Source organism: Amborella trichopoda, chromosome 2, assembly GCF_054954075.1.
Source record: "Amborella trichopoda isolate Santa Cruz 75 chromosome 2, AtrichopodaSantaCruz75HAP2 v2.0, whole genome shotgun sequence".
In the NCBI taxonomy this organism is placed as follows: Eukaryota; Viridiplantae; Streptophyta; class Magnoliopsida; order Amborellales; family Amborellaceae; genus Amborella; species Amborella trichopoda.
Window position 1 is genome coordinate 9,441,156 of NC_142337.1, and position 59,394 is coordinate 9,500,549.

General features: G+C 37.4%; 1 protein-coding gene across 31 annotated transcripts; it reads right to left on the bottom strand.

Moving 5' to 3' along the window:
• Nucleotides 1-2,995: 2,995 nt before the first annotated feature.
• Nucleotides 2,996-54,169, bottom strand: LOC18443303 (protein HESO1). 31 transcript variants are annotated; one of them, XM_088857890.1, is made up of 11 exons: nt 53,815-53,905; nt 52,067-52,123; nt 51,764-51,955; nt 40,067-40,151; nt 37,814-37,996; nt 34,636-34,820; nt 14,977-15,072; nt 13,826-13,871; nt 4,675-4,781; nt 4,397-4,498; nt 2,996-4,088 (listed from the first exon to the last, which is right to left on the bottom strand). In XM_088857890.1, exons 4-11 carry the CDS (start codon nt 40,092-40,094, stop codon nt 3,144-3,146), a joined length of 1,692 nt encoding a protein of 563 aa, XP_088714016.1. In that variant the 5' UTR covers nt 40,095-40,151; nt 51,764-51,955; nt 52,067-52,123; nt 53,815-53,905; the 3' UTR covers nt 2,996-3,143. The 31 variants fall into 31 exon arrangements, 27 of the variants coding, with proteins under 27 accessions (XP_088714016.1, XP_088714017.1, XP_088714018.1 ...); XM_088857891.1 differs by having other exon boundaries at nt 51,892-51,955; nt 53,742-53,821; XM_088857892.1 differs by lacking the exon at nt 53,815-53,905 and adding an exon at nt 53,555-53,691 and having other exon boundaries at nt 51,892-51,955.
• Between the last annotated feature and the right edge of the window lie 5,225 nt (nt 54,170-59,394).

Below are 59,394 nucleotides of genomic sequence, written 5' to 3' on the forward strand. Positions count from 1 at the left end.
CCACTACTTACCACTTTTTTACAGTAATTACAAATAATTTTATCTTGTTTGTTGGAATCAAGTCTGACCCATGTTGCCATGCAGGGTCTTCCCTAGATCTTGCCATGATTCCACTGTTTTGAGATGTAAATGGTTAAAATGAACCTGATAATTCAACATGAAAAATAATCGTCATGTATAGTGATAATGTGTAAGGGTAGTTCACGAAGTTATCTTTGTTGTTCATGCAAAATATTTCTATTGGCAAAAATATTTTATTTATGCAACATTACAGATAAAAATAGTATGTATTAGCCAAACCTAGAATCAAGAAATAAATAATTAAATTTACAATGATATAGTATCAATAAAAATTATATTTACAATTGTATATAGTCATTCACAATGCCACTACATATAGACTCGTCACGAATCTTCATTTTGACGAGCATGAATTAATTCCTACTAGCAAAAAAAATTCATTGATGTAACATTATAGATAAAAAGAGTATGTAGAAGTCAAACTTAGAATCAAGAAAAAAAATATATTTACAATGACATAGTATCAATAAAATTTTTTTTACAATGATATAGTAATTCAGAATGGCACTACATGTAGACTCGCCACAAATCTTCATTTTGACGAGCATGAATTAGATCCTAATGGCAATATTATAGGTGAAAATAGTATATATAAGCCAAACTTAGAATCAAGAAATTTTTTTTACAATGATATAGTATCAATAAAAAATATATTTACAATAGTATAATCATTCATAATGCCCCTACATGTAGACTCATTACAAATCTTCATTTTGACAAGCATGAATTAGTTCCTACTAGTAATTTTTTTTTATTTATGCAACATTATAGATAGAAAGAGTCTGTATAAGTTACACTTAGAATCAAGAAAAAAAAATATTTACAATGATATAGTATCAATAAAAAAAATTTACAATGATATAGTCATTCACAATGCCACTACATGTAGACTCGTTACAAGTTTTCATTTTGACAAGCATGAATTAGATCCTACTGGCAAAAAAATATATTTATACAACATTATAAGAATATATTTATGCAACATTATAGGTGAAAAGAGTATGTATAAGCCAAACTTAGAATCAAGAAAAAAACAAAAAAATTACAATAATATAGTATCAATAAAATAAATAAAATTACAATAATATAGTTATCCACAATGGCACTAGACTTGTCACAAATAATATTTACAATGATATAGTCATTCACAATGCCACAAATATATTTACAATGATATAGTCATTCAAGATAATATAATTATAAAATATGTATCAAGAATATACAAATATTTTATGTATCAACATACATTTTTTACATTAAAAATTTAACGATAAAATTAAAAAATACAAGTTAATTTCTCATGATAATCAAAACTTGTCGCGATTTTTCAGAAAATCACGTTTTTTCAAAAAAAATGGAAAACACCAACAATCACGATTTTTCAAATTTAGTTAATCACACAAATAACACCAATAATCGTCTGAATAACATTGTTATCCTCAAAACCCCTCTGAAATCATTCAAAATGATGCCCTAATTTGGCTGAAAATTTTGGTTTCGCGGATTTTGAACTCTTTCTAAAACGTAGCCACAACTCCATTTCTTCAAAAATCGAGCAATAAAAATTGATTAATCCCATAAATTACATCTAAAATCATATAAAGAACAATATTAAGTTCAAACACCCTCTGAAATAATTCATAATGGTGCTTTAATTCGTCTAAAATTTATAGTTTGATGGGGAAAAAAAAAACCCATAACTTTTATTGAGAAAACGTTGACTCAAAAAAAAAGATCGACCTCAAATCGAACAAAAAAGATAAAATGGGATACAATTTATGATCAATAGCATTAAAAAAAACCAAAACCCTATGATATGAAAAAAAAATTTGCTAAAAATCGATTGGAATCAATTAAATGACAAAAAAAAAGAAGCTCATACCTGTTTTTCTGAAACCATGACTTCAAACCCAAATTTGACTTGTAATATACCAAAATAAGCGAAAATGGTGTATAATTTCTACTCAATAACACTATTAGGAGTAAGAACCCTCTAACTTGATAAAAAATAGTGCCCTATTTCGTTTACATTCCAACAAATGGCGGATAACTTAAAAAAAGTCATCTTCTTCTGATAATGTGATCTAAATTCGAGCTTTCAATTTGAATACAATGATCATTAAGGCTAAAAAGTAATAGATAAAACTTGAAAGATTCAACCCAAAGCCTGCAAGATCCAATAATTGATAAAAAAAAATCCAAATTTTGATGATTTTTCATGCTTTATACTGATCATCGAGTCTTGAACATTGACTCGAGTGGTTCACTATAGCGAATCGTCGGTTCTTTTCTAGAACCAGAAAACTCTATGTATTTTACTGGAATCGACACAAGCTGATCGATTCCTATGTCAACTTGGGTGAGTCCATTATGACTCGCCGTTTTTTGAAACACTAGGTCTATCCTAGCTTGCAACAAGCCTACGTGTGGAAAGAGAGAGAGAGAGAGAGAGAGAGAGAGAGAGAGAGAGAGAGAGATTTTGATACTGTGTTTTTTAATGAGTAATTGAGTAGGGAATACAAGCCCTACTCATTTTTAAAATGGTTAATAGTTTTTTAAGATGTCAATAGGAATGGAAGCCCCGATTTAAATCGATTAGCCAACCCCAATTAATCAATAAAAAGCTAAAATGATGATGATGATGAGTGGGAATGAAAGCTACAATGTACAACTGAAGTATGGGGGGTGTTACCACTACGACCCTAGCCCCTTTCCCAAGATTTTAATACTAATGTCTCTTCCTTTATAGAGGTAGTTTGGGTCTTTGGGATAACCACCTAATAATAACAGCTAAGCATGAATTCAACTCAAAAGTCAAAACCAATATGAACATTATAGTACTATGCCACTGCAAATTTGCAAAACCAGAGCAGCCTGGAAAACTGGTACAAAGTTGCCAAAAACAACTTCGTTGTTTGACGCAATAAATCTTATGGCCATTACTTTTTCTCTCTTTGGACCAGTATTATGAGCTCATAAAATTGCAATTAATGCAAAAAATAAAAGGTTAGCAATAAAATTGATACCAAAGAAATTTCAGTAAAAGTACTTATCATCAATCCCTATCTATGGTCAAATGGAAATGGGGGACCTTGGAGTAGATGCTGTAAAGCTAGAATTAAGCTTACTGCAAAAGTTTGAGGCATAGAAAACATCGGAGGAGCCGGGCTTGGTGCCATGCCATGGTGCAACGGCATTGGTGGAACTGTGTTAGGTGCCATGCCATGGTGCAAAGGCATAGGAGGCATCGGTGGAACTGTGTTAGGTGCCATGCCATGGTGCAAAGGCATAGGAGGCATTGGTGGAACTGTGTTAGGTGCCACGCCATGGTGCAAAGGCATAGATGGCATCGGTGAAACTGTGTTAGGTGCCATGCCATGGTTCAGAGGCATATGAGGCATTGGTGGAACTGTGTTAGGTGCCATGCCATGGTGCAAAGGCATAGGAGGCCTTGGTGGAACTGTGTTAGGTGCCATGCCATGCAAAGGCATAGGAGGCCTTGGTGGAACTGTGTTAGGTGCCATGCCATGGTGCAAAGGCATAGGAGGCCTTGGTGGAACTGTGTTAGGTGCCATGCCATGGTGCAAAGGCATAGGAAGCATTGATGGAACTGCGCTCGGTAAAATTCCATGGCTCAAATTTGGAGGAATGATGGGGTTTTGCATATTGGGAACCCATGGATTATGATGATTAGGCCTTAAAAATGGAAAACCACCAACTTCTACCATGTCTGTAGAGTGCCGTGCCTTCTTCAATGGGGCATCACCATTATCGAATTCCCAGCCTCTCTTGGCTCTCACCAAAGAATCTTTGTTAAATTCTTTCTCCAAAGTGGGAAACATATCAGTTCCAAATAAGAGGGACTTCAATTTGTTAGCTTGTATTTTTCCCTTCATGAAAGCCGCCAGGTGATTGAGAGAGCGCCTGATGCATTCGTAGATCTTCCCCATCTCAGGCTTACCAACTGATCTTGCCAAATTTTGGGATCGGTCCAGAAAATCCTCCACCTGGGATTTCATGAAAAATGTATGCTGCTCCAAAGTTCGGTAAAAAATACAAATAATAAAATAACAAGAGAACCCTTAAATTTAAGACATGGTGGTATGCGTATTGCCAATCTAAGGGTCTACGAGAACAGGAAATGACCCCAATGATGGATCCCATTATGTCTCCATCACTGTCAATCATTTCTTTTTATCGGGTGTCTCCAAAGAGACATTTCATTCATAACCTCAATGGATGATGGTTTAGATAATCCAGTTGGGTTACATCATATTTCACCTCCAAAAAGAAAAGGTCAAATTTGAAAAATTACACTCATATTGTATGACTCAGAATCCCATGTTTTAGAAATCCAGGTTCCCTCGTAAGTGCTTGCACAAAGTCCCTTCTCCCAAAGAGTTTCAACTGACAATAGCTGCAAGAAGAAAACCACAAAAGGAAACGTTAAAATCCTATCCATGTAAAATGTCGTCTTTTTTTGAGAAAAAAAAATCACTTCAGTTACAATGTAACTAGGAAACTATTAAAACACAGAGATATGGTGCACCTGTCTAATGGACCTCAAACAGAACTATTGAACTCTATACAAACCTGGATTAGTAGGGATACAAAGAGCTGTGAGACAGATTCTTCATTCTGAGCCCCAAAATGCCGGAAACCCTGAGCTACATTTGCAGACCTAAAATAATCAATGCCATCTGGAAGACAATTGCAGCACCTTGTCAGTACGTTCCAGATTGTACATTTCAGTCCCGTGGTAATTAAAAGAGAAAAAATTCAATTAGTCAACATTGACCTAACAACATTTAATTACACTGAACAAAAATTTTCTTTATCAAGTGAGTTCATATATATGCTGTAATAGCCATTGCATCAATTCACGTAAATATTTGTCAACGTATTTCACCTTATTATTCTGTATACTTGCAAGGCACTTCGTTTCTCTCTACAAATCACAACATTGGCTAGATGAAAATACCATTTTTATATGATTGTACAAAAGAAAGCATTGTCATTTACTTCGTTCTTTTTCTATGAACATGGTATCAGTCCACGAAAGGCAAAATTTAAACAAGAGCAGAAACATGAATTCCTATTAAACATTATTTTCTTTCAAACAACAAATTATAATGTTTATATCTGATCAATTGTAATATTTCTATCTGATCAATGTTATTTTCTATTCCTTATCCATGCCTCAACTTCCTTTATAGTGTTCAACACTACAGCAAGACAAATTTTTTTTTTAATTTCTTTTATAAAAGAAAATGCATTAGAGTGATGCCCATGGTGCTCACCCACAACAAACACCCTTCAATGCCAAACCCAGTGAGAAATGAAAGCCACCATCTGCAGGAGCCAAGCTACATTGAACCAGCAGAGATCATCCCACCTTCAAGTCCGGCAACAGAAGCCACCATTACCCATAGCAAAACCCCTTACACCCAAAGCTCACCCATTATGCCCAATGTTTCCAAACTCAGACATGATCATTTCTGCCTGGACATCTCATCCTTCTCCGACTTCGATTCCTCAAAAAAGTCCGATACTGAATCTTTCGACTCTGCTGATTCTGAGCAGATCGAGCGCATCGACCAAGCCCAGGGAGATATCACCAAGTCTTGAAGGTGATGGGCTTCCACTGTGATGGGCTGCAAGCGGATATCAGTGATTTCGTTGAAGCTAATGCAACCACAAGGGCTAAGGGAGAAAGGAAAAGAGGAGGGAATCGATAATCTCTCTTTCTACATCTCATATGAGAAGGAAAACCCTCGGCGTTCCCCCAGCCCTATTCCGGGCTCGGCCACCTTGGACAGCCAGCAATCCAGACGCTCCTTAAGGTGCCTGGCCTTGTCCCCCAACCTATCCTCATGAAGATGTTATCTTGGAACATTTCAGGGGCTCAGTGATACTAGGAAGCGCAAAGCCATTTAAGCCTTCTACCATAGATTCAACCCTGATTTGCTAGCTGTCATAGAATCCAAACAACCTTCTCCAACCCTTCTTTGGTGCGAAGAATTTGGGGACCCTGCCAATGAGAAGCCCTGCAATCTCAAGCCGCTACTGGAGGGATTTGGGTCATTTGGGATCCAACACACCATCCCAACACAAAACGAATATAGTCTCCTCTGTTTCACTATGGTTCATGAGAAACTCATATGGGCACACTTAGAAATTTTATGTTGTTTATAAGCCTCAGCCCAGATCTCAGGAGCCAATTTTGGGAGAATTGGAAAAAGTTGCATTTTGTCGCCCACCCCATGGTGTGTGGGAGGTGACTTTACTGTCACTAGGTGGTCCCTTGAGAGAAACAGGATTGAGAGGATTTCTAATAGTATGTTTCAATTCTCTGAGTTCATCTCCAGAAATCGCCTTATCGATACCCCCTCAATGATCTCTATTCACCTAGTCAAACCAAACTCCTCTCAAGTTTCTCATTAGTATCGATTGGGATGACATCTTGCCTGAAACCCATAATTTTGCTCTCCTAAAACCCATTTCCCACCATAGGCCCTTCCTGTTAGACATGACAGATGTCGCCTTAGCCAGCAAACCCTTCATATGCGAACTATCCTGGATGGTGGGACTCTTTTTCAGTTCAGAGATGGATGGTTTACCATCTACGCAGAAAATTACATTGCTCGAACTCTAACTCAAAGAAGGGAGCAGGAACCTCCAAGGGAATTTCAGAACCTCCAAAGAGACCCCTCTAAGAATCATTACTGACCTGGACTCCACCGGAGAAAATCAAAACGTCACCCAAGAGGAGAGAGACAAACTTGAATATCATTCGGTCCTTGAAAAGAGGAATCTTTTGGTACCAACGCTACATAGTGATAAGGGTGAAAACTAGAGACCAAAACACTGGCTTGTACCACATAATAGCAAACTATCACCAACGTTACAATGCCAAAACCTAGATCACAGTAGGAACCCACCTCTGCGACCAATCCCAAGAAGCCGAAACAGCAATTGTAGGTTTCTACCAAAACCTCTTCTCAGCCTATAGATGTCCTCGATCGAAAATGGCTGAGCTTTCCTTTCACTTCCTTCCTAAAGAAAGGACCTTATGGCTGGAGGGACCATTTTCCAAAGAAGAAACTTTAAAAGCCATCAAGAGCCTCCTACAGGAAAAAGCCCATGGTCCAGTTGGTTTCCTTGTGGCCCTTTTTAGCCAATTACAGGACTCCTTGTGCACAGGTATGTGAGCCTCCTTTTTCATGGAATCCTCCACCACAGGGGAACTATTCGCAAGGCCATGAATGTCACCTTCCCAGACATGGTATCAAAAATAGAAGGAGCCAGCAATCTTAAAGAGTTTAGACCAATGTTATTAACCTACTTAATAGTTCCTACAAAATCCTCTCCAAGGTCCCTACCTCTCACCTAAGAGTGGTCCTCAACTGTGACATCTCTCCAAACCAAGGGACTTTTGTCAAGGATAGACAAATTCTAGACGACGCCTTCGTAGCCCAAAAGTGTTGGGGTTTGTGGCCTTTAAAGGCCATGAGAGCATGTAAAAAGACATTTATAGTGGATTATACATTTCAGTATGAGTGTTTATTGTTTGACCGACCAAGAGTTAGGCAATCTATGGCCTTGGTCATGTCTAAAACCTTTATCCTGGGCATGTGGCACTACCAAAAAGGGTTTTACAGTGGGTCATTCCTTGTTGATGTTAGAGAGATACCCAGGGATGGTTTGTGGGTGGGGATAACTACATCTCCTATGTGCGGATGTAGGCCTATGAAAACGAAGATTAAATCCTCATCAAACTTCCATATGGTATATATATATGACAGCCGCATTACAGGGAAGAAACTCTAAAAAAAGATACATGTACATGTAGAGTCCCCCTTTTTGCACTATAGTGGCATGCACTTAGCTTGGTTCCACTGTTTATTTGCCAGCATTGACGAGCCAATCATGAGCCGTTGTATGAGACCGTGGGTCATAGGTTACGTTGGTTTCATTTTAGACGACAAATGTTGATCACGGTCACTAGGTCCGGTGGAGTGTCCCTATAGTCACTTATTTTCACCATTAGTCACTTCTAGATATTTTATCTTTGGTATTAGAAATGTTTCTTTAATTTTAAAAAAAATTTCAGAAATTTTAAAATCTGTTTTTGCCGTAAAATTCCTCAAAAGGGTATTTACAAATTTTGAGAAACAGGAAGGGTACATGGATTCAGCCCCACATGCCACATTCCATTGGGGGGGGGTGTACATAGGGTCACATCAACCAAACCATAGAGGGTGGCACGTCCCACTCCTTGATTTAAAAAGTATGTTTTTGAATACATAATCTTTTTAAAAGAATGGGATTTAAAAGAAAAGATTCTGTCTTTATTTTGTGGGAGTTAGTTTGACCAAATAATGTTGTCTTTGATTTCTTACAATTTTGGAAAGAGATATTTGGAAGTTCTAGAAGGTTTTTTAAATTGGTCTAATTCTTTTTGGACTAGAAGTGGATATGGGTCAAATATTAAGGGAATATTAGCCCCAAATCATGTTAGCTGATTTATGGTGTGGATAGCTCAGATTTGTTTCTCTCTTACCTCGCAGATTTCCAACATTCCTATCCATCAAGGTGAGTCATTGGATAGGTATACCTATGGGGGGGGGGGGAGGAGGGGGGGTTTGAGGCCTATAAAAGAAGATGAACCCCCCCCCCCCCCCCCCCCCCCCCCCCTCTTCATTCACTACACTTTGAGGTTTCTCTCTCTCCTCCATGCCTTAAAACTCTCTCTTATTCCTCTATAGTTATTGTCTCTCTCTTCTCTCTAAGTAGTATGCTACCCTAAAAGAATATTAAGAGGGTGACACACCAAAGAAACCCTAAAGGGCTGGAAGAGTGAGAGAGGCGTGCCTAGCCCTATAAGGGAGGTGCCTTCTTAAGACATGCCCTAGATGTTCTAGAAAGGGGGTTCTACCAACCTTAATTTTTTCTTGTGCTCTCTAAACCCTAAATTAAGGGGTATTGCCGAGACAAGCTTCCTAGCTCTAAAATTTCAGCAAGACCAATAGGATCAAAAGTGCGCCATCGGTCAGGAAATTAGGGTGTGGAGTATACTAAGTCCTAGGCACAATCGAGTAAGTCTTCCCAGCCATTTAATTTTATTGTTCAGTCATATTCCTGGATTGTATTTATTTATTTTGGTAGTAAAGGAAAGGTCCTATGTTGTATTTAGAGTTTTAGTTTCGTTTACAGCAGTATCTTGTATCACTTGTAAGTAGAATTCAGATTCACTAATTAAGAACGGAAGAACTTTTTTTGATTTTATAGACTTGAATTCCACTTAGCCACACCTTTCAATGTGTGCATCCACTCTAGACACTACTAAAAAATCCCAGGGTTGTCATAAAGCTTGACTGGGGATTGGGCTCTTTTAGAGCAGATCCTACTAGAGATGGGGTCCGGGGAAAAGTACCATCAATGGATGCAAGGCTGTGCCTTAGTCCCCCTATTTTTCAATCCCCTTGCTTTTTCAATCCTTTTATCTTTAGAGGGCACATCACCTGAGATTAACCAAGGCCACTCTCTGTAATGTCCCTCTTCCAAATACCAGCCCCCATCTTGACTTGCCTTGAGAGCGTTATGAGGAACTTTCTCTCAGCAGGTGTGGGATGGCCAAAAGCTTAACCTAATAGCTTGGGACAAGGTTTGCCTCGCCAAAAAACAAGGGGACCTTGGCATCTGAAGCCCCAAACAGTGCACAATACGGCTCTCCTAGGAAACCGATGGTGGCATTTCGCCACTAAGAGAACCACCTATCGCAAGAAATGGTTCGACAGGAAAACCATCGTGAAGCCCACTCTTGGTTGCGAAGGGGCACTTAAATGGACATTTTTCAGGGTGTCACGTCTTTGGTATCCATCTTTGACCAATACTGGTCGAATATCCATTTCAAGGCGAGAACCGGTAGAAAAGTATAGTTTTGGACCAAATTATGGATTGATAACTCAATTATCCAAGACTGTTTCTATAACATTTCCTTTGGCCATAGACATGGCGGCCACATTGGCTGACCTATTCAAAACTCCAGAAGCTTCAAGGATATGCAGCCCAAACTTCAGAAAGCCACTTCAAGATCACGAAATAGCTGCGGTTGAGACACTAACTTGCACTTCGACAATCAGTCTACCTACCCTCAGCAGGTGAGGATGACATTGTCCGGGTACCTTCTCCTTCAGGGAGACTCACGGTCTCACCATTCCATAGCAAACTCCTTCAACCACCATCCTTCCCACTCTCACCCCTTCTTTGGCCAACAAGGCTTGGGTTTCATCCATCATCGTCATCATCATAGCCTTTCTTCCAATTAATTGGGGTCGGCTACACGAATCCTGGTCTGTCATTCTGCTCTATTAAAGGCCATATCATCAGTGAGGTCATAAGTCCTAATATCTTTTCAGACTACTTTCAACCACGTCCTTTTGGGCCTACAAAGCTTGATTTTCATCCATTCCCCCCAAAAGTTAAGTGTTCTGCTTGAGGAGAGCACATATCCAAGAGACTTCTCACTACCGACCAGCTGCAAAAATGGGGTAATTCCTATTCCTGATAGATGTGTCGTGCAAATCAGCAGAAGAGACCAGTGAGCACCTATTTATACAATTCATGTTGGCTTCTTGAACATGGGCCAAGCTCTTCAAATGGTAATGGACAATGCCGCATCCATCCCACACCTCTTCCAAGGATTCATGTCCTCCCCATGACCAGCTGCTGGCATATTTCTTTGGCAGCGGCAGTTTCAGCCACTTTATGGGGGATTTGGATCAAAAGAAACTCGAGAATGTTTGAAGAAAAGGAAAACACAGTCAATAGCCTTAAGCACCGGATCAAAGTGTTGGTTATCATTCTTTTTGTTTCAAAATCATTGACAATGTATAATTAACAAAAAATTTACAATGTTCTCACGAGAGGTGAGTATCAAGCAGTCCACACTCTAGGTGCTCTATACAAGATTTATGAGGTAAAATCTCAAAAAATGGCAAGTAGGAATCCTACATGTCAGATGATCAACTACCTATGCCAATGAAAAAAAAAAACAAAAGTGGAGAGGGAAGAAAGAGAGAGGGGAAAAGTGTGGCGCAGGTCAGGAGGATAGAGAGATGTACAGTAAGGGGATGAATTAAAGGGAAAGAGGAAGGAAGAGGAGAGAAGTAAAAAGATGGATGTTGATTGTTGAGTTAAGAGAGAGGCAGAGGGGGAGACGGGAGAGATGTAGAAAAAACCCAAAAGATGCAAGAACCATCAAGTAAATACCAAAAACGAACTAGACTAAGAGCATTTGTTAAACCTCTACAAGAAAGGTATCAAAGAGAGAGTCCGCAAAGTGCAAACCAACTCCTCCACTGCCCGGCCATCTCTCCACTATGGTCTGAGCTCCTAAGCCTTTTCGGTCTACCCTGGGTCTATCCACCATTCAACAACTCTTTTGAGGCTTTTTTACCCCCCACCCTTCTGAAAACAGGCTGCAACATTTGGAAGATATCGGTTTTAGCTTTCATTTGGGTCATTTGGAATGAGAGGAACGGATGCATTTTCCGAGTTGTAAGCAACCCCATGCATTCTCTTCTTGACCGCATCAAAGCAGTCATCATCTTCTGGTCTAAGAGATTGACGTTGTGTGGCACTCTTGGTTCCTCTATTTAACTCTCCAACTGGAACAATATTTTGTTTCTTACCACTAGATCCTCAATGCCTCGGGCCTGTTGGACTCTGCCACCTCCTGGTACCTTGAAGCTTAATGTAGATGGTTGCTCCCTTGAAAATCCTAGCATCTCGGGATATTGAAGCAGCCTCAAAGATCACAACATCGAGATTGTTTTCTTCTCAGGGTATATAGGTGAAACGGACACAACCGCAGCTGAAATAACAGCTGTTTAAGAAGGCCTTTAACAAGCCATAGGGATCATTGATTGCATACAAAGCCCAATAGTGGAGGGAGACTCAAGAAACATCATCTATTGGGCCACAAAGATGGCTCAACCCCCCTTGGAAATTGGCACATCACTTCGACCACATATTCTCACTTTGCGTAGTAAGGGTCACATTCAACCATATCCTGAGGGAACCAAATGCCATAGCTGACAGTTTCGCTAAGGAGGGAGCAACCGCATCTCTGCCACCCCAGCATGCACCAACTTGAAGACACCCTGCTCCTCTCGCCACGTCTACCCCTTATCTCTCTTTAGTCACTCTTTCTCTCTCCCTCTCTCTTTCCCTTCTCTCTCTCTCTCTCTCTCTCTCTCTCTCTCTCTCTCTCTCGCTCTCTCTCTCTCTATCTTTCTTGTTCCTTATAATTCTGTAGTAGTTGTTACAGATTACTATTTGTAGGCTGAAGTTTTTTTGTACTGTAACTTTTATTTTTGCTTCCCTTACTTTTTCTGTACTTGACCACCCATCATTATGGTTTGCCTATAGGGGATTTTGTACAGAATATATTACACTACTAGTATATAGCCAACCTTCTCTCCAACAAAAAAAAAAAACTTCACATTAATTAAGAGTTGATAATTGCCTCTTTCAAGGCCTTTGATGAATAAACCTACTTTGTCTCCAAGATGGATAAGAATATAAATGAATACTTCTTTTGCCACGATCAAATTGGTGGATTTAAACTCCTATTAGTCACCAGAACAATCAGATTTTCTCTTTCATTTCTTGATGCAAGACGAAGAATTTTGAGTATCTATGATATTCCAAGTTGTGCTTGTAGCTCTATGTATGCATGTATGTATGTATGCACAGGCCTGTTTGGATGGACGACAAAATGGTCATATTAGAATTTTCTCCCTCCACTTGTTCAGAAAAAATTATTGCAACTCATTCGCACCCATCACTTTTTGATCCTCACTTGTGTAGATATGCAGCCAAATAGTGACTATTTAATAATAGATGGAGAAAAAAGGAACCAGTTTTAACCTAACTCCACAATAGTGTTAGGAAGAATAGCCATAGGGAAAAGGTTGAAACTTGTCTAATGTATGCGTGTAGATATGGATTTATCCAAATATGTATGTTTGTTAACTTTACACTACGATACATATTGTCTTCAAATGGTAAATTATTGTTTTCAAATGGTAAATTACATGTTTCCAACCCTCCATCCCAACAATGGTCGGTCAACAAGAACTGCATTTTGCTCTAGTAGAGAAGTGGTTCATCTCATACATGCAGCATATGCTGCAAGTATCATGGTATAAATTCCCAAAATGTATGTATGTATGTACATAAGCATATACACAAGTAGAGAGAGATAAGTATAGTAAAGGCCTTTTTTTTTAGGGGCATCCTAGCCACTTTGCCTCGAGACAGTCTCCATATGAGACTACACCTAACTCATTTTTACACCCAATTCTAAGCCATGGAAAAATCATGATCGCCCCATTTAGATCCCCAGTTCTTTGAATTTAGGAATATATCGCGAACCTATTTAATACCCAAAATAAAAGGATGCATCCACTCCAATAGCAGTTTAGTTCATCTATCCAATACATTATCAATGAAGCATAAAGAATATAATTCTTCAAGTTTAAACAATTCATAAAGCCATCATGGATTTATTGAAACAAATAGCATCAAAGTAGAAAAGCCTACTAATATTTGGCAAATATTCATAGAGGATTAATGTCAAATAACATCTCTTCCAAATGGTTAATATGGACATAGCATATCATGTAACCTAATCAATAACACTCGACTACTTATTCTAATGCATGAAGAGAACTACCTCTGAAAAGGACAGAAAAGGGAGGAAAAATTGGAGGCACTCGTGTCTGTGTCACCAAGAAAAAGAAATCATTAGTCATCTACCCAAATGAGAAAATGACAGGGACCCATCTGTCAATATTATCTTAAGGATAAGTTTTTTTATTTCAAAGAATTCTTAAAATGATGCATGGCCAAAAAGAAGAATTGCAGCCCATTTTATGCGGATGGGGACGAATGGTCTTGGATACTGATCGCCATATAGTTACAATGGTGGAGGGCGGTGGCGAGGTCCCCAAGTGGATGAGGGCCTTTTCTTGCCCACATCCCCCTTTCTACAAATAAGAATCATTCTCATAAAAAGGGGGAAATTAGGGAGCTTGCCCAACTTAAAAATTATTATAGGGATGGAGATAGAATTCCACTCATGTCAGAGGCACGATGGGGGAAATGGAACTATCAGCTCCCATCCCCACAATAAAATATTAAGAAAGAGAAAATAAAATGAGTTAAGAAAACCATAAGCAAGTAAATTAAAATATTAGTACTGCTACTACTATTTTTTTATTATTGATATTATGATCATTTGGACACAGAACTCTTATTCATTTCATAATTTGCTACTTGAATGAGGTGCACCCCTTTGCCTTTCGTTGCTATCATCACAATCTCTTTGTATATAGGGGTAAAGCCTTCCAGTCCACACAATGTCCAACATTTATTACATCTCGCTGAGCATAATATGCATAGCTTATTCCATTGCAGTCGTATGAAAAGCAAGACAAAATTGGACTCCCATACTTTACATGAAATGAGCTACACAAAGCTTATTCTAAAGTAATTGATAGATGTAATAAAATGTAACTCGAGATTTAAATGAAGAACAGTAATCCCACGGATAACGCATTACTATTCTCAGTTTTTGTCCCAGCATTCCTATAAAGTAGGAAATTTGACAGTTCAATTTCCAACTAAAAGTGCTACTCATCAAATAGTAGAAAACCAAAATAAAACTGAATATCTATTGAGTAGCAACAATTGACAAATTAATTCCCCTTCTTCTTCTTTATTTGAAGACCGACAAGAAAGTCTCCTGAACAAAAGAAATTTCCTTTCCTACTCAAACAAGTTAAACAGCTTTCTCAACATGATGCTGTAGGAAGTATGTTATACCTGTAAATGGAAAGCAGTTAATACAATTAGTGACAAAGAGTTCAGAGTTTGATTCCTGGAACTGTTTATTTCATGTGCCCTTGCCCATGCTTTCATCTGCAGGACAGAAACTGGGAACTAAGCAAACATTTTGTCACCAAAAGGCCTTAATGCTAGCAAGACAAAAGTCAACCACAAGGTTTCGCAAGAAAACATGCCATATTACACAACTAGCAAACCGACTAGTAGTACAAGGCACTTTTAAGTCATGTATATAAATTTAGTATATGAGATACTTAAAGCAGAAAAGCTGACAGGGAACATAAGCCTAAAGGAAATTGATTAAAGAAAAATTACCCATGATGGGAAACATATACAAATGAACTAGAGTTGGTTTCAGCCAGCAAAAAGAATATAAAGCTCATAAGGAAAACAAAGTAATGATGGCATTGTGGCCTCTCTTGGAGTAGTTTAATTGTTTAATTTATATTAGCTCTTTTGAGGAAAAAAAAATGAGGCTTAATTAAGGATACAGATTTTTTTTTTTTTTTTTTTTTTTTTTTTATAAATCAGTGGAAGGGTATTTATGTCATTTCTAGTTGCAGAGAATTTTGGTTAGTTTAGTCCCTTCATTATTTTATTCTAATTATGTGTATTAAGGTCATTTTGTTTAGGTTAAGTTTTATAAAGGGGAGAGGCAGATGTCCAGCCCCTTGGTGCTTATCTTTGAGAACTTCGAGAAAGAAAGAAGGCAAGGGAGTGGGGAGAGGCAGATGTCCAGCCCCTTGGTGCTTATCTTTGAGAACTTTGAGAAAGAAAGAAGGCAGGGGAATGGGGAGCAGAACGGCCTTCCTGTATAATTTCATTAAAGGCCATCAAGGAGGAATAGCGCACCTCCCAAGGTCCCTCCCTTCCAAGATATATTTCATTTTATCCCTCTGTTCTTTCTCCCAACTCTCTTCTTGTCCTTTCTCCCCTTTTCTTACACTAAATTCTTTTAGCCCTCCCAATTTTTTTTCCTTCCATTTCTTTCCCTAAATTCTTTTGTCATTTTCCTCAATTGTTTTTTTTTCTCCCTTATTTTCCCTATTCCCTTCTTCCTTCATAATTTTGCTTTTACTCCAAACAACACATCCCATTATAAAAAAACTCATTAAAACCCTAAAAGTAACCCATTGGTATTTCCTAAATAATCCAAAATACCTTAACCTTAATTACAATTCTAAAGTGAAATCCCCAATTTTCATACCATTGACTTCAAAACCCTAAGGACTACTGTGAAGACCCTCCATAATTAATTTAAGGTTAATTATTCCATCCAGACTGTAGACTAGCTTTAAATTTGACCAGAATAAATTTTATTTAGCTAATTTTGTTTAAGGACAGATTTCAATCAATTACATATATCATATCTCGAGCGTTAGAGCAAATTTCCTAAATTGCATGTTGATTTAACAAGTTTGTTTTAGTTTTGTGGATGATTATTTACTAAAATATTTTATACATTTAACCTTGTTTGAATGTGAAACTGAACGGGAAGTTCTATAGGACAGTTGTAACAACAACCATGCTTTATTGGATAGAATTTTGAGCTGTCAAGAAACAATATATCTATAAAATAAATGTAACTGAGATGAGGATGTTGGAGATAAATGAATGGCAAGACAAAGAATGATAGAACTCGAAATAAATATATTTGAGGAACTTAAGGGTAGCTCCAAGAGGTGATAAAAATAAGGGAAAGTAGACTTGGGTGGTCAGGTCATCTGCAGTATGGACCTAAAACAGCACCAATTAAGAGGGATGATATGGTTCAAGCTGAATGCACTAAAAGGGCAAGGAAAAGGCCCCAAAAGATATTAATGGAAATAGTGAGAAAAGATTATGGTGACTTATGGTCTGACTAAGGGTATGGCCCTTAATAGAGTGGAATGTGAACAAGATTCGTGTAGCTAGTTGGGATAAGGCTCAAATGATGATGATGATGAACCTTGTTTGAACAAGAAGTGCTCTCCAAAGTTTTTACGGTCCTGTAATCAAAGATTATTGAGTGACTAATCTTACATTACATTAGGTTCGTAATGGGGCATGTTTTTTCATAAGGTTAGAGATCCATTTTTTAGTTGTTTAGGGTCAGCCCTAGAGTTTTTAAGGTATCCATTAGGTCTATAAGGTGTTTTCCATTCGTTGTTATGTTCCTTAGGTGTTGTCCTACTTAACAATATAGTGTTCCTTAAGGTTTCAAGTGTCCCTAAGATCTTTTGATTGCTGCCCTAGAGTTCCCATGTTCGGAATGTTGTACTACTGGTCATCAAAAGCTTAGGAAGTGTCCTCCCTCAAGTCTTAAAAACAAAAAACAAATTCCCATATTTTTTTTTGAACATGGCAAAAACAAATTCCCATATTAGGGTTAGTTGAGTCCACATTCCATGCCATATCAAGGCAATGTGAATTAAGGTCAGGGTTAGGACCCCAGGTTTTGGCCAAGCCCATGGACATGGTCATTAAAGATTTGACCAACACTCCCTTTACGAATTAGGAAGCAGCAGGAAAAAATTGCGAAGGTTATAGGTGTTAGGGTGGTGCTTCATCTTAACACTCAGCAGAAGCCTCACGGAGATGATAGTGTGCATGGTTCCAGGAGGAACCAAAAAGTAGATGAGCAAAAAGATGAGCAGCATGAGGACTCTTATATGGAACTTGGGCAATACCATAGAGGACAGCACATAGAGAACTAATTGGCTAGGGTATTAAGAAGGAACCCTTGAGTATGGGATAAAGGTCAACGTGAAGCACTATCATAGACACTTGGATCTCGATGAGTTCTTCGAGTGATTAGAGTATCCATTACTTCATTGAATGGAAGGATCTTCACAAGGATAGGACGTTGACATTTGCTACCATGAAGCTGAAAGCCTATGCAATTATCTGGTGGACGCAACTTCAAGAGAGTACAGTTGGGCAGGGAAAGGAGAATAGCACTTTGGCACAAATAGAATAGAAGCTTAGACAAAAGGTAATTATTGTCTGATTATAAGAAGACCCTTTACCAAAAGCTACTCGCTTTGAAGCATGCCACTAGATCTGTGAGAGAATACACAGAAGAACTTCACTTGCTGCCCTCATGTAATGGCCTCCAAAGGGATGATGAGCAAGTCATGACTCAATAATAAGCCAGGCTGCATTATCGTATCCATGATCGGGAATTCCTTCGTACCTCATCAAGTCTTGAAAGCGCCTATCGACTTGCATTGAAAGTTGAGAAGCATTTCCAACGTCCTATTAATAGAAAGGGGAATCTAATTGAAGGTCTTCGAATTTCTCTAGAAAGGCTCAAGCATCTGGATATGCTAAAGCTACCACACCGAAAATAGCACCTTCATGTAGCACACCACCAGCAGGTGCTGAAATAAGATGAGACATTCTTAGCCCTAGGCCACAAAATTACACCTTTAGTGTGGAAAAGCAGGCCATCAATCAACTGAATTGCCTTGTAGATCGTAAAACTCTCAAAATATCTTGATGGAAAAAGTAAAAGATGAAGAAAATGAATAGGGTAAAGCTGATTTTGAGGATAGAGTCAGTTAGGGTGAGGATGTAGGAGACCAGAAACACGAAGATGCTCTGGATTCAATCATTGCCAGAGATCCCAAGAAAGACACTTTTCATCATATAAGGTCACAATGTCTCCAAAGTCCCTGAAGTTGATGTGCAATTGCTGCAAAATATTTTCCACACCACTTGTACAGTGGGGGGGAAATTGTTCATGATTTTCATTGATAGTCTAAGTACAATGAACAACAAACTTTGCTTGAAGAGCCAAAAGTTAGAAACACTACCATATCACATGTTTGAAGGGGGGAACCTCATCCCTATTCAATCATAGTGTCTTGTGAGTTCTTGATAGGGATAACTTATAAAGATGATGTGTGGTGCAATTTGGCCTCCCTGGAGGTGTGTCCCAATTTGTTTGATCATCCATGGCAGGGTGGTAACAAAGCACACCATGAATATAGTAAATGGAGGATAAGGTTCTAACACCAAGTGTTTCAAAAAGCGCTAGGCGACACCTAAGTGGTTGGGGAGGTTCAGCCGCCCAGCCCTTAAGCAGGCACCTAGGTGAGCGCCCAGAACCTGGGCGGCCCAGTAGAATTTTTTTCTTTTGGGTTTTTCTCTCTCTAAAATAAGCTCTAATGGGTTTTAGGTTTCAAATAAACCTAAAATCCACAATTTTAAACCTTTAGTATTAAAAAAAAAGACTCAAAAATACCCTCAACGAGGGGCATTTCCGCCCTTGGGCGGGGCAGGCCCTGGGCGGACAGGCGCCAAAGGATAACCGCTTTTTTGGGCGCCTAGGCCTAGGCGATGAGCCCAGGCCCCCAGAATCGCCTCGGCGGCCACCCAAGCTTTGGGGGGTCCGCTTTTTGAAACACTGGTAGTACCTTCTTTTGAATCTTGATGGTGGATCAACGGAATGGATGGCTCACCTTGGATCAACGGCCAAGATTTGATCTTATTAATTATAGCAAATCCTAGGGCATATAAAATATATAAATAGATGCTCACCCACCTCATAAATTCTACACCAATTCTCTCTCTCACCAAATCTCTCAAAGGAGGCACGCCCCAACCTAGGTTTCAGCTCTCTCCCTAAAGTTTGTAAGGGGGCAACGCCCCAACCTAAGCTTGGGATCTCTTTCTCCAAGATAGCCCAAGGGGCAACGCCCCAACCTAAGCTTGGGATCTCTTTCTCCAAGATAGCCCAAGGGGCCACGCACCAATCTAGCCTCCAAGATCTCTTCAAGGTGGCACGCCTAGGCTAGGATAGGCTTGTGTTTTCTAAAGGGCACGCCTAGCTAAGGTTGGTTCTTGATTTATGGGTAACAAAAGGGAGCATCCCCTAGCTAGTAGATCTCTCCCTCTCTATTTGATTTCTATCTCTCATCTCTCTAAAGATCAAGCCGAGGGGACTTGAGCAAGACTAAGCCATTGAGGCACTAGGTAGTTGGTTCTAGATCGAGATCTATATGCCTTTGAGAGAGTTTTGCCACAAGTAGGAGAATCAAGAGATCAATCATTGATCCCAAACACCATTAGAAGGAGACTCGGCATGGGGTGTACTAAGCCCAGTTGAGGTAATCTCGGGCAATTTTACTTCTTTTTTTATTTAAGGAATTGTATTCAATAGTGGTAGCAAATGAAAATCGTGTTTCTTTAATTTATATATACCGTGCTTGATCACATAGTCCAGCTTTTCATTGGTATCAAAGCTATATCTACTTGATGCCCTATTTCCTTTATTTCACTTTTTTTGGTGAGTTGGGAATGAGATATAAGAAAACCAAAGACTTTTATGGTCAAGTGATACACCTCCGAAAGAATTATTGGCATGTTCAAACACCGAAAAGGCACTCTGCAGAATGGGATATTTTGTGCGATTTTGAAGCAGTGATATGAAGAAGATAATGAGGCGTTTATCTATTGAATACTTCAGTGTTATTATCTATTTTTTCGAGTAGGATCTACTTGCAAAATTTCAGTGGGATATCCTAGGGGAATTGAGAGTTATCGACTCATCAATGAAGGGTCAATTCAGACCCTGCAAAATCAGGGAACTGCCCATTGAGTTCCATAAATTTTTCCACCAATCATATGATTTTAATTTGAGTTTAAATTTGATTGTAAGTCATCAAATGGAGCCTCTTTCCAAAAAAAATAGTTTTATGAAAAAAGTCCTTGTGGTTTGAAAGATATTGTCATTTTATTGAAGGGTGCGCAAGTGTTGTTTTCTACAACAAAAACTGTTTTAATGACTTGGAAGTCATGATTTTATTTCTATTAATGCTTTAAGGCCCACACAAAGTTTTTAGACTGCCAATTTGAGTCTAGTTTCAAATAAAAATTATTTGAGACAGATATATCCATGGGAAATAAGGAATCAAAATTTTGGATTTGAGAGAAGTCATCTTGAATTTTCTATAGTTTTGTGTGTTCTCATTGAGATGTGAATATTTATATTTATCAAGCCTACTTAACAGAGTGATATGAGGCCTGTACAGACATATTTGTTGTCACTCTATGTCTGCTTTTAAACAAAATAGGTTTGAAAGGGAAACTCCATGAGGGTGGAGAGGAAATGCAACTTTACTAGAAGGTTTTCATCTTGGAATTCTGCAATATGATATATTTTGTGACGTGAATATCATTCATTTATTTCTCTGAAGAAAAATATTACTTGAGATTCACACCATGATGTTATGCTTTGGTTTTGAGTCTAGTTTTCAACAGAAAAGGTTTCAGGATGAAATCCTTTATGGATTGAGAGAAACAATTATTTATTGAGATGTGTGCAACCTAATTTGCTGCTAGGAAAACTGTATTGTGATCTGAATGTCATTAAATAGAAGATCCACTAAATGTTATGATTTAGGGATGGAACTTAGCATTATTTTGTATTTTTTAGTCTATTTCAATACTCAAAAAGTTTCAGAGATAAACTCTTCATAAGTTGAGAGATATCGTATTTGTATCATGGGATGCTAATCTTCTATTCTACAGTAAATTAAAAGATGTGGCATGTTGACGCACATCTTTGTACTCCTCATAATGGAAGCTCTTTTAGAGCTCATTCAAAAGTTTTATAATATGTCATGAGTATGATTTATAACAGTAAAACTTCAAAGAGAGGTAATACAAGGTTGACGAGATATGAATTGCATAAAGAAGAAGAAACACAATATCTGTAAAAGTAGTTTGGTTTCTTCGCAATGAAGGGATATGTAGAAAGGCTTGGTGGTAGCATAGAAACTCTAACGATCAGTAGCAGAATTAAATTTGTGATCTTTGGAATGATGGGATGAAGAAGAGTATTAATTTATATATGTATAGGATAATCCAAAGGCCGAAGAGGTGGATTCTTCATCGACATGTAAAAGATGAAGACCAGGTGTTTCTGCATCAGTAGTGTGCTCTTCCAAGATCACAAAAGTTCGTCAGCAAGTAAAACTAAAGAATCAAGAAAGCCAAAGTACCACATTACATGGTTTTGAAGTATGAAATATATCCCACAGTACATGGTAAGGTCGTATAGGGAAAGAGGATTTTTATTTTATAATTATATTTTGGCTATTTGTTTATCAAAATGTATGGAGTATAAGGACATTAGGTGATAGGTGCTAACAAATTTAAAAGAGCCGGTTTTTTAATAATTCAGGTTTTTTTGTGGCTTCTTGTGCTTGAGAATGAACTACTTAAGGAAGTGATACACATGGAGATGTGGTTCGATCAAGAGGACTATGAGCCTAAATATGAAACACGAGAGATGGGTATGGCTCATTCAAATATGTAAGCATAAAGGGAGTGTTCTGATAAAACTTAGTCTTAGTGACCAACCTCCTAATAATGTTCAGTAATATGATGTGTTGCATGTGATGACATCTCATTATAAGGTCTCCATATTTGCCAGAGAGAAGTGTTTTGTCAAGATTCTTTTTATAACCATTCTTTAATCAAGCTTTATTTTGAATAAAATTATAAGATGGACTTTTGGATTTGTTTTTGTTGCCATTTACATGACTTGGTAGGTAATTAAAGGTGAATGCGACAAAATGATTTATGAAGACTTAGCATGTATTTTAAATTGGATCATTTGAGAAAAAAACTTAAGTTTATGAATATGGTTTTGAAAAAACCCCATAGTCTTCCGAGGTCCACTAAGTCTGTATGAAAAATCATTCTAAACCGCCATACTATTTTATAACTATTGCTTGTGAAAATATATACCAAGTCAATAGCTTTTTAATAAAAGGGAAAAACATTGAGTCTTGAAGGTATTTATAAAGTCAGGAGAAAACTGTCATTTATTTATACACTGGTTTTAAATACCCATATGCCTTGACCTATGTTTTTCAATTATTTAGAATCGTCGATTACTTAAGACCATGAACCATAGGAAATGTCATAGGAAGGCCATCCTAGTAGGCCTCCTTGACACATGCTGTGTGGATTAGACAACTTGGTTAGTGTGGGTTTACAACCAAGAGACTAATGCAATTGAACCTTTATGGTCCGAAAAATGGTTTTAGCTTTTTGCGAAACCAAACGGACATTGAGTTACTATTTGGTATGAGACTTGCTACACTTCCCCATTACACAGGTATGAAAATGCTAAGATAACATTTTTTATGTGTTATGTTTGAATGGGAGCAGTTAACAATCCCATGATTATTTCTAGCATCTTGGATATTCAGATATACAGGTACCCTATTATGAAAGATCCAGATGAACTCAATATTCCAGTGGGAGCACCCACTTGTGTCTGACAGGCCAGCTGGAACAACATACTGTTGTTCACCCATATAACCCGGATGCGTGGCATTAGTTGTATGGCTACAAAAGAAAGCAGCTTGATTGAAGAACTGCTTTTAAGCCTATGAAGATACGACCCCATGCGATGAGGGTACGTGATGATCTTCTACGATAACAGGTCCATGATTCACGATGCGACTTGAGAGATGGACTACGACCACATTCGGGATGAGATCTGAGCAGCAAAGAGAAAGAGGAGCTGCCTCCATAAATCCTGTGACAAAGATCGATGATGAAAGCCATGATTAATGTAATAAGAGAGAATAAGTGAAAAATGCTTGAGAGAGAGATTGTGATTGGGGGGATGAGAAAGTGAGGAAGAGAGATTGAAAGGCCTTCAAAGGCTAAGTGGGAGATGTTGGGTTTATGTGCCCATTAAAGGCCTTATGAGATCTTGTATAAGCATTTTATATAGTGAAACATAAACTCAGTGAGATTGCAGTCCTCGTGTGGACCATACTAGGCAAATGTTATTTGTTGATACTCAGACTCGGCTCGACGTGCTAGGCCAGCCGAGTTTGGAAAAACCCAATATACCTAGGCATAGGGATGTAACTGAGAAAGGTTTAGTGAGTTAGCCCTTGATCAGGTCGGAGTATGCCCGGATGAGAGATGAGGAACTGTGTGACCCTTTTGAGTGATGAATAGCCTTTAGAGATAGGGCTAAAACCTCATCATTGTATCATCACACAGCATGTGCATATAAAACCGTATTGAGAGAGTGATCCATCATTGAGGGTGAAGCGTGTACATATGTGAGAGATTACCCTTATGCACTAATAAAGTCGTGGTTGCATCATGGTCTAGGGGATCATGGTTTTATCTCTAGGGAAGAACTTGAAATCCAGAGACTGGGATTGCATCCCCTAGTTTATTGGCTGACTTTGGTGGTCTAATTATAAGGCCCTGCAGTGGACTGTGGGTTATGAGAACTGCTGAGTCAGTTTGAGAAAGCTAGGTAAATCGTGGTCCGCAGTTGAAGGTAGAGTGCTCCTGTGCATTGATAAATTCTTAGATCTAGATGGATCTGATTCCCATCTAAATTAATTAATTTTATGTTATATGATTTTTAAAATGTTTATTTGAATTTTTGTGAATCTTCCGACATTTTATTTTGTCATTTGAATTTATAAATTAAGATAAAATCATTTTCCAATGTTTTAAATAAATTATGAGATTTAAAATTCTAAATTCAAAACAAAATATTTTTTAAAATTATATGAGACCCTATATAAAATATGGAAAGCCCATTTAACACATGTGGTATTTGGGTGGGGCCCACAAGAGGCCACCAAAGGGTGGCACGCCCCACCCATAGGGGATTATTCAAACTTGCCTAATGTGGTGATGATTATCTCATGCAAGTTGGCTTTCTAATTTTGGATGAGGGCAACTTGCACAATAAAATCAAATATTTGAAATATTTAGTAAGTCTTATGAATCAAGATTGCTTGATTCAAAAAATAAGTAATGGATATACTAAATTAGAAAGTAAAAGATATTCTTTCCTTATTTAAAGATTTGATGGGAATAGATTTAGGTAGGGAGGATAAGATTCAAGCACCTTCCTTTGAATCTTGATGGTGGATCAAAGGAATGGATGGCTCACATCTCTCACCCCACAAGTCTCCTTAGATTGATGGTCAAGATTTGATCCTACTAATTATGACACACCCTAAGGCATAGAAAATCTATAAATAAAAGTTTTCCCACCTCATAAGTCTCTACACCAATTCTCTCTCTCTCCAAGATCTCTCTAAGGGGGCGTACCCCAACCTAAGTTTCATCTCTCCTTAAAGTTTCTAAAGGGACCACACCCCAACCTAAGCTTGGGTTCTCTCTCTCCAAGAGAGCTCAAGGGGTCACACACCAACCTAGCCTCCAAGATCTCTTCAAGGTGGCACGCGTAAGCTAGGGTATCTCACATCTCTCTCTTTCAATCTTGTGTTTTCTAAGAGGCATGCCTAGCTAAAGTTGATTCTTGATTTATGGGTAGCAAAGCGGAGCATCCCCTAGCTAGTAGATCTCTCCCACTCTCTTTGATTTCTATCTCTCATCTCTCTAAAAATCAAGCCAAGGAGGCTTGAGCAAGACTAAGGTATTGAGGCCATAGGTAGTTGGTTCTAGATCGAGATCCATATGCCTTTCAGAGGGTTCTGCCACAAGTAGGAGAATCAAGAGATCGATCATTGATCCCGAGTACTATTGGAAGGAGGAGACTTGGTGGGGTGTACTAATCCCGGTTGAGGTAATCTCTGACAATTTTACTTCTTTAAATTTTATTTTTGTGTTGAGCTCTTTTATTCCTATAAAGCAATGAGTTAAGATTTTGATTTAAGGAATTGTATCCATTAGTGGGAGCAAGTGAGAACCGTGTTTCTTTTCTTTTATTTATTTGTTTCAAGAGTTATTTGTTTGAGACATTGTGAGTGGTCTTGCCAGTATAAGAATAAAAAAAAAACAACGGTTCTCACTTGCTACCATTATTGAATACAATTCTTTAAATCAATTCCTTAACTCATTGCTTTATGGGAATAAAAGACTTCAACACAAAAATAAAATTTAACGAAGTAAAATTGTCAGAGCTTACCTCAATCGGGCTTAGTACACCGACGTCGAGTCTCCTCCTTCCAATGGTGTTCGAGATCAATTATCGGTCTCTTGATTCTCCTACTTGTGGAGAAACCCTCTCAAAGGCAATATAGGTCTCGATCTAGAACCAACTAACTAAGGCCTCAATGCCTTAGTCTTGTTCAAGCCCCCATGGCTTGATCTTTAAAGAGATCAAAGATAGAAATCAAAGAGAGAGAAAAATCTACTAGCTAGGGACGTTCCCCTTTGCTACTCATAAATCAAGAACCAACCTAGCTAGGCATGCCTTTTAGAAAACACAAGCGAGGGAGAGAGAGAGATGTGAGATACCCTATCCTAGGCATGCCACCTTGAATAGATCTTAGAGGCTAGGTTGGTACGTGGCCCCTTGAGCTATTTTGGAGAGAGAGATCCCAAGCTTAGGTTGGGGCATGGCCCCCTTAGAAACTTTAGGGAGAGAGATGAAACCTATGTTGGGGCGTGCCCCTTTAGAGAGATCTTGGAGAGAGAGAATTGGTATAGAGATTTATGAGGTGGGAGAGCCTTTATTATAGATTTTATATGCCTCAGGGTTTACCATAATGAGTAAGATCAAATCTTGACCGTCGATCTAAGGATACTTGTGGGGTGAGAGATGTGAGTCATCCATTCCTTTGATCACCATCAAGATTCAAAGGAAGGTGTTATAACCTTATCCTCCCTTTCGTAAATATATTTCCATTAAATCTTTAAATAAAGAAAATATATCTTTTACTTTCTAATTTAGTATATTCATTCTTTATTTCTGAATCAAGCAATCTTGATACACAAGACCTACTAAATATTTCAAATATTTGATTTCATTGTGCAAGTTGGCCTCATCCAAAATTAGAAAACCAACTTGCATAGGATAATCATACCAAATTAAGCAAGTTTGAATAATCCCCTATGGGTGGGACATGCCACCCTTTGGTGACCTCTTGTAGGCCCCACCCAAACACCACGTGTTAAATGGACCTCCATATTTTATGGAGAGTCCCATATAATTTTAGAAAATATTTTATTTTCAATTTAGAATTTTAAATCTCGTAATTTATTTAAAACATTGAAAAATGACTTTCTCTTAATTTATAAATTCAAATGACAAAAATAAAATATCAGAAAATTCACAAAAATTCTAATAAACATTCTAAAAATCATATAACATAAAATTAATTAATTTTGATGGGAATCGGATCCATCTAAATCTAGGAATTTATCAATGCACAGAAGCACTCTACCTTCAATTATGGACTAAAATCCACCTAGCTTTCTCAAACTGACCCAGCAGTTCCCATGACCACAATCCACTACAGGGCCTCATGATTGGACCACCAAAGTCAGCCACTAGACTAGGGGATGTAATCCCAGTCTGTGGATATCAGGTTCTCCCCAAGAGATAAAACCATGGTCCCCTAGACTATGATGCAACCACAACTCTATAGTGGATAGGGGTAATCTCTCGCATATGCTTCACGCTCAATGGCGGATCACTATCTCAATGCGGCTATCTATGTATATGTCGTGTGATGATACAACGATAAAATTTTAGCCCTGTCTCTAAAGGCTATTCATCATACATAAGGTTCACACAGTCCCTTAGCTCTCATCCAAGTATACTCCGACCTCATCAAGGGCTAAACCACTAAACCCTTCTCGGTTACATCCCTATGCCCAGGTACCTTGGGTAATTTCAAACTCGGCTGGCCTAGCATGTCGAGTCTAGTCCGAGTATCAGCAAATAATATTTGCCTAGTTAGCCCACTTTATGTTTTACTACATAAAATGATACTTATACAAGCTCTCATAAGGCCTTTAATGGCCACATAAACCTAACAATGAAAGCAACAAGAACACCTAGTCCTTCCAAAGATAATAAGAAGATAACACTCTTATAAAAGGGATGTGTACAACCTAAGAAAGGTGTGGTGAAACCCCTAGTTCCTTGGAAGGAGGTGAGAAAGGTACTAGTATTTTTTAATAGAAAGCATTTTGAGGTGGCTAGTTTCATATAGTATGCACTCTTGTGGCTTTTGAAGAAGTAAAATGTCTACTACTTGCACAAGAGGGATCATCCAGAATGGGTAATTATGCACAATTGTTATTGAGAATGGTAGTAATGAGAATGATAAGCTTTGCTTTAAGATCAATAAATTAGAAAGGCTATACAACATTGCATGGTTTAAAGAAGGGAACAAGATCCCTATTAAATCGCAGTAGCTTGTGAGTTTCTTGGCAGGGATAACTTATAAAGATGTTGTGGATGTTGTGTGGTGTGCCCCTCTCGAGGTGTCACATTTTGCTTGGCTGTCAAGCAATTTGGTATAAAAACACACCATGATGGTGAGAAGAACACCTAGTCTATCACTAAGGACAATAAGAAAAATACGCTCCAAAAAAAAAAGGATGTGTTACCACCCAAAAACAGGCACTAGTACTTTTGAATAGTGAAATCTGGGGTGGAGTAAGGAGACATATAATCTACGCTCTTATGGATTAGGAAGAAGTTGAGAGTCTACCGATTCCATGAGAGGGTTCACACCTCTTGGAGGAATTTAATGAGCTCAACCCCAGAAGAGTTTCTTGATGGCCCTCCTCCTAAGAGATAGGTTTTAGGGTTTAGGGTTCAGGGTTTAGGTCTCATTCTCAGAGGTAGAATCTTACACTTGGCCCATTACAGGAGCATAAAGAGTTTCATGGGCTGCCACAAAACCGCTAAGAAAAAGACTTTAATGAGAAAGCCTGAATCCACACGTGGTCCTTGCACTTTAACTCCGAAACAAGATGGTATGTGCAAAATGCATTTGATAGTCATGCAATCAATAAGAATGCCAAAAGTATAGGTTTCCCATAGCTAGACTTGATGATATATGCTGGATATGTTGAGTTGAACTAAAATTTCTCAAAGATTGACCTCAAGAGTGGCTACCATCAAATTTGCGTTTAACTTGAAAATGAGAGGAAGATAGACTCCAAGACTCATGAGGGACTTCATGAGTGGCCGGTCATGCCCTTTAGTTTGTCCAAACGATGAACCAAATTTTATGACCATTCATTGGAAAATTTGTGGCATATACTTATTATAATATTTTGATATATAGTAGGAGCTGAGATGATCATTTAGTACACTTGCAACGAGTAATAGAGATTCTGAGCAAGAACAAGCTATATGTCAACCTTAAGAAATGTACCTTATTGAAAAGTTTTATTACTTTGGGCTACATTGTGTCAATGGAAGGGATCAAGATTGATCCAGCTTAGTTGGAAACTATCAAAACCCGGTCGATGCCAAGTTCCGTTGTTGATGTCCCTAATTTTCACGATCTCACTTCATTATATTGGAGAGTTCCCCAAAATTTTAGCATCATGAATGCACCAATTATTAATTCCATGAAGAAAGGGGCATGTAGTTGAACCCCAGAGGTAGTAGAGAGTCTCCAACTCATAAATTCCAAAAACAACAGGTGCATTGATGTTAGAGCTTTCTGAGAGTGAGATCTTTGAGATGGATCGTGATGCCTCCCATGTTAGGATAGGTGCTATATTGAGTAAGGAGGAATGCTCTGTGGTGTTCTTCAGTGAGAAATTGGACCCATACCCATTACTCGAGATACAATATCAAATTTTGTGATTAAGTTTATTGAAATCGAAAGCACCATTTGATTGGAAGGAAGATCATGTTGTATCCAAAACATGTGGTATTGAGATATCTTAATTCTCACCATACAAAAAATAGCCGGTATGTTAAATTGATCACACTCTTACAAGAATACACGTTTACCATATTGCATAAATCCAAAGTTCACAACAAAGTGGTTGGTTCCTTGACTCGTCAATTGCTACTCAAAATATTGTCTCCCACACTAGTAGATTTGAATCTCTTGAGGACCAGAACACTACTAATCCATACATTGATCATAGATGTACGTCTTGGCAGTCCATAGTTGCTGGGATCTCCCAATCTTGGGGGCGATCCCGCTCCGGAACTTGATTTGGCACTCCATAAGAGGTATCTCCAAGGGTTCTCGATTTTTAAATTTCATTTAGGGATCTCAATCCCTACTATTAGGGATCTCAATCCCCACTATTAGGAATCTCAATTCCCACCTTAAAGACCGAGATAACAACCAAATTGTTTGTAAATAAAGTCAACCATGTATATATAGTCCCATACTATACATGCTTTTTAAGGTTTGGAGCAAGATCCCCATGATCAGATCAAGATCCCAAAACGTTAGGATCTCGATCCCTAACAAATGCATTGTACAGACTGCACTCACACCGATAGGGATCTTCTAGCCTCTCACGATCCCTCACTCCTAATCCCAAAGCCCCTCCCAGTCCCATTCACGAACCCAACAACTATGTGTCAGTCTAATGGTATAGATCCTACTCATAGAATTATTCTTCAAGATGGATTTTTCTATCATGAAATTCTATTGTGTATACTAGAGAGTTCTCTTCACTAGAACATCATTTGAGTTGCATAGTGGGGGTCCTGTCGGATATTTTGGTAAAGAGACTATTACATTAGTGAAGGACAAGGATTTCTGGCTTAGTTGAGGCGTGACGTGAAGCAATATGCGGAAGAAATCGAAAATATAAAAAATTCATCGATCTTTCGATAAATCACAAAAGAGTAGTTTTTTGAGAGGTTTTTCTCACCCTAAAGGCCACGGATTTTCTATTGGGTTAGAATACCCCCTTAAACCCTTTTCCCCGCTTTTTATGGGGAAAAAATTACATATTTTGCAAGGGTTTTTTTCTGCCGCCCACAAGTTGTCACGGGCAGCGCCTAGGCGGGCACCAAGACAATAGCGCCTAGGCGGGCGCCCAGAAGCAAAAACGCATAATGCCCCCACCCAAACTGCGCCTAGGCATTTTAAAAAGTTTTCGCCTAGGTGGTCGGGCGGCTGAATTTTCGAACAATGCCTAGAACCACTACCAGATATACTGCCATGTTTGTAGCAGTGGACTATTTTTTTAAGATGCTCTATTTCATTCCTTGTCAAATGACCTCTATACTAGATTGATCGTATCTAATCGAAATAATAGATTCCTGAGTCATTTTTTGGATAACACCATGGTCAAAGTAGATACAACTCTACAATTCAGCAAAGCATATCTCCTTAAAACTGATGGGCAGACTGAAGTGGTCAGCAGTAGTTTAGAAAATTTGTTGAGGTATCTTATAGGTGAGAGGCTCAGCAAGTGGGATATGAGTCTTTCTCAAGAAGAATTTGCCCATAATAGCTTGGTAAACAGATCAATTGAGAAAATCCCTTTGTAATAGTGTATGGCCACTCCATTCCTGATATATCAGACCATGTTCCATTACCTTAAATGTGGAGAAGAGTCGAAGCCAACGACTATGCTCAATACATCCAAGAAGTACAGAAGAAAATCATCGACAGATTGAGAGCCAACTCCGTTAAGGAGGCTGCAAATGAGCATCAAATCGACCAATAATTTTCAGTAGGTGACTCTGTCATGGTAGATTTGAGGCACGAGAAGTTCCCAACATTTACCTACAACAAGTTATGTCAACAAATATTAGGGCTATGCCATATTCCCAATAAGCTAGGAGACAATGCTATCTCCTAGACCTTCTTGAGAACCTTCACATCTCGTTGATCTTTAATATTGCCAATCTCTGTAAGTTTTAAGGAGATCCACCTGTACTTTTAGATGCTAATTCCCTGGAGATCGTAGAGTTACCAAGAGCTACTAAGGACGAGATATAGGATGTGGTGTATATTCAGACCATTGATACACAATGTGGTTCATACAATAGACACTTGGTTCATTGATAAGATCACTCATTGCTGATTCTTCATCGATTGATGATATTATGGAGGAGCCGGAAGAATCTTTATCAGCGTTGCATGGAGGAATACTCGATAGGATCGAGTTCTTCCAACCTAGGGAGGATTGTTTTACGTAAGGTTATTTATGTCTTTTAGACTTGTAGAGAGTTCGTGGTATAGCCTTTTATTATTTGACTTCATTTAGGGTTATTAAGAATATTTCTGAATAATCCGTATAAATGGGGAGAGAGGAACCTCTAGCCCCTTGGTACTTAAACTTTTAAAATTTGGATAAAGGAAAAAAAAACCCAAAAAGGGCTTCTAGAATTATCTAACCGAAGGCCATAAAGAAGACACAGTAGCACCTCCCAAGGTCCTCTCCTTTCTAGGTATTCTTTAATTTCTTCTTTAGTCTCCCCCTACTATGTTCCTTTCCTTTCCTCCCTTTTCTTTCTCGAAATTCTTTTGTCCTTCCCTTTCTTTTTGTCCTTCTTCCCTTTTCTTTCCTTAAATTCTTTTATATTCTTTCTCATTTTTTTAGTTTTCTGTTTCTCCCTTATTTTCCCTATTTTCTTCTTCCTTGATATTTTTATTTTACCATAACCCTCAAAACAGAAAACTAACCCCAAAAAATAATCACAGCGAAAAAAATGCAAGTTTTTTCCACCTCAATTGGAAAATATTCTTGTCTTATTTGATTATGTTGGTAAATTGTTTGGATGTCTAATTTCATTGATTTGTCAAAAAAACCCTCTACCCCATCTCCTACTGAGGATTTTCTAAGACAAGAGGCGGGTCCAAAGTTCTTTCTTGGTAGAAGGAGAAGAAGAAGAACGCGGTTGCAGAGAATTGGGGGGAAGAATTGCAGGCCCTGCAGCGAAGGCTGCATAATCTTTCTCCCACTCTCGAGACAAGATCCTCCCTCTCACGCCACTTTCTCTCTCCTCTTTCCTTCATGCACAGTGAAAGTCAAGGTGTTAAATCCAACCCCCTTTCTCTCTGTGCTATCTCTGCGACTCTCTCTCTCTAAGTCTCTAGGAGGCAACAATGGCGTCACTCACCACCCCTCACTCTCTCCTCCAAAAACCCACCAAAGTTCTCAGCACTCTTTCTCTCTCTAAGAGATCTTCCTACTCTTTCAATGGTTGTTCTTCTGTGAAAACCCAGAAACCCCTTTCCATCACCTGCACCGCCATTTCCCCATCTTCTCTCTTACCCCACTTGAGCTTTCCAAACCCCACGAGAAAGAAAGCGTCTTCAACTTTGCTGCAGGGCCTGCAACTCTTCCCCCCAATGTTCTCAAGAAGGCCCAATCTGAGCTCTATATATGGGGAAAGTTGGGCATGAGTGTAATGGAGATGAGCCATAGAGGTAAGGATTTCCTCTCCATTAGTCAAAAAGTGGAATCAGATCCTAGGGAGCTCTTGAAAATATCAGAGAACTATGAAGTTTTATTCTTACAAGGTGGAGCAACCAGCCAATTCTCTGCAATCCCATTGAATCTCTGCAAACCTAGCGATAGAGGGGCAAAGGCTTTGTGATTGTCAAAGGCTTCACCATCATCCAAATCTAGAGAGAGAAACAAGGAAAGGGCTACACCATATCCAAATCTAGAGAGAGAAACAGGGGAAAGGAGAAGGCTAAAGGACGAGAGAACCAGTAGAGAGAGAAGGTTTATCAGTTGATGCTGCATTTCTAGAGAGCTTAGGGTTACAGAGAGGGGGAAGAGAGAGAAAGGGTGGGCATAAGAGAGAGAAGGCTCGCATTTTGAATGGGTGAGAGAAGGCTGCACTTTCATCCGAAAAAATTCAAGTCTGATTTGAATTTTTTTTTATCGTAACATTTGCCTTGATACTGCATAATTTTTTATTGCAATCTAATAATCTACTAAAATCTTGTGGTTGTCCAAACGGGTCAAATCTATTTCACAAGATTTTTGGATTGCAATCCAAAAATATTGCAATTTTGGGCACATCCAAATTGGCCCTTAAGCTTATTTCGACATCTAAATTTAAACCCTGATTTTTTACGTACCATTTAATTCATATCCCTAGAACTAGTTGTGAAGACCCTTCAGAATTAATCTAAAGTTATTATACACCTCTTCTTCTATCTAGGCTGTAGGCCATCTTTAAAGTTGATCAGAATTAATTTTATTTAGCGAATTTTATTTAAGGATAGATTTCAATCTCTTATGAATTCGAAATCTCGTCTCCCATGCATTAAAGCAAATTCTAATGGGTTATGTTAGGGTGCTCACACTACAGAGCAATTCATAACTGTACTCAACAAATTTTGATCACTTATATACACTTGTTACGTAATACAATATCTTTTTAGTAAGGGTACTTTTTGTCATTACGAGGGGTATGACATCATACACAAGGGATGGGACATCACCCACATGGAGCATTAAATGCCACTAGTGTGCTCCATATGGGTGATGTCACACCTCATGTGGATAATGTCACACTCGTCTTAATGACAAAAAATACATTTATTAACAAAATGCTCCATGTACAAAACAAGAGTATATAAAGGTCCAAAATTTGCTAAGTACAATTATAAAATGCTCTATAGTACAAGTACCCTAACAAAACCCAATTCTAATTTACATGTTGATTTACACAAGTTTGTTTAGTTAATTTTGTGGATGGTTACCTACTTAAACTATATATATTGAACCTTATTTGAATTTAAGGTGTTCTCCAAACATGATTGAGGGTCTTCTAAACAAAGGTTAATTAGTCACTAGGTCACATCAAGAAATATCCATATTAGCAGAGAAAAGATGAATGAAAACTGTTCCAAAAAAATTTTAGAATACTCGGTTGAAAAGCACCAAACTGCATATCATAAGATAAAAATAATGGACTAAGCAAGACTAAGGATATACCAGAAAGCACAATTCTCGAAACCGTTCATCAATGGAAGAAATTTGCCGCAAAATTCCTGATCTCGTAATACCATCTACATTCTCAATGGAAATATCACATTCAATTCCAGTTCTGCAATCCTTAAACTTTAGAACCGGAACTCTAGCTCTCAAGACTGGACTGACACCTGAAACCAATCCTCTACCTGCAAGCAGGAAAAGTACAAATGAACGACCACAAACAAAATTGGAAGACAATATTCATTTCATTAAACACTTAAATTTTTATGGAAACAGATTCCACGCAATATGAATCGTCAAAGGCAATCTAGTGAATTCCATAATTTAAATGGTGAAGTGACAAGAAACATTAGCTCACAATTGTGCAAAAGTAAATTAGTTAATAAATCAATATAATTTAGGAAAGAACTAAAAACATTATTAGTCATAAATGTTCTTCGTCATCAATATTTTTTGATAATTGAAAATTCTCCTACTTTTTTATTTATAATCTAGAAGAAGTGCAACTCCTCCCATCCTTCCATCACTAAACCACTGATTCCAGAATCCTCAGGACAGTGGAATGGGAATAAAACATTCTCAGAAGTTTGAGAAGTATAACATAAAAGGCCTAAAATTGGGAGGTGTTGCACTTGTTCTAGATTAAAAAAAATCATGAAATAAATACTTTAAAAAAAGTAATAGATTAACGAGAATATATTTCAAAAGAAATTACGACTACCTTCTGAATGATTGTTTTGTAACTGGGAATGTCTTGGGCATAACTACTCTCCAATGAAGTAACATATAAAATTTGTTGAATATATACTATTTTTTTCAAAAAGAGCGACTTTCGATTCTTGGGTCGATAATCCAAGAAAATAGAGAGATTGAGGAAGAGGTCGCCCATAGAATTAGAGCTGGGTGGGCGAAGTGGAGATGCACAACTGGAGTTTTATGTAATCACCGCATACCAATAAAGTTGTAGGGAACGTTCTATAAGACAGCTATGAGACCAGCTTTGCTTTATGATGCGGAATTTTGGGCGGTCAAGAAACAATATAACCATAGGATGAGTGTAGCTGAGATGAGTATGTTGAGATCGATGAGTACCAAGACAAGAAGGGATAGAATTCAAAATGAATACTTTGGGAGAATTTAGGTGCGACTCCAATAAACGATAAGATGAGAGAAAGTAGACTTAAGTGGGCTGGTCATGTACAGCGCAGATCCAGTACAACACCTATTAGGAGATGCAAATTAGTTCAAATGGAAGGCTTAAAAAGGGCAAGGGGTAGGCCCAAAAGGATATGGTTGAATGTAGTGAGAAAAGATATGGGGACTTATGGCCTCACTAACGGTATGTCCCTTGATAGAGCAGAATGGCGGATCTGGACTCATGTAGCCGACCGCAAATAGTTAAGGAAAGGCTATGATGATGATGATGATGATGATGATGATGTACTATTTTTTTTCAAAGACACATTTAAGTCCTATTCTTTTATCTTTATTGTTTCTTTTTAAGGAGAGGGCTTGTTGGAGCTCCCATGAAATCACCAGAGAAAAGGCAAACATGGGGTCCTATGACTCTCATGCCCATCCAAATAATAATTGAGGCTCAGGGAAGCAAGCTCCCCATTCCCAATTTTACTATGCCGGCCAACATGTGGCTAGTTCCCAATCTCAAAAACATGGGTAAATATGACCAACATCCTCCATTACCTTTTCTATGAGATGTAGAATAGATAGCCAACTCAATAAAAATGAGAAGGGACTGTCAACTTTGTTATAAAATTTAAGAAGTATAAAGATTACATTTTTTAATATAAGGGAGAACACATCTTGCAGATGAAGGTAACAAGCTCCAGAAATGAACGAGCACATTCCATAGAGAAGGGGATTGGTTTCCATAGGCCATTCTACTCTTGGACAATGGAAACACAACCCCAAAATGAGAATGATCATATCTGAGAGTTCCCTAAAACTAAGATCAAAAAGGCATTCTACAAGAAGTAACTTCAGAGCTTCCAACGATCACAAACAACCATGAAATCAAAATTGCCATCCTCAACAACTATTGAACATCCGTTTCTTTCGTTAGAAAATCTATTATCTTAAAACAGGATTAAGGACCACCACAAAGGAATTTGTAGGTTGTCACTAACCCATACAGAACTGCATATGGATCATTTGCAGTTTACCACTCCCAGATTTCCTAAATGAGATCGACCTTCCATTCCTTCAAACTCGCCACTGCAAGCACTAATTCCAGCAAGCTCCAAATCCTAGTCGTCAGGGCATATATCCTGGTGAAGGATAGTCGCTTCATGATCAAAAGGCATCTATGTTGAACTTTGTGTCCACTACTAATTTAGTTAAAAAGGTCACAACATGTCAACCACCCATGACATGGAAGGCCCAAAGTACCAAACATAACTTTTGATTCTAAAGTAATGTTCAAAAGGAGATTTAGTAATGCTTATGCTAAGCTTTAGTAATGCTTATGCTAAGCACATCATGCTGAAAAGGAAAAGACCCACTAATAAAACCACTCAGACATTTTCCCTTAGAAATAAAAGAAAAAATAACAAAGAAGCAAACCACTTTGAAATGTCCTCATAGTTCACCCCTACTCCAATTACAATCAAACAAGAGCAGGCAATCTAGGGAAACACTTTGAAGGAGACATACCTCAGCAACTCCCACTAGGCATAGTAACAAAGCATGTCAACATTAGGATGCTTTAGGATGGAGGATTGGCGTTTGTTTGTTCAATAGTATTTAGTGACCAGAAAGGAGAGACGCATATGCCAGTAAACATTCAGATGCATTCAAAATTGCAGATCTCCCCGTGTTTCACAGGTGTAACTAGAAGTATCTATGATCACAGGATTTCTGCACATCATGTTGCTTTGGGATCCCCCTCTTTGTTTCCCAATTCTTATAGGAACGAGAAGTCCTATGTTCAGCTTCAAACAAATGGGGAGCAAGAACATCTTTAATGGTAGCAATTGCATTTCGTAAGTATCTACACATGAATGGAGGAACTAATTGGCAAAAGTTGGTACTGCCATTGAAGGACCATAGAGATAAGCCATGATAAAACAATAATAGAGCATTCTTATGATAGAAGTAATTATGAAATACCATAGATAGATGGATGTAAAAAAATTAAAGTAGGTCAGTAATGACGTCTTACACTGAAGAGCATATAATGCCTTTGAAAATTTTCGAAGTATTGCAATCTTTTGCTCCCTAGGAAACTCAACTCCACTGGAGCCAAAATTAATAGATAGATCAAGGTCACTGCTCAAAGTAAACATATTCATAACATAAGAACCCAAGGCCTCAACATTGGCAATATGACTGCCATAACCACTACCTGAAATGAAGAAACATGAAAGCGTAGTAAGGTTTAGTCATTCCAATTAAATGAGCATCAAAATCTTCTTAAGAACAGAAGAAGTAACAGGAATAAACACACATGGGAAAAGGACAACTAAAGTTCAACACACACACACGCACACACATGGGCGCACACATACACACACATTGCATTATCAGATTCAAGTTGGCCAGGGCATGTTTTAGATTACGTTTGGTTGTTATTTCTGTATTTAAAGTTGTTATTTCCATAACTTTTGGTTATGGAGTGGTCATTTATAAATTTGATTATATCCTCATCAAGAGAGTTGTTAGAATATATACATGTTAAATATTCCCAATAATGCCATTACTTTTTCTAAGGTATGCCCTTGCATTTTCTTATGTATTTGCATTTTCTTGTGTATTTTACTGGTTTAAATTGTTCAATGCTTTAATTATTTAGATTTATAAAGGTACTATAGGAATAATATATTAAGCGCATTGAGCAAAAATTTAATAGAAAGATTTAACTATTGATGTGCATGAATGGATGCTCATTTTAGATTTATCGTTCTAAAAGATGGATCCTTCCAAAAGATTTCCCTTTTTAGATCTTTCACTCTCTCAATGCCCTGCATCAGAGAGAGTGCCCTATTCATACATCACTTTCCAATTGTTTTCTTTATAATGGTGACTATATAGAAATATTTATAAATATTAAATAGTTAAAAAAAGTGCTCATGAGAAGTGAGAGAAGCAGCCCACAGACCAGGTGCTCCAGTGCAAAAGAATATTTTTGTACAAAAACAAAGTTTGATAGAACCAATAAAGAAGATATTAGTGGTGAATGTATGCTTTGACAAAAAAGAACAAAGTTAGACACAAAGAGTGGGGGAGGCAAGGAACGAAAGAAAGAAAGAGGAGATAAAGATGATCAGCAATGGAGGGAGGGAGAATCAGAGGAGTAGAACTAACAAGGGGGAGGGAAGAGAGAGAAAAGGTGTTGGAGAGGGACATCCCACAAGTCCAGAGCTCAGAGTAAGGTAAAAGGCAACCCATAAACCCAGTGCTAAGAGTGAATAGGGATGGTGGAAGCCTGCAATATCACTTCCCATGTTTAATTTGTTAGATATTAATGTGACCCTGCTTTGAGAAGAAAGAGATATGGAAGAGCTATATATCATTTTGCTAGGGATTATCTATTCCACAGGTTCTCAGAAAAACGTCCTTCTAGTTTGATGTACCTAAGTAAGGTCTCCTGATTTACTTTTAATTTCTCACAATATCTCTTTCTTAATTAATAGGCTCAACCAATTACACATTGAAAATGGTAGTTGGGGCTCTCTTAAACCTCTCACTTTCTTTCCATAAAATTTATTTATAAAAAAAACATATATCCCATTCTATAGTCCTGTAATCCATAAGCATCCCTCATTTTCTAATCCGTAAGCCCCCTTCCCTCATTCTGTAATACATAAGCCTCCTTCCCTCCCTCCCTCTTTTTCTCCATTTTCATCAACAAATAGTAAATAAATTATCTTGTTCAGTACATAATATCCCAGTAGATAGAGCAAAATAATCTCAGTGTCTACATCCTGTGCATCACACAGGGTAGAATGTTAGTGTGTTTGTGCGTAAGTGCGCTTGGGAGCGTGCAATTACAGTGTTTGCATGTGTATTATAATTCGTTAACTTACTTCATTGAGTACGATGTGTATGGACAAGTATATTGTATACAAAATTGAGTACATCCTAGATCAAGCCCCAAGAACATAAAACGCATTAATAACAATTCACATGATGCATACATGAAGTCATAGTAACAATGTTTAATAACTCAACAACAACCCATAGTTAGAGCACCAAAAAAAATTCCAAAATCACGGGGTAAGTGTAATATTGACAAATTTGCTATGAATCAAACTCATAACTTTCTTTCTCTTTATTTCTCCTTTCCAGGCCAGATAATAATAGAAGTCAGAACTCAGAAAATGCTCTAAAGGCATGTTTAGATGGCATGTAAATAGTTGATAGTGCGAGTTGCCGGGCCCACAAAATTAGGTGGTTATGGGTTGTTATCAACAACCTGCGATTAAGCATATGGGCAAATCCATAGAAAAGGTGATCTGGTCTTGTGCCAAGTAGAACAGCTTGGTGCGACAAGTGATACACTGCACCCAAAAACATCATAAGTGGCTTATCTCGCGCAAAACAATACATTAGGAAGCTCCCCATGTGTTGGGAAATCAAATCCCTTTCCCACATATGTGAGAGTTGGATAGATACAGTGAACCAAACAGAAACTATACAAATGTAATGAAAAAAAATAAAAATGAGAACACGTTGACTTTTACATGGAAACTCTTCAAGACAAGGGAAAAACCCACAGGCCAAACATTGATCATCCCCTACAAAAATAATAGGTTTACAAAGCACTTCTCTTCTCAAACTGACTAGGATGTAGGCCGAGGAATCCAAAGATAACAGTGTGGCAATATGGATGTTTAAGAATAGCTCACATGTCTATGGAAGTATCAATCTTTTGTTCTTTCTCACCTCCAAGAAAATATAGCAAGTTACAATAAGATCTTAGACTAAAAGTGTGAAGGTCAGCTCAATGGATATAATTGGATTATATAGAAACTCAAGGAGGATCCTTTTCATCAAACACAATAGGCCACCATGATAAAAGAAATTAAAAAGCCAAAAGATATGCTGCATGAAGAACGACATAAGTTGGACATAGAAGCAATTGGAAATATTTGGCAGGTGTTGGATGACATTGTCTTCAATGGGGTATCAAATCAAACTTCGCACAATCATTTTTTAACAGATTGCACGACTTGAACAAAAGAATGATGGTTGGAAATAAAGCATTCTTGATTAAAAAGTTGGCAAACAAGAAGTTTAAGGAGGGAAGCTTAGTTACATAGCAATGAGACATATTTATTAAGCATTCACTAAAGAACAACTTAGATACTTGAAGGGCAAGCTGTCCATGATCAGGACTGAAGTACAGCTTGAGGGGAAGTATTAAGAAAGCCATTTTAACCCCTAGAGGGTATATATGTAATTTTGTATATCCTTACGGGTAATCTTGTAATTTCTGCAATTCTGTAATATCTGTAAATGTAATAGGGGTATAACTTGAGGTTCACTTAAGGCCTAAAGTGTGTAACTCCTATATAGTGAAATGTTATGAGTGTCTCCGCATTGGGACATCTTCCCCATTTCTTGTGTTCTCCAAAAGCCTGTGTAGGCTGAGCTGTTTTCTTCTATTATTACCAAGTACAAAAGTGTAAAAAAGCAAAGATCAAAGATCTTTTCAGCACAATCATACTCAATCAAGATATCCTACAATCTCTCCTTTTTCTTTACCTCTTATGTCTCTCTTTATTATCCCTACTTGCCCTCTTTCTTCAAAACCCCACCAATCTGTGTTGCTAATCTTCCTTCTTGATATTTTCTCTCCATCTAAATCCTAACCAGAAAACCCTAATCAATCTGCCTAAACCCTAATAGCTACTCTTCTTAACGTTCTCTCCATTCTTTATCCTTCTCCTTTCGTCTTTACTTTCAATCTTCAAGTAACTCCTTATCCAAACCTTAATCCACACTCTATTTCTTAGTGAGATTGACTTTTGTAAGTCGATCTGCCCCACAAGAAGGTCCCCTTTTCCAATTGAATTACCAACCCCCGGGGGGGTTGGGGGGGGGCATTATTGGAGTTTAAGAAAAAATTTATGCAAAAACAAATAGAAGAGAAAGAAGAAAGACTACCTCTATTTTCCTTCAAATGTTATATATATATACCCATCTCATTGCAGCACCGTCCTCCCAATAGACTTCTTCCTCTAATGCAACCTTTCTCTCCTACAGTCCTGCCATATATGATAAGCATTAAATTTGACTCCTCCATTTCCTCCTATGGAATAGTCCCTTTTTTTAGTGGTTTAAAAGCTATGGAATATCTTGATCTGTCTGATGGCAAACCTCCAGAATTTACAGAAGTAATACCAGGTAAAGAAGAAATAGGAGAGATAATGTGTGTCTCAAGCCCAGCACACATGTAGTGGCATGCAGTTGAACAAGAACCCATAAATTGCTTGAAAGCCACCCTTACACCAGAAGTTTTGGCACAAGTATTTGGCATTTCAACTGCCAAGGAGGTTTGAGACACTTTTCATTACTCTACTCCAAGTTTCTAAGTCAAAGTGAAGCATCTATGAGAAGAACAATTGAAATACAGAAAAGTTAACTCCAGCATTAGCCAGTGTTTCACTAAAGTAAAAGGCATTTGTGACATGCTCGCAGCCATTGGCCAAACAGTTTGAGATGACATGGTATCAAACCCACTTGAAGGATAGAGAGATGAATAATGTGTTTGTGACAACAATTTCGGCCAAGCCACCAATCCCTTCCTTTTATGAGCTAGACCTCTTCTATTACAAACAAAGTTATGTTTAGAAAGAGCGGAAGCAGGAGTAGAGCTAAAAATGACAGCAATGGTCACATGAATAATTTTGTTAATTTACAATGGAGATCACATAGAAACACAACGAGCATTCATGTAATTCATCATCATCATAATCACTTAAGTAATTCATTTTTTCTTTTTTTGAGTTAGTGGGGGAGAAGGTCCCCCTACCCAATTTAATTTCATTCACTAAGAAAAAACACAATCTTATCAAATTACAACTGTTTCATAGGGCACTCATAAACATAGGGCACTCATTCTTCATGATAAGAAATTGGTGAAGTAAAAAAATCTGAGGGCTGAGCCCTCCAAACTGTAGCAACATATATGGAGGTGCTGTGTTTGCAGGTGTATAAGCAAAACCATATTCGACTTGCAGAAGATGTGTGAAATCGACCAAGAAGAGCCACTCAAAGCGAGTTTGTACCGATAGTTGGCAGCAATGGTATATAGAGTCCAAAGCGGCATGTGGTGGCCCTGGACAGAATGAGCAGTGGAAAGCAATGCAATTGGATGGCCATATCGATACCAACCTCTAAAGCTTTGAGCTAAGAAAAATTGTAAGAGGCAACACCAAGTGGCATGGAAAAACATGCAACGAAGTGACCGGACAAATCTCTCAAAACACCACAAGCACCACCAACAAGACCCCGGTTCTAAGAAGAAAATTCACAAACCTAGTATCAATGTGAACAAAATTCATGTCATTGAAATTCTGTTTTACATTTTGTTGTCATTGGAGTGTGATCTTACACAGCGATAATAGAAATCCAATATGGTGTTGTAATACTTAAGTCCCCGATCCCATGTTAACAATGGAAATGAAGGGTGATAAAAACAGCACACCTACCTACATTGGTTTGCCTAAAATATGTGGATCCATTACAAAAATTGCACACCTACCTACATTGGTCGCCCCACAATGCACACGTCCTCATTTTTGGCACCAATCAGTTGGATTGGGCAACTCCCACTTGAATATCAAATGATGATTAATATAAGAATGTTGTGGTAGATTGTTTCCAAAAACAAAATGCCAGAATAGTTAAGTTCTCCTTTGTAAAGAGGAAATACACTGCCATATATAATTCCCAATAGCTCTCCTCTATCAAAGATTGCTAGGGGTTCAAAGACCTACACATGAGAGAGACCTCACATTTCCACGCATACATGTTATTCCACCACCATAAGGCAATCTCATGAGTGGCTCGATTTGGATTGACAAATACTCAAGCGATAGAAGTCCTTCAAGAGGTAGACAAGGGCTAATGAACTAGCTCCAAGGAAGTTGAACATATTGACATTCTTCAATTGAACCATAACGCGACTAACTTTTGTATCTCTTTCCATCTTCTTGTTTCTCTCCTTGTCCTCACAAAATATGTAGGAAATCATGGAGTTCAGATAGATTGTAGGTCATAAAATTGGGAGGTCCACACTCGGTTGTATATGAACTAAAAAAATGTATCGGTAAACTTGCTCCCAAATTAGAGGATACTCGATTCCAAGTTGGTGGAATTGTGGTGTCTCTTACTCGTGGAACCATGATCTTTGGCATAGGGATCAAAATCCCATTAAATGGGATCATGTTCCCCGATTTCCCGAATCGAGATCCCAAATATCAAGGAATTGCCCAGAATCGAGATACTGCATCTCGGAGCGTGGGATCAAGCTTCCAAAGCGGAAGCGAACGCCTCATTAGAAGATCCCAGTAACTATGGTTAATGTTAATTCCGTCGATAATTACTGTAGGCTATCGTCGGTATTCTTTCTTAAAAACAAATCACACACTTTCCTTGTTTCTACAAAGTTCAAATCTTTTGTTGAATTTTTTTTTTGAAGACACTGTTTATTTTTGTAGTGATGTAGGAGGTGAGTATTCATCTTCAGAATTCCAAGAATTTTTTTTGATAATGGCACTAACCAAGAAAATTTCCTCTCCTAGTGATGAGGGAGGTGAGTATTCATCTTCAGAATTCCTTTCTGATAATGGCATTAACCAAGAAAATTTCCTCTCCTCATACACCCCAGAAAATCAGTGTCGCGGAAAGGAAACACATGCATATTAGAAGGATTCTACAAAGTTACTAACCATGATGCATGCTAGCGGAATTCTAAATCTCTATGGAGTGAAGCGGTTCATACTGTAGTCTATGATCAACATGCTCCCATCTACTAACACAAAGGGAATGTTGTCATATTTCCTTCTGCATGGTATACATTCTGATAACAGTCGAATCAAGAATTTTTGGATGTTACTGTTTGTGCACTTTGATGAGTCTCAGAAAAACAAGTTAATGCCCAAGGTAGAAGAATGTGCTCGTTGGATATAGTGAACTATATAAAGGTTTTAGGTGCTATAGTCCTCTAAAAAGAAAAATCTAAATATCGTGATATGTCACGTTTGATGAAAAGAGACCATACAGGCCACCCAAACTCATTGATATCAAGGAGGAGTAGGTGAAGCATCTGAGATAAGAGAAGAAATGTGTCTAAAACAAACTACACCTTGCAGCCCAAAACGAGAATCTAAATTGCCCATTATCAAGGAACATGTACAATGAAGAGAATCTAAGTCAACCTTTCATCGAAGATGGCATGCCACTTTGAAACACTGTTCATCCAATGGAAGGAGCACAAAAAACTGGGGCAGCAAACAATTGATTGTGTATGATAGGGGAAAACATCGTGAAAATGGAGCGTCTTAAAAATCCGGAAATAAAGTGGGGATCATGTGTGAGAGAGGAAAACTTCATCACAATTAAGCATCTATGCCAGAAATTGACAAAGAAAACCACGACTCAAGTGTCGACCACTCTAAAGAAACTTGTCAAAGTATGTCAATACTGAAAATGTGCATGAAGGGCAAGTTGTGGAAGAATCTGGTGGCACCAATGACATCTCATCTACATACAACTATCAGGAAGGATACAGCACCCAATTGATAGATGGGTGAGCTATCAAAATTTCCCTATTGAACACAAAATATTCTTGATTGAAATCTTGAAGTAAAGCGAACCCTTTTCCCATGAAGAGGATAAAGACAGTAGATGGGTAAAAGCTATATATAAAGAGATGGCATCATTGTACAAATGTGGGACATGGATAGTTGTGCCAAGACCTATGGAAAAGTATTTGGTAAGATGTAAATGGGTTTACAAAATTAAATTTAAACCATATGGAAGTGCTGACAGATATAATGCTAGACTTGTTGCTAAATTCATCCAAGAGTATGCCTTAAATCATGATGAAACCATTAGCCCTGTTCCGAAAATGGACATCATCCATAGAGTAATGTCTCTGGCTCTTGCATAGTGATATAGGAAGGAAAGGTGGGAAATTAAATCCACCTTTTTCCTGAATCTCAAACAAGTAAAATTAGCAATATTGATGAAAGAACATGAATATAAATCAAACCAAAAGAAGAAAAACTTTCTCCTTTCATAAAATAAAATTTGATCCAATAACATATGCCTCCAAAATATGACATCCAATCTTTTATAAGCCTATGAAAGGCGAATTTAACTTCAGATCCAAGTAAATATTTAAGACTCTAAAATACCCCTAAAACAATATTAACATTCCAAAAATATCCCTGTGAAAAGTCATGAATAGTGCTTGTGGACTGTCGTCTTTTTTAGTTCTATTTATGTAAGATATTTTCCTTTTATACAAGTTAACCTCTATTAAAAAAAAAAAAAAAAAGGAGTCATGAATAGTACTTGTGAACAGTAAATAAAGAAAATATAAGAAAACCTTAGAACCCCAAAAAAAAACTTAAAATCCTAAAAATAAATCCTAAAACTAAAATCAAAATCTTACCATCATCATCATAGCCTTTTCCCAATTGATTGGGTCTGCTACATGAATCATGGTCCGCCATTCTGCTCTATTAAAGGTCATAACCTCAGTGAAGCCATAAGTCCCCATATCATTTCAAACTACCTCCAACTACATCCTTTTGGGTTTATCCCTTACACTTTTAAGTCCTTCCACTTGCACTAACTTGCACCTCCTAACAGGTGCCGTACTGGTCGGCACCACACATGGTCAACCCATCTAATTCTACTTTCTCGCATCTTATCACCAATTGGTGTCACACCTAAATTCTCCCAAATGGATTCATTTCGAATTCTATCCCTTTTTGTCTTGTCACTCATCCATCTCAACATCTTCATCTATGTTACACTCCTTCTATACATCAAAATATATATCTTTTAAAATTGCATAGAAATTAAAATGAGTATAATTGTACCCTCCATCATTCCCCCATAGTTGGAGAAAACGCGTCCTCAAGTTTGGAAATGCGCTAAGATGAATTCAGCATCAAAATTACATTCTTCAACCTTCATCTTCTTTGTTGGCTCAAATACTCTTTGTGGTAAAAATAATTCCTCAAGAAATGGATCTTGATATGTATATTGAGGAATCAATACAAATTTATTACATTCAGCCATTCTTGAACTCCCATTAAAAATCATGTAAGATATTCCAAACTTAATTTTCTGGCCTTTAGAGGTTTTCTCAACATCTATTTCATTATTTGATGAAAACAAAACCACAATTTGCAGTTTATGAGTTGACCAAGTTTCATCTATGCTACTCTGATTCCAATACCCTAAATTTCCTTGACGCTCTATCTCTTCGATATTAATAAGAACTTCAAAGGCCATGATTTGGATCAGACTTCCTACAGCCTTTTCTTCATAATCTTTAACATGTTCCAAAATTTCATCATCATCATCTTAATTTCTATCATATATTGGAACTCTTACAAGATTTTGTTCATCATCTAAGTATGTATCAAAATTGGTGACATATCTCAATCTACAACCTACTGATTTTTTATATGACCTACACCAAAATCAACCTCGTTCTCCTTCAAATCATGTAGATCAATTAAATCTTATGATTTAGTCCCCTAAACAATGACGGTCCCCACGTGGAGTGCGTTCATAGAATGGGTGGTTGAAGGCAGCTTCATCATTCCACTCTAATTCTGAGTCGGACTCTGATTCGCGTCATTCTTAATCGAAACCCTCACGATTTGGATCTATCCTCGTAGTTTCCTCTTCATTAAGGGTACGTTGTTGCTGGCCCTGCTTATGCAGCAATAGTTTTATAACCCTCTCCATCAAGTTGTTGATTACCTCATGCTGTTGGATCAGATTGGCATTCCTACAGCTAAGACCTCTACGACAAGCCAACGCAATTTCCAACCTTCCTCGAACGATGCTCTAATACCACTTGATGCAGGAAGGAAAGGTAGGAAATCAAATCCACCCTTTTATTGAACCTTAAACAAGTAAAATCAGCAATATTGGAGAAAGAATATGGTTGTAAATCAAGCTAAAAGAAGTAAAACTTTCTTCCATAAAAATAAAACTTATTCCAATAACATATGCCTCCCAAAATATGACATCTAACCTTTTAAACCTATGAAACCCTAATTGAACTGGAGATCCAAATAAAACAGGTTAACCTTCTAAAAAAAAATAAATAAACATTTAAGACTCTAAAATACCCCTAAAACAATACTAAAATTTCAGAAATACCTCTGAGTACAATAATAGTGAACAGTACCATAAATTGCGAATAATAAATAAAGAAAATATAAGAAACCCTCGAATCCAAAAAAAAACTTAAAATCTTAAAAATAAGAATAGCAATTAAAAATAAGAATAAAATTTCAGAAATACCTCTGTGAACAATAATAGTGAACAGTACCATAAATTGCAAATAGTAAAAAAAGAAAACATAAGAAAACCCTAGAATCATAAAAAAAACTTAAACTCTTAAAAATAAGAATAGAAATTAAAAATAAGAATAACTTTGCCCTCCACCACATACAGTTGGGAACTAACACAGATGGATGTCCACAATGTATTTTTACATGGAGACCTTACAGAAGAAATCTATATGGTGCAGCATTAGAGATTTTCTGAAGGAGAACCTAGCCTCATGGTTTGCAAGTTGAACAGGGCGACATATGGTCTAAAACAAGTATCAAGAGCTTGGTTTGATGGTTTTTGTGGAGTTGCAAGAATCATGGTTTAATCCAAAGGGCAATTGAGTACTCATTGTTCATTAAGCATGATGGTGAAAACATTATGATACTTCTTTGTGTACATGATATTGTACTCACAAGAAGCTGCAATGAAAGCCTAACAAAAATAAGCTTGGGAAGGCTGCAATAGTTTCTAGGGATTGAGGTTGCAAGAAAGATAGGTTGATGTTGCGTTAGCATAAATGCATGATGGATTTGTTGGAAAGGACCAATATGCTTGATGCCAATCCAATAGCCACACCTCTCATGTTGAATAGAAGACTTGGAAATTACGAAGATTTTGGAAGCTTGATTGTGAAAGCACATGAATACCGCAGCACAGTGGGAGCTTTACAGTATCTATGTTTACAAGACCTGATATAAATTAGGCAGTCAATCAGTTTAGCAAATTCATTCATGGTCTGAGGTTTGAACAAATGGAAGCAAACAAGAGAATATTAAGAATTTAAGATATACAAAAGGCAACACCAAATGATGAGCTAGTGTATTAGAAAAATGATCCAAAGATGATTATGTTATTCTTGCCTTTTTAGATGCTGATTGGGCAGGATATCGCACTAAAAGAAAAACAGTTACTAGGTACCGTGCATTTGTTGGGAATAATTTTAGCTCTTCATGCAGCAGAAAAGCAGAAGATTGTGATTAGATCAAGTTCAAAAGCATAATATAGAGCGATGGCAGTTGTAACTGCTGAGGAGACTTGGATAAGGAGTATTGCAAATGCCCTTGGTCAAAAGTTGTGTAGCAGCATTCTCTAATGTGACAATCAAAGTGCACTGGCCATATTGATGAATCCAGTATTGTATGGTAGAACAAAGCACATTCAGGTTGATCATTATTTCATTAGAGAAAAGATTAAGGATAAGGATACTGAAGGAAGATTCATCAGAACTAAGGATCAAGTTGCCGACATATTTAATGAAGCACTCACTATAGAATGACTTAGATACATGAAGGGCAAGTTGTCCATGATCAGGACGGAAGTAGAGCTTGAGGGGGAATATTAACCCTTTTCACCCTCTGAGAGTATTTATATAATTTTCTATATGTTTAGGGGTAATTTTTATAATTTTTGCAATTCTATAATTTCTGTAAATGTATTAGGGGTATAATTGGAAGTTCACTTAATGCCCTAAAGTATGTAACTCTTATATATGAAATATTATGAATGTGTCCCCATTGGGGCATTTTCCTCACTTCTCCTTCCTTTTGTGTTCCTTCTCCAAAAGCTTGTGGAGGTCTTACAGTGTTCATATATTGCCTCCTAATAGCCCCGCCGTAAGAGTGAGTTACTGCTGTACCTTACATACAGATCTTGGAAACCCTAAACCAAAAACTCCAGTCTTCTCATCTTTATCTCACTAATCTTTTCAATGCAGTAAACATTATTTGAGAAGGAATGCCCACTACATGTGATATTTTAGTCTTGATCTGAAACAGATTTAAATTCCCACAACTGTCATGTTGATATGGCTATATTGGTGATAACAACATATGATTGATATGAGTTAGTTTAGCTTGTGGATGAAGTAAAACTAACTCATATCAATCATATGTTGTTAATCCCCTTTTCTTTGGATGTTGGACATTTCAAAGGCAAATGGTTTTCAAATAATTCTGAGATATATCCTATAAAACCAAAGTCTGGAAATGTTGCAAATTTATGTAAAACTTACTATACTCAACAGAAGCGATATACTTCGTAAAAAAAATGTTGCAAATATAAATGATAGTTAGATTTCCAGAGTGCAAGGTCATTGATGATTGGAATCAAGAGCTTGGGTGAAGAAAGGATTCTCATTTGCATGACAAAACTTCTTTCATATGGAAACACTAGGAATTAAAAGGCTACACGATTTAGATAAGCAAATCATAAAATAGCTCAATGGAATCAAATGAATAAAAATCATTTTGTTTGAGAAGACAAACTAAAGTGCTCTCATCAAGGGCTGGTTTTCCAACTTAATATCATGATGACAACATGCCCTAAATGAGCAAATCGAATCTGGCGGGATTAGTGCACCACTTATATAAGCCATATTTGATGAAATGTTCGTGGGAGGAAAGGTTTTAAAATTTGTAGATAGCATAGAATGGAAGATAGAAGCTAACATTTCCTAATAATATGAATGCTCCCAAAAGTTCCTTATGCAAGCTTCCAAAAATCCATTGACTTTTGAAAATCAACCCTTGCAGATAAAAGCTGAATGTGAATTGTAAGTGCCAACAGAAAAACTTTGGTTACCACCCATGTTGTGAGACATTCAAAATAATGATAAGTAGAAAAGACATGATACATCCATAATCAATGGCCAGTTTTTCTTCATCTCTAATAGCGTTTAACACTATCCAATAACATGTTACAGAGAGAGGGGAGGTGGATAAGCTCAAGAAGAGCTACGATATCTTTCAGTTTTTCATCCATACTAATTGGGATATTTTTTCACTTTTTCATCCATACTATATTTTAGCCGACCCCAATTAATTAGGAAAAGGCTAAAATGATGATGATGATGATCCATATTATATTTTCTCAAATTGGGGAATATAAAGCAGCAAAATGACATAATACATTTTGCACGACATCATTGCCTTAATTAAAAAAAGAGAAGAATAACTCAATAACATGATATATGTAAAAAAGCACAAGAACGAAAGAACAAACAGAAATCCCTTAAATAACTTGCATGCATACTCAAGGTAAGGAACAATTTTAAAGTGGACATGTATGAGACAACAATATCTAACAAGCAAAATGACATCAAACTATCATCATCACCATCACCAACAGAGCCTTTTTCCAACTATTTGGGGACGGCTACATGAATCCTAGTCCACCATTCTGCACTATCAAGGACCATACCCTCAGTGAGGCCATAAGTCCCCATATTTTTTCTCACTACTTCCAACCATATCCTTTTGGGCCAACCCCATTGCCCTTTTTTAGATGTATTATTTTGGAATAATACACCTAAATATTTCTTGTAAATAATTGGGATAAGGCTTGAATTGATGGCAATTCTAATTAACAAATTAAGGAAGAAAATAAAGCCAGGAGCAATATAAGAATAGTCAAATAAAAAAAAGTCTTTGAAGCAGGGACGGTAGACTCCAAGAGGACAAGGATAGGAAACATCATTCTTTTCATCTTTCGATAATTAATTGGACAACAGGAAACCACAATGTTATTGGCATGCAAAGGAAAAACAAAGTTAAGTAGAGAAATACTAAAGGCATACTAGGAATCTTCTCCTTCGCTAATGCATCAAGAAATCCTATGAGATGATCCCGGTTTTTATAATCATTTGGTCTTGGAAGTAGAATCGCATAAACATCATGCAATAGTTGCCCTAGACCAGAAAAATACTCTTGATTGAATCTTCTCCTCTGTGATTCCTCTGATTCGAAGTTTTTAGCCTTCTGACACAAAACTAAGAAACCAGATAAAACAAAAACAACATCAGGAAGGCAGCTTCAGCACAAGTACATAAAATGTTGATACTAAGTTACCAGTTGCATAGAAAGAGAAGTCTATAACATGCCATGAGAAGAAGTCATGTTCACCAGTGTCTGCCTCTACCAATTTCATGAAAGAAAACCTACAGGAAAAAGAAAAAATATATGAAACAATAAATGACTTGATAAACATTCAACAAGAAAGAACTACTTTTCCCAAAATCTTCAGAAGTTTAGTTTGCTCATAGTCCCAATAATCACATAACTCTAGACTCCTCACAATAAAACAAGATTTCTGGTTTTCCTAATAACAGTGATTCTTCAGATCTAAACCTCACAAACATCAAGCACAGTTCTTATTAAATAAATAAGGGACAAAGGACTGTTCGAATTATATATATATATATATATATATATATATATATATATATATATATATATATATATATATATATATATATATATAGATAGACAATACAACTATCCATGGAACAATTGCACTCCAATCAATATAATTTTCTATATTTCCCTTACTTTCTCCTAATTTTTCCTTTTTATGACTTTTTTCAATTTTTAAAGTTTAAGAAAAATGAAATCCTAATGCAAAGTACATAAATCACCTACATAGGCCATGAAGAAAAATTCATAAACTTGATAGGCACATCGGGTGTCAGATAAAAAGTAGGAGGTTTCACATTGGAAACATGAAGCTCAAATGAGGCGCTAGTTTATCCATAATAGGATTGCGCTTTCGATTGTCACAAGAGCATTGAAACAAGATCGATGCTATTGATAAGTTACAAACAGAGGCAAATGCAATTTACTGTTTTAGGGGAGTGTACAATGGAATACTACCAGTAATCAAAAACTACCAGGGCTGCACTCGCCTGAGTCAGCCTTGATGCAGGGAAAAATAATAACAAGAAAATAAAAATAAAATAAAAAGAATGTGAGATTATACCACCTCCTCCCACACCTTCCTATTTCTCTCCAATAGCTCTTAAAATTTTAACATAAATATCCTTTATATTCCTAAAATCTCTACATCAAAAAAATACAAAAAAAACCCGAAATAAGCTAAAAACCTAAATAATACCAAATCTAAAATCAAGAAAATATAAAAAAAAAAAAAGAGGCCCAGACTGGGGCCCAGTCAATCTCGGAGGGAGAAGCCCAGTTACCGGCCGAGTCTCCCAAGACTAGGGTACCCTTTGTTATTTTCACATATAATCGACCAAGTCGGACCTCAGACTTGCCTCCCATTCATAATGGTTCTGTAACTGACGCGGGATTGGGGACCCTGGCGATCCGAGCCTGAGTCCATATTTTTCAACAATGGATAGCAAATTAACCAGAATGGTTTCCATAACAAGTTAAGCTTAGCAGTTTGGCCAAACAAAAAATGAGTCAGGGAAACAGGACTCAAATTCAGATAAGAGTTCCATGACAACCAATATGCAGAATGAAAAAAACATGAGTCCTAATACGATACATAAAGAGCATTATGCCCTACTACATCAAAACCAAATATCTCACTACGTATCCGAATCAATTCGATCAGTTGAAAATTTAACTCGGTTTACACAAAACTATGATTCAGTTCAGTTTGATGGTTCCGAACAAGCAATAACCAGTCCTTCCTGAGCATTACAAAAACAACAAAAATTGGGAAGATTGACTTCGGAATAATACCCACTTTATAATGTCACAATTTCCCAGAGAGAAATTAAAGATATAGATAGTTTAAAGTGGACGCATTACGTGTAGCAAGACAAGTCGCTCATGAAGAATGTTAGAGAGAGAGAGAGAGAGAGGACAGAGAAAGAGCGCTTACGTATCCCTGGAAGATATGTGCTTTCGAACTTAGACAAGAAATTTCTCCGAAAAAATATCAAATCCCGTTTGCAGCAACTAATAGCGAGTTTCATGAACGAGTAATAGCGAGTTTCATCAACAACATATTTAGAAAAGAGATCGTTGAGATAAGTTATTATAAAAAGGTCCACTAGAAGGGGTCACCTATTGAAGCCCTCAACAACTCCCCAAAAAAGTTGTTCCGAAGCCCACAAATGGAAAGTTTATAACTTTACGTAATAAAGGAAAGTTGTTTCATGCCGGCTCGACTGCATTCAACATTATGCAGAGAGTATAAAGCATCCATCAATGCAAATAGGTGGTCCATCTCAAAATAAATGTAATTAATTTTTTAATATAAATATTATTTTTAATTTTTAAATTATTATTTTTACATATTCATGATCTCCATATTAAAGATTCTATATTCTCTTAAAATTAGGATCAAATTATATTTAAAAAATATATTTACTGCCAAGCCCGCATTTCTACAGTATGTAGGCTGGCAGCATAGCAACCGTGTCCATACATAAATGGAAATGGAGGTAGTTTCTATAGGGCCTAGGCTTCAGCAAAGTAGAGCCTCGAGTAAAAGGGAAAGGTTTCTATATTTCCCCTATGCATAAAAGATATATGTTTTCGCCTATCGAGGAGTCCAATTTATATCAAGTTGAGCTACTGATTATTCGATCTAAATCCGAACGTCTCAGAGTATTTTATTTTTATTTTTCTTTCTACAAATTATATGAATGTAAAATTTGGTATGTGTCATCATCTCAATGAAACACACTTAAAACAAATATTAAAAACAAAATTTCAATAACATATAATAACCAAAATACTTCTTGGAACATTCAGGGGTATTTTGGTTATTTTGTTTTATTGAGAATACTTTTTTAAAAAAATTTACCGGTGCGACTTTAAGAGACGAGTGGACACCCAAAATTTGGTGTCAAAATAATATATATATATATATATATATATATATATATATATATATATATATATATATATATATATATATATATATATATATATATATATATATATATATATATATATATATATATATGGGTAAGCCTTACAATAGCTGGCGAGCTATAATTGTGCATCATATAAAAATATAAAAAAAAATATTTTTAACAAGCTAAAATGACCAAAATACCCCCATCATTTTTTAGGGGTATTTCAGTCATTTTTTATATTTTATAAAATATTTTTTATTTGTGCGCCCTATTTTTTAGTATATATGTCTAAAATTTCATTATGATCCGATTTGTAGAAAAATAATTAAAATTAAAACAGTGATATGCATTCTGAACCGCATGATGAAGATCTAATGGCATTCCACCTATATTACTATTCATTATAGCTAGCCAGCTATTGTTATATATATATATATATATATATAAAGGAAAAATTTTATATAAGGATGCAACCTTATAATGTAGAACTACAGATGCACCTCAAAAATCCATCGGAAAGGCAGTTTTAATGTTGAAAAGCCCTTTGATTAATCATCTCGACATCGAGATGTATGACCATGAAAAGTAAAAAAAATTTAAGTCTCAGAAAAAAATTTAAGTCTCAGAAATAGTATATTTTACAACATATTATCTATACTATCCATTTTCAAGATTTTCATATGTTTATAGATCTACTTGATTTTAACCATTTTTTAAATTTAAAATTTTATAATTAGATATAAAAATAGATTTTGAGATAATCCTAAGAACATTTTACATGAAAATTATATATCATGATAAAATTTGAAGGTGCACCTTACCTCTATAGCTACGGATGCATCTGTATGCCAAATGCATCCATTTATAAATATTATAAATATATATATATATATATATAATATATTTATATATAATATAATATATATAAATATGTATTTATATATGTTATATTTAAATATATAAATATATATTTATATATTATAAATATATATATATATATATATATATATATATATATATATATATATATATATATATTATAAATACATATAAATATGTATTTATAGATTATAAATATATAGATATAAATATATAATCAAATTGGAAAACCCTCTAATTTGATTATCTTGGCTTCAAGATGCATGAGTTTCCCTTCCCATAATCTAGGTGAGATATCTCTCTAAAATCGATTTTGGTTATTTGAGCATATTTCTCTATCTAAGAATCTCCTTCTATAATTTTGTAAAGAAACGTACCCAATTAGAGAGGAAGTACATGTAATAATTTTTTCCCTAAAATTTATAATCATGTGTCTATCCAAGGAAAAAATATCATGGAAAGATACATTGCTGCCCATAATTGAGTTGGAGATATTAGGGAATTGATATATGAAAATTGAGTTACGTATATTGGGGAATAGATAGATAGATATTGAGTTAAAGATTTTGGGGAATATATATATTGGGGAATTGATATATGAAAATTGAGTTACATGTATTGGGGAATAGATAGATATTGAGTTGAAGTTTTTGGGGAATACATATGCATAAAATTAAGATGCTTTGAGAGATTTATGGAAACTAAAATATTCCTTTTTTCATAGTTTGAATGGAAATAAATTACACGATTAAAGTAGTCATCTTCTCTTAGTTATTAGAATAGAAAATAAAATTATAGAGATATGAGAAATCAACCTCTTTTTCCTCTCTCTAGATATGTACATCCATAGGTCACATTCATTTTTAATATACTGTATAGCCAACTTCAAGCTTGCCTTCGAGCAATTTGCACCCATGCGGTGGGCGGGCGGTTCTGAACGAGATACAAATGGGGTGAAAATGGACCCGGACCCAACCCGGGACCTAACTTCCGAACCCGATCTGGGTCTGAGTATGGGTTTAGGAATTGTACCCAACGGGTCATGTTCGGGTCTAAATATTGGACACGGACACTATTTGGGTCTAGGCTTCGGTCCTTGTAAACCCAACCCAAACCCCTGATCCGAATAGTGTTATTATATAAATAATATATATATATATATATATATATAAAAAATAATGCCTCAAGCACTTCTTGCGCACAAGTTTTGGGGAACGTAGGGCAAGTAGTAGGGTGTACAATTGTGCACAAGCCGCCACAATTGCGAGCAAAAAAACGACACAGTTTTCCCATGAATCCCAAACGTTAAGCTGAGCGCGCGTGGTGCGTATGTGCACTAAACTTCGTACGGAGGGCAATTTGGTGGAACGTTTTGCGCACGTGTTTGGGGGAACATGGGGCAAATAGTAGGTGGCACAATTTTGCACAAGCCGCCACAATTGCGAGCAAAAAAACGACACAATTTTCACATGAATCCCACACGTTGAGCTGAGCGCGCGCTGTGCGCATGTGCACTAAACTTCGTACGGAGGGCAATTTGGTGGAACATTTTGCGCACGTGTTTGGGGGAACATGGGGCAAATAGTAGGTGGCACAATTTTGCACAAGCCGCCACATTTGAGCGCAAACAAATGACAAGGTTTTCGCGTAAATCGCACATATTGAGTTGAGTGTGCATGATGCGCATGTGCACTAAACTATGTATGGAGGGCAATTTTGTGGAACTTCTTGTGCAATGATTTGGAGGAACGTGGGGTAAATAGTAGGGTACACAATTGTGCACAAGACGGCGCAATTGCGCATAAATAAACGGCATGGTTTTCAAGCGAATCGCACTCGTTTTGTTGAGCGAGCGCGGTACACATGTGCAATAAACTTCGTACGGAGGGAAATTTGGTGGCACTTCTTACGTACGTGTTAGGCGGAACGTGTGGCAATAGTATGGTGCACAACTGTGCACAAGGCGCCACAATTGCTTGTAAAAAAATGGCATGGTTTTCGCTGGAATCGCACTCGTTGAGTTGAGTGCAAGCGGTGCGTATGTGCACTAAACTTCGTACGGAGGGAAATTTGGTGGCACGTTTTGCGCATGTATTTGGGGGAACCTGAGATAAATATTAGGGTGCACAATTGTGCACAAGCCGCCACAATCACACGCCAAAAAACAGCATGGTTTTTGCGAGAATCGCACGCATTGAGTATGGATGTGCATTAAATTTCGTATGGAGGGGAATTTAGTCTCACTTCTTACTCATGTGTTTGGCGGAACATGGCACAAATATTAGGGTGCACAATTGTGCACAAGCCGCCACAATTGCACGCAAAAAAACAACACAGTTTTCGTGCAAATCGTACGTGTTCAGTTGAGCGCGCGCGGTACGTATGTGCACTAAACTTCGTACGGAAGGGAATTTGGTGGTTGCGCATGTGTTTTTGGAAACATGGGGCAATTAGGAGGGTGCACAATTGTACACAAGCCGCCACAATCGCGAGCAAAAAAAAACAGCAAGGTTTTCACGTGAATCGCACGAGTCGAGCTGAGCACGCGCAGTACGTATTTTCACTAAACTTCGTACGGAGGGAAATTTGGTGGTACTTCTTGCGCACGTGTTTAGAAGAATGTGGGGCAAATAGTAGGGTGCACAATTGTGCACATGCCGCCACAATTGTAAACAAAAAAGCGGCACGATTTTTGCTCAAATCGCATGAGTTGAGTTGAGCGCACGCGGTGCGCATGTGCACTACACTTCGTACAGAGGGCAATTTGGTGGAAATTTTTAGGCACGTGTTTGGAGGAACATGGGGCAAATAGTAGGGTGCACAACTGTGCACAAGCCGCCACAATTGTGCACAAAAAAACGGCACGATTTTCATGCGAATCGCACACGTTGAGATGAGTGCGCGTGGTGCGCATGTGCACTAAACTTCGTACGGAGAAAAATTTGGTGGTACTTCTTGCTCAAGTGTTTGGGGGAACGTAGGGTAAATAGTAGGTTGTACAATTGTGCACAAGCCGCCACAATTGCGCTAAAAAAAACGTCATAGTTTTCGTGCGAATCGCACACAATGTGTTGTGTGTGCACGGTGCGCATGTGTACTAAACTTCGTACATATGGCAATTTGGTGGCACTTCTTGCACAAGTGTTAGCGGGAACATGGGGCAAATAGTAGGGTGCACAATTCTGCACAAGCCGCTGCAATTGCTTGCAAAAAAATGGCACGGTTTTAGCACGAATCGCTCGCATTGAGTTGAGTGCACGGGTGCGCATGTGCACTAAACTTCGTAGGGAGGGTAATTTGGTGGCATTTCTTGTGCTTGTGTTTTGGGAAACCTGGGACAAATAGAAGGGTGCAGAATTGTCAGCCGCCACAATTGCTCAAAAAAAAATGGCACGGTTTTCGCGCAAATCGCACTCATTGAGTTGAGCGCGTGCGGTACAGATGTGCACTAAACTTCGTACGAAGGGAAATTTGATGGCACTTCTTGCGCATGTGTTTGGGGGAATGTGGGGCAAATAATAGGGTGCACAATTGTGCATAAGCTGCCACAATTGCGCGTAAAAAAACAGCATGGTTTTCACGCGAATCGCACGCGTTGAGTTGAGCGCGCGTGGTGCACTTGTGTACTAAACTTCGTACGGAGAGCAATTTGGTGGCACTTCTTGTGCTAGTGTTTGGGGAAACGTCGGGTAAATAGTAGGGTGCGCAATTGTACA

Bases quoted from the DNA above. Each gene is read 5' to 3' on its own strand.
- LOC18443303 (XM_088857882.1), bottom strand. From the start codon at position 53,764: ATGAGCGACTTGTCTTGCTACAC. The intron at 52,124-53,741 runs GTAATGCGTCCA...TTTTTCCTGTAG, and splicing joins AGCGACTTGTCTTGCTACAC to GTTTTCTTTCATGAAATTGG. The intron at 4,089-4,396 runs GTAATTTTTCAA...ATGAAATCCCAG, and splicing joins CTGAGTCATACAATATGAGT to GTGGAGGATTTTCTGGACCG.